Genomic DNA, 69,904 nt, shown 5'->3' on the forward strand with positions numbered 1-69,904 from the left:
AAGTATAGATACTACTTGTGCTTCCAAATATCCTTAAACCTAGTTTTTGCCATGAGTGTCCACCATACCTACCTATATGCGGTATTTACCTACCGTTCCAACTAAATTTGCATGTGCCAAACTCTAAACCTTCAAATAATAATCTGTTTTGTATGCCCGAATCGCTCATGTAGTGACTAGGGGCTGTCAGTATCTTCCATGCTAGGTGGGTTATTCTCAAGATGAGTGGAGTCCGCTCATCATGCACGAGAAAAATGGATGGTAACCAGGATGCTCAGTCCCATGATCAAAAGATCAAAATAAAATTTAGTTGGATGCACCCGTTGTTTCGGGCAAGCCATGGATTGATGATTCTTGGTGGAGGGGGAGTAAAAACTTTTACCATTTTGTTTGGGAACCGCCTATAATGTATGTAGTATGGAAGATATTGGGAACTCTTGGTTATTATGTTGACAATGAGATCATACCTCTCAAAATTATTTATCTCTATTTCAAAATTGAGCTCTGGCACCTCTGCAAATCCCTGCTTCCCTCTGCGAAGGGCCTATCTTTTACTTTATGTCTTCTACTTTATGCAAGATTCAAGGTGATCTTCACCTTTCCCTTTTTCATTTTATCCTTTGGCAAGCACCTCGTGTTGGAAAGATCCTGATATATATATATATATATATATATATATATATATATATATCCAATTGGATGTAAGTTAGCATGAACTATTATTGTTGACATCACCCAAAGGTGAATACATTGGGAGGCAACACTATAAGCCCCTATCTTTCTCAGTGTCCGATTGAAACTACATAACCATTAGTATTGCGTGAGTGTTAGCAATTGTAGAAGACTATATGATAGTTGAGTATGTGGAGTTTGCTAAATCAAAGTTGTGAAATAGACCCTTCCTGAATATAGGAAGAATTGCAATTGTTTGATGACTAAGAATGAAGTTTGCTAGTTTTTCAAGAAAGTTTATGGTCTATGCTTTAACATGTGAATTGCTTGTTACTTGAGAAGTTTTATGAGATGAACTACTGTTATGACATATAATCATGCTAGAAAAGGTGATTGAAATTGATCAAACTTGTGCACCTTCTAGCATTCACACTTCATAAATTCTTTCTTTTATCATTTACCTACTCGAGGACGAGTAGGAATTAAGCTTGGGGATGCTGATACGTCTCCAACGTATCTATAATTTATGAAGCATTCATGCTATTTTATTATCTGTTTTGAATGATTACGGGCTTTATTATACACTTTTATATTACTTTGGGACTAACCTACTAATCGGAGGCCCAGCCCATATTGTTGTTTTATTGCCTATTTCGGTATTTCGAAGAAAAGGAATATCAAACGAAGTCCAAACGGAATGAAACCTTCAGGAGCGTGATTTTTGGAAAGGATATGATCCGGGAGACTTGGAGTTCAAGCCAGGGAAGGCTCGAGGAAGCCACGAGATAGGAGGGTGCGCCCACCCCTCTGGGCGTGCCCCCTGTCTCCTGGGCCCCTCGAGGCTCCCCCGATCGAGTTCTTTCGCCTATATAAGTCCATATACCCTAAAAACATCGAAGGAAGAAGATAGATCGGGAGTTCCGCCGCCGCAAGCCTTTGTAGCCACTAAAAACCTCTCGGGAGCCCGTTCCGGCACCCTGCCGGAGGGGGGATCCCTCACCGGTGTCCATCTTCATCATCCCGGCACTCTCCATGACGAGGAGGGAGTAGTTCACCCTCGGGGCTGAGGGTATGTACGAGTAGCTATGTGTTTGATCTCTCTCTCTCTCATGTTCTCTTTATGGCACGATCTTCATGTATCGCGAGCTTTGCTATTATAGTTGGATCTTATGATGTTTCTCCCCATCTACTCTCTTGTGATGAATTGAGTTTTCCTCTTGAAGTTATCTTATCGGATTGAGTCTTTAATGATTTGAGAACACTTGATGTATGTCTTGTCGTGCGTATCTGTGGTGACAATGGGATATCACGTGATTCACTTTATGTATGTTTCGGTGATCAACTTGCGGGTTCCGCCCGTGAACCTATGCATAGGGGTTGGCACACGTTTTCGTCTTGACTCTCAGGTACAAACTTTGGGGCACTCTTTGAAGTACTTTGTGTTGGTTGGATAGATGAATCTGAGATTGTGTGATGCATATCGTATAATCATGCCCACGGATACTTGAGGTGACAATGGAGTATCTAGGAGACATTAGGGTTTTGGTTGATTTGTGTCTTAAGGTGTTATTCTAGTACGAACTCTTTAATAGATCAATCTGAAAGAATAACTTTGAGGTGGTTTCGTACCCTACCATAATCTCTTCGTTTGTTCTCCGCTATTAGTTGCTTTGGAGTGACTCTTTGTTGTATGTTGAGGGATTGTTATATGATCTATCTATGTTATTATTGTTGAGAGAACTTGCACTAGTGAAAGTATGAACCCTATGCCTTGTTTCCTATCATTGCAATACCGTTTGTGCGCACTTTTATCATTAGTTACCTTGCTGTTTTTATTTTTTCAGATTACAAAAAACCTATATCTACTATCCATATTGCACTTGTATCACCATCTCTTCGCCGAACTAGTGCACCTATACAATCTACCATTGTATTCGGTGTGTTGGGAACACAAGAGACTCTTTGTTATTTGGTTGCAGGGTTGTTTGAGAGAGACCATCTTCATCCTACGCCTCCCACGGATTGATAAACCTGAGGTCATCCTCTTGAGAGAAATTTTCTACTGTCCTACAAACCTATGCACTTGCATGCCCAACAACGTCTACAAGAAGAAGGTTGTGTAGTAGACATCACTCGGCCTGGAGCCTCTCATTACCCTCCCTTAGTTGTCGGATGACGCTGGTAGCCTGTTCTACGAGGCTTTCATGTCGTCTTGCAACCTCGCCCAGCAGAAGATCTGATCCATTTGGCTATGGACGATCGCATGCATGCGCCTGTACCAGTCGTCGCCTGCCCACGAGAAATTTTCCCAGGCCGCCGCAGCACGGTAGACATCTCTACTGCATTCGTGGTGCGGCGGGACATCTCTTCTGCTTTTGCGGCGCGGCCGGACCAGTCTGCTGCATCAATGGCGCGACAGGACCTCCGTGCTGCTTCAGCGGCACGGCGGGACCTCTGTGCTGCTACTTCCGCGCGGCAGGACATGTCGGCTGCTTTCACAGCGAGGCGGGACATCTCTCGTGCTTCCGCTTCCATGCTCGCCTCTCCCTGGTGGCAATCTCTCGACCCGGAACTCACGCTGGCCATGGCAGACGCAAGGGAAGGATGTTGAATGACTTGTTTGTTTTTGTGGATGAGGAGTTGAGGAGGAATGTGCAGTCATCTTGGCATACTAGTATTTATAACCGAGTACTAATACGCTCCTAAGTGGGAAACCGTTTAGGTTGTGATCGGTGTGCACAGGTTTGCAATTCAATATAGCGTGGTACTAATACACTCCTAAGTGGGAAACCGTTTAGGTTGTGATCGGTGCGAACAGGTTTGCAATTCAATATAGCGTGGAGTAATTTCGAATGTGACGAGACGCAAGCTCAAAATTTATTGACGGTTCTAGTTTCGAAGTGCGGCACTATTCCCGGATGGAGTAGTTCTTTTTCTACTGCTGTGTACGTGCAATAACTGGCACCGTCGTATACATATCTTACGGTTAATGGGGCGTTCAACAGGAATAGCCGCGTGGCGAGCTCTAGGCTAGTCTTTTTTTCAGACGCATTAAACCTATCTCTCGGGACTTCTCGCATGCACCATCGTGCCACCCACAAAAACTTGTATTCTGAGTTTAGTACGTTATACAGGAAGTACGTTATATAGGAAGAGAAGAGGTGCACGCACGCACTCGTCCTCTCACACACGTGTCTATTTTTTCTCGAAAAGGAGGATGATGACCCCCGGCCTCTGCATCTGGGAGTCACACACGCATCTGTAGCGACGAATTGTAGTGTTCTTAACCATCCGATTGGCTCTATCATGGATGTACTATATACTAAAACATGTCTAGATACATCTATATTTTGACAAATGGAAGGCATGTATTGTGGAACGGAGGGAGTGCTTGTCATCAAAATGGATAAAAAGGGACGTATCTAGAACTAAAATACGTCTACATACATCTCCTTTTATCCATTTTGATGACAAGTAGTACTTCTTACCCAAAGGAACTTTATATCCAACAGACGCAAAATATCTGTTCGACTGTTGGAAACTACTGATCTGATGTCAAAGTAATTGCTGCATCGCCACCAAAACCCACCATTTCTTAAGCTAAAGTAGACCGAGGTAACCCCTATATTAGCATATTACTAAGATAAACAGAAGGCACTGTAGAAACATTTAGGACATGAGCTTGTTAATATGAATGTGGAGGGACACCAACTTAGCCCCGGCCAGTAGCTTGGGCGCAACTGTGAAGAAGGTCAGCTCCTGCACATCGATGTCGTCGGGATCCTTGCTGCTTGTCACCTCCATTTCCACCTTGACGGCGTCGGTCGTGCCTTTGGGCTCCCCCGGCGGGCCGTTCGCCCACAACTTGGCCACGTAGTGCTGCAGTGGGGACGCCCCCGCTCTGTTACAGTCCACCAACACGGTGATAGGCACGCCGATGTCGAGCACGCCGCCGACCAAGAAAAACGCGCGGCCATCCTCCTCCGCGAACAGCAAGAGTCGTGGCTCCGATAGTGGCACTTGCAGCTGGAGCACCTTGTTGTACTGGATCCTGTGCACGGGCATGGGATGCGCGGTGCTCATGTGGTGGTAGAGCACCGGCGGAGGGCCTTCGTAGCCGCAGACAGGCACGGGGGATTTGCAGGGCGCGAGCGGACACACGCTCTGGTGATCGGCCAGCTTGTGGTAAGTGACGTAGAGCCCACAGCCTTCGTGCGGGCACTCCACCCTCACTGACGAAAGGACGGAGTCCACCGCCGTGTTCCGCATGTCGAAGCCACCACCGCGCTCGCACTTTTGGCACTACCGCTGGTTCCCGGGGCGCTCGACGCGGCAGTCCGCGCAGGCCAGGTGCCCTCCCTTGCACTGCAGAAATCAATCGAACAGCACATCAATCAAGAAACCTACACCTTGCTCAATCAGCCGAACGGACGAGGTGTATTCGAACCTCATACACTAGAGGCGTCAAGGGGCAGAGGCACAAGGGTCCGTGGAGCACGGTGAGGTCCATCGAGACCTTAGAGAGCTCCACCGTCGGGTCCTGTTCGGTCTGCATGATCTCGCCCTCCTCGTGCACAACCATCTCTCGACTTGGGCCAGGGCATTACAAAGCTTTACCATCACATATTTTATACTACTTCAAGGTGCATTAAATCAACACATGCAAGTATCAAAAGGAGAATCACGGCATGCATGCATGCATTGTAATTAATGCATCGGTAAACGCAAATTATTGAAATATATCGAGTGCAGTGCTTTGATGTGTTGCATCAACTCGTACATCAACAAGAAGTTTGATTATCCTCTCCCTCGCGGACTTAACTGCACCTGCCTTTGGTTGTATGACAGGTTGGCCACCCACCTGTCGGGCCCACCTGTCATACACGCAAAGGCAGGAGCATCCCCCCCTCGCCCATGAGCGTGGTGGCTGGCAAGACTAGGAGAAGCTTTCGCTACACGATCTCCCTCCCGCACGCGGTGTCAGATGGCCAGAAGCATACTGTAGTACTCCTCCAGTGCAGTAGTACTCCATCATTTTTCGACTTCGCGAAGAGGCGAAGAGCCAAACGCAGCCCGGACGCTTGTGTGGCAGTTTCATGTGTAGAGTAGTCTAGGATAGCATGTACCGTTCCTGTAAGCTTAAAATCGTTGGGGTCGGCTCCATGCTATGTGGTCATCTCGAAGTTTTTTTTTTAAAAAAAATAGTCTTCTGGCCCTACCTGTCACCCTGGTTATTGTACTTTGCACGCTCATCTGGTCAAGACAGGAATATATATTTTAATTTGTTTTTTTTCGAAAAGGGGGGACTCCCCGGCCTCTGCGTTAGAACGATGCATACGGCCACATATATTTTAATTTGTGGTGGGTAAATGTTAGAGGTTGTAGCAAATATATTGTACACTGCGGGTCTTTCCGCCAAGTTTAGAGGAAAGCATGTGGGGCCAGTCCTATGATGTGTCGCGGCAACTCGTACAATGAGGAGAAGCTTGATTTTACTACTACACTCGTTCTCCCTTGCCCATGCGCGCGGTTGCTCGCAAATGAGGACATGCTTTTGCTTAGTAGTACTTCTACAACAAGCTATCCATCCCGCTCGTGATGGACGGACATGCAGCAGTGGATTCGACACTGTAGAAGCAGTAATAGTAACATCATTGTTCGTCTTCTCAAAGAGGCGAAGAGCCAAGCGCAAACCGAACGTTGCAGTTGCGAACATTGGAGCACGCATATAGCCAGCCTCTTGCATGAGACAAAATTGCTATGTGAGCCCACTATTGTACTAGTATGTACAACTACTTGCTAGTATAGCCCTATAAACCAGAAAGGAGTATTTGCCCTTCTAGAGGTTTCAACAAGTGACTAGACTACACCGAGACGGAGTACATATGGAGCAAAATGAGTGAATCTGCACCGTAAATAAATACGTATCGTTTTCCTCTCCGAGGTGCACAATATTGAGTATACTGACTAGTCTCTTTTTGACACGCATTTACGTTTTTTTGACATAGTACAGAGGCAAGCGCTCATATACACACGCATACACTCACCCCTATGAACGCACACACGCACGGCACTATCATCTTGAAATTTACGAAATCACCATAGGCACCTCGTCGTCGACGGGTCCATAGGTGCTTGAATGCCAAGGAGGGAGAGGGTAGCGGTTCCCGAGACATTAATGGTCAATGATGCATCCTTAATTACATGTAGAGGGAATTAATTAGAGAAGCAGAATAGAGCCAGCATGAGGTGAATGCAACAGAGTTTGGACTCTCATATAATAAAGGCGCCCCACCACTCCAATCCATCTACTCTCAAGTCTCTACGCAACACTGCTCACTCCAATCCAAGACCAAGTGACCAGAAGCCACAAGCACCTATGGAGGCGATGGACGCGAGCGGCAGTCGGCTGTGCCAAATCATCCAAGGCGCCGGCCTGCGGCCCCGCACCGCGCAGCGTTTCCAGACGGTGATGGCGACCGTCGGCATTGTAGCCCTCGCCGATGCCGGCTTCGCCTCTCGCATGGACGACATGATGGTCAACTCCATCCGCAAGTTCACCACCGTCAAGAAGCGCGTGGATGACCTTGCCGTACTGCTCCAGCCCGCGCGCCCAGGCTCCTCATTGCCTGCCACCCTCATCGGCCTCCATGGTGACGAACTCTTTCAAGCCCTGGTGACCCTGCAAGTGCCGGAGGTCGCAACGAAGAATGTGCACCTCAAGGCCGCGCTCGCTGCGCAGCCCCTCGCCATGCAAGAAACCGTCGACCTGCACATCCACGTCTACGAGGAAATCGTCTACATAGGCCACTACAAGGCAAGCGAGGACAGAAAGACGTTGGCCTTCTTCCAGCGGCTGGAATCTTTGGACGCCATTGTTCAGAAGCTCATCGACCTGGCCACGAAAGCTGCTGCTACTTAGCCGCCGTTCGGTGGGCCGGCGCCCTGAGTCGAGGAGGTGGATGTCGTTGATGGATGCATCTCTTCTTCTTGCCTCCTGTAACCAGCACTGCATCGCCTCGTGGCCTTAATGTTTTATTAGTATAGTACTCCCTCCGTTGCCAAATATAAGTCTTTCTAAACATTCCAGCAAGTGACTACTACATACGGAGCAAAATGAGTGAATCTACACTCTAAACTATGTCTACATACATTTGTATGATGTATTCCATTTGAAATAGTATCTAAAAAGGCTTATATTTAGGAACGGAGGGAGTATATGGCATTTTTATTCCAGTCGTAACGTTTTCACTGTGAGGTGGGGCCGTAGTTGAGCAAACCCACCCCGCCCATCGGGCGTCGGCCGAGTTTATAATTAGAAGAAAGAAACGAGGGAGGAGAGCTAGCTGTAGCACGGACGCTGTTGTCAGATGGGACTCATGTTTATAGAATAGGAGTGCTGAGCTCTTGTGCCTCTTTTTTTAGGGAAAAATTAGTCGTATGTCTAGTACCACTAGTTGGGTGCGTGCGATCTATAGCTGTCATCACTTTAGGACTCCTTTTCAAACCGCAGCTACGCTTCACAGTACATATTTTTTTCACGCATTTATCCTCCTATATGTACTCCTAGGCTATCTCCATGTGCTCCCATTCGCTGACATGTGGGACATAGAGCATCTGGGTCGTAGTGCATGCATGACTCGGAGCATATGTCGGGGTACTTTACATTTTAGACCTCATGAATTACATGCAAACCCCCCGCAGAAGAATAAATAAATGAATGAATTACTACATGAAACCGGATTATTTTCGTAGAAACCGGAGCACGTTCATTAAATTTTGGACATAACACGTTTACAAAAAATGACCGGACCTAAACTAGTCTAAGGGCATCTTTGATTTTTCCAGCAAAAAAAGGGCCTCTTTGATTCGCAGGATACTGAAAACACAGGAATGGGGAAAGTATTATGGTGATGAACCGAGACGAGGAGAACTCTAACTCAGTTAGAGGTTAGAGTTAGATTCTAACCCTGAACTAACTCTAAACCAAAGAGGTGTATGGATGGCAAGGTTAGATTGACAATAAATGCTCTTTCTCAATCATTTGACTACTTTGGACCCTACTTCCTGCCGGATTTGGTGTGGCCGTCTCTTCTGTGGCCTCCTCCCATTCACAATTGGCATAAACGAACCATCTTAACAAATCAAGCATGCAAAACATGATAATTTTTACTTTGTCCATACAAATGAGATATCCCACTTAAACATACAAGTCGTCAATCAAGCTTCACAAAAAAACACTTCATCAAACAAAGCATGAGCTAACTCATCACAGAAGTCATTAACGATAGGGAGGGAGCCCGGAGCCCCTCACACACCGAGGGAGGAGCTCTCCATCGTCGCTCTGGAGGAAGGCTTTGAAGAGCCCGAGCCCCGGGAACCCCTCTGACACCGTCCCTTGCGAGTTGAGGTCGACACCGGCATGGGTAGTAGGGCCGCTTGCCGCCGACTGGGAACTTAATCTTTGGGCCTATCGAAATAATGCAAGCCTGTAACTAAAATACCTAGAAAGGTGAAGTGAATCTTTGGGCCTCTAGAAATAATGCAAGCCTGATACTGAAATACCTAGAAAGGTGAACTAAATCTTTGGGCCTCTAGAAAGATTTATTACCTCCTTAAGCAGCATCAAACAATTCCATGCATGCACCACAAATCTATACCAAGTTTGATTAGGATCTACTTTTCCAAATCAGAATTAGCACTAGAGCAAGCAAGATCAATGATATGGTCGTGAGACAGAGAAGGAACGAACAAACTCACCCCTCTCGCGACCTCCCTGGTAGATGCGCCGCCGCCGCGTATGACAGAGGGAGAAAAATGACCAGTGAAGGGGGAGCGGGACCACCTTCGAAGGCCGGAGGGAGAGGGCGGCTGGAGTAGGGCGGCGGAGGCTGGAAGGAAAGGGCAGCCGGAGGAGAGAGAGGGCGAGCGGCGCTTGGGCGGGCGGCCCTACGGGGAACAGAGAGGAGTCATGCGAGAGAGGGGGGAGCAATCTGGTGCGGGCAGGGGAGATTTTTTTAATTCTCTTTTAGTGGGCCCGAGGATAACTAACCCAATTAGAACATCTCCACCGGGCTAGTTTTTTTAGCTGGGTTAGAGCAAACTAGCTCAAACTAAGCCCTCTTATTTCGATAATTTGAGGCTATTTCAACCCAAACTAGCTCTAACTCAGGGATCCAAACAAAGAGGAGTGTTACTGTACATGCTACAGTGTGGACTATAGCACATTGTTTTTTATGGCCATATCACCACATTGTTTTCTACTGCTGGTTCACTGGGCTACCGTGGTTCACACTGCTGGTTCACTGGGCTGCCGTGGTTCGCACTGCTAGTTCACTGGGCTGCCATGGTTCGCACTCCTCTGACCTGAGTAGTAGTAGTACTAGTATATACCGCATCATTCTTTGCTCCTTCTTACTACTCTGACATGTGGGAGAGCCAGCATCCGGGTCGACGTGTCATGCACCAGATTAGAGCGCGAAATGGAAGGGGGGCATCACCCCGGTTGGAGCGCCAGTAATTCATGACTATAGTGAGTGGTCATATCACAAGTCTTTCCAGCAGTAACACGCCGTCAAATCGCACAGCCCGACATTTCCAGCAGTATGTTTGAGAATCCGCCACTCGCTCACCCTCCTCGCCTCTCTGTCAAACCGCCTACCCAAAAACTGTCGCGCGTATTGCCTGGGAAAAGCCCCGCCCTCAACTTTTAACTATGAGAAAATAGTTCAAGCTTGTTCGTTCTATATAAATACAGTACTTATTGTATGTTTATTCACCCGTGGGGTTGTTCAACGAATGGAGGGGCGGGGAGCACAAGTAAACAATACTAGTACTACTAGTAGTAAGTAGGAGTCGTACAGTAGTCACCTTAAATAGAGAGTTTCTTTTCTTTAATGCCACGTACACAAATTGAAACACTTGTTGTGGAGAGAAAAAAGATAATCACTCCACTATATATGTACGCAGGGGCCTGAGCGCTTGCTTTACTAGGTTTGCTCTCTTCATTCTCTCATCCTCTCCAGATATGAACAAGATAGCGGTAACGACATTTTCTCTCTGCTCACCGCTGGTCATAGATCCGGACAGATCCCTTCGGCCGGTGTGTGTAGAGGACTAAAAGGTGCATCTTTCATGCGGTCATCGCCGCCGAGGGAGGAAACCCATAGCTGTCGGAGGGGCCCGATCCTCTGCTCGTGTCGTTCTCTCAGACACAGCGCCGGCTCGGGAGGTCCTCCGACCCTTCTTCCTCCCTGCCGTATTGTCCACAGATCCGACCTGCAGCCGCTGACATCCCGGCGACCCTCAGGTATAAGTTCTTCGAAAGCAGCCTTGCTCTACTGCCCCAGCTCCCCATGTGTCTGCATGTGCATCTTTTTCTACTCCCATCAGCTCTTACAAAGCCACCTAAATTTTTTGTATTATTAGAGGTAAAGCTACTTCATACATTCGAATCTAGGGCTTTGTTCAAACAACGAAGAAAGGGGGAAAGTTTTAGCATGAATCTAGGACTTGATTCAAAGAGGAAATAATATGGTGAAAGTACTAGAGACCGGATACCCAACCGGTCTCTTGGTTGAAAAGGGAAATAATGGGAAAACGCAGTACAAACTAGATAAGGAACAGATCTATTAATGGTTGAAAAAAGCATAGAAAGTGGCGGCTGGTGGACAAGTCAACAGAGTATGTCTAGGATTAGATTTGCTGCCATCAGATAGTAAAAGGTCTCTAGGATTAGATTTGCTACCCTCACATAGTAAAAGGTCTCGGGATTAGATTTGCTGCCCTCACATAGTAAAAGGTCTCCAGGATTAGATTTGCTGCCCTCACATAGTAAAAGGTCTCCAGGATTAGATTTGCTGCCCTCACATAGTAAAAGGTCTCTAGGATTAGATTTGCTTCCCTTGCATAGTAAAAGGTCTCCAGGATTAGATTTGCTGCCCTCACATAGTACAAGGTCTCCAGGATTAGGTTTGCTGCCCTCACAAGCATGAATAAACTCAACATCACCACTTTATGCCTCCTTGTAGGTACATTGTGCTGATGCGTCCACTATCGCATGTCCTTATACCAACCTTTTGTTGTTATTAATGTAAGGGCGCATGTAAAATGAAGCGATCACACTGTTACCTTAGGGACATGTCTAACCAGTGTTATTATTAATCTAATGCCTCCAGTGATAAGATACAATTAAACTGTGTTACAAATGGCACTCCTGCTGTTTTCCCCAGTATGATAAGTAAGTTGCTCCTTTACGCTGCTGAGTGTCCTGGTGTCCCCACAGTCCCATACCCTTAAACCAACTCTTTAGCTACTGTTGATTTACTGTGTCTGGTAAACAAGCAATGCCACCGTTAAAGTAGTCCCATATTTGAGGAATCTCATTGTTTATCGTAATGCTTTTGGTAACATGATGCATTGCTGACGTTTTAAAATTTCTAATGTCCTTGCGGGATTGCCATGAACATAATTAAGATGCTTCTTTCCATTTTGTATATGTTTTGTATATTCTTATTGACCAGCAACTATTTACTTTCTATCTTTTTGTGCAGATAGGGATATCCATTTCACCTTGTTGCTATTGTGACCTTTTGGTGAACTGCACAAAACACTTTTTTTGGATGAGTGTCTTGTGCAGTTCAACTAAAATGTCACGTGGGCAACATCTCTCAATTTTGGTGGAACTGCACAAAATGGTGATTGGAGTTTCCAAAATCTCCGTCAAGTTTTGCTGGTAATCTCATGCAACATTTTATTAGCCTTTGCAAGATGGAGCCGTCACTGTCACCACAATGGAACTTTATTTTAGTGGAACTACACAAAAGGATAAGAAAATTATAGTTGCACCTTACATGAGCCGGACAGCCAACCTTAATGCTCCTCAATTTTAGTGCAACTAATAAAGAAGAACCTGCCAGATCATGACAGCAAATACTTCTTGTTAGCTGAATGATGCAATATTTGCTTCATTTCAGGTGAACTGCAGAAAAAGGCGCATGAATTGAATCATGGACTCCAGGCAGACCTCATCCTAGTGGAGCTGCAGGTTGAGTTCAAGGAGACCACTATTAAAGCGAAATCATGCTCTCCTTGTTTGTGTTGTGCAAACAGGAATACTCAACTACAGATGTTGTGACGATCAAGAGCATTCGCCAAGTTCTTCGATTGTATGACATGGCTAGCCAAAATGGATTTAATCTCGATATTCACTTTATCAAAAGGCTCTAATGGGTTGGTTCTGAATCTTGCAAGCTGGGAATCAATGAGATGTGTAGGCATCTTTGTTGTACTTATTATTTGAATCTTATTTGTTGGTTCTGAATCTTGCAAGCTGGGAATCAATGAGATGTGTAGGCATCTTTGTTGTACTTATTATTTGGATCTTATTTGTTGGTTCTGAATCTTGCAAGCTGGGAATCAATGAGATGTGTAGGCATCTTTGTTGTACTTATTATTTGGATCTTATTTGTTGGTTCTGAATCTGGCAAGCTGGGAAACACGGCATGATGATGCAGAGGACAACAACCATAACAAATAGTTCAAACTTGGTAGTATTATCTTTGTGAAAGTGTGACAAATGTGTTGATCGTGTGCATCCTAAGAATAATAATTCTAATTGTTGTGCATGTTGATCCTATGGCACTGATAGAACGAGCCAATGCATTGCTTGTTTTATGTATAAATTTCTATTAAAGATAATTAAATTTAAGTAAAGTGACCACTGACTCCTGTTATTACAGTACCAATACAGACCCGCTCGTGAACCGACGTGTGGCCAGAGTAGGTTTCTTAATGGAGGTGTTTGAATGCGCCGAGGGTGCATCTTCTGCCGGGCGTGCAGTGGACGAGGGAGGGGTAGTAACTGTTGTCACCTGTACACACTCAGCTTACTGTTGAATCCAGTTCCCCAAGAGCTGAAAAACAAACTGCTACCGCCGCCTACACACTCGTTCACTCGAAGAGACTCCAACGGCGATCTGAGGGGTGAGCCTACTGGATATGGACTTCAGCAAGGAGTTCCCCTTTGAGTTCGCCATTCAGTCCTATGGCTGCACCAAGTTGAATGTGATGTACACCAACAATCCGGACTCGGTGAAGCTCTGCCTCGCCTCAGTCCTATGGCTGCACTAGGTTCTGGAGCATTTGTCCGTTTCATCGGCAGCGCTGACTGCACCTTCGCTACGGTGGAGAGAAGGAAGAACACGGCGATTCGGCCATTTGGTGCAACAAGCTTGTCGACATCCAGAAGCAATACAAGATCAAGAGCAACGGGCAGGAGAAGGACTCCGTGGTTGACCTCGCCGAGACCATCATCGACCCCTGATACGCCAACATGAAAGAAGACAATGATACCAAGGACCTGAACACGTGGGAGGTACCTCTAAATCTAGCCTACATAACCTACGCGGCCAAGGACGCATATGCATGCTACGACATGTACAGGCAGATCTTGGACATGAGGGCGTGTCTGCTTCCCGCAACCGACGAGTACACGGACAGCCACAACGTCATGATCAAGCGTGCCAGGAAGGTCTAGATGTTGTACTTTATCTGTTTATAAGAACCTTTATCATCTGAGTGTTTCATGCATTAGCCTATGTGTCGTAATTATCTGTTTTGTCCGAAATATTTCTTTTAAGAACCCGTTAACCTGATTGCTTTTTAGTGGCTATTCGCTTATGTATGTAACTAGTTCACTTGTCCGTTAAAAAAAACTAGTTCACTCAGCTGTCGTGCTTTGAATCTCCTTCCTTCCAACATATTGCCCTCCTCAGGTGGACCCAGCAGGTCTCTGAATTTTCTCCCACTTTCTTTTTCCATGTAAACTGAGTTTTCTCCCAGTACTTTTCCCTAGAACCAACTCAACTATTCCACGTCTAGCCTAAAAAATAATAATACCCCACGTACTATTAACTCATCAAATTTAAATGATATTTTATTTCGTAAGTTGGAAGTTCTTACAAAATAATAATAATTATTATTTATATATAACTTGGCAAGTTAACTCCTAGTGATTGCATACACAAGCTTGCAAAGATTTTACTGACCAATGCAGTAATAGACGTGCAATCATGTGTTTATGTTTTTATAACATTTCTCCGTCTAGCCCAACATGATATTTTCACCCAGCCCAGCAAGTCTGCGGATTTCGAGAAAAATGCAAATGGGTTAAACGGGCTACATAGATGCTACATCATTGTTTCTCCCAGCCCACCAAATGGACTAAAAACAAATGGACTGGCTGACATGTGGGCCAGTAGGTCGAAGCATAAGAAGGCGTTGGATTTACATCCAACGACCGACATTCTTCTTCAATCTCTCGTCTTCTTCCCCCAGCGCTGCCGGGACCGCCTGCTCCAGCCTTCGGCATCCAGCGGCATTGTTTTGCGCTCCTCAGCGAAACGCTACCCGGTCGACGGCCAGGCCATCCCTCCACTCCGCAACTCCTATTATTCTCTGCCGAGTGTAGGCCCACCCCGAACCCGAATCAGTCAAGTTTCCCACTCCTCTCTATCTGCGACTCCACTGCCATGTCTTCCCCATCTCCGGGTCGTTCCAGTCTGGGGCCTCGCCATCGTCCACCGCCTCAGTGCGCTCGGCGCGGCGTGGTCAACATACGAGAGTCATCGGAAGAGGACTGTACATGGAGAGCCTGACGGCTGGGACCCACGAGGTCCATGGTCGCACGCAAGGAAAGTTCCTCCTTATTACGCACTATACGTGGACTGTATGTGGGAAGGGATTCTGTATTTCGCGAAAAAACATTCCCCCCGCTGACAGGTCAGACCCACTAGCTATATCTTCGCATGCAAGGAAGTGCCTCCTTATTACGCACAAAAAAATGAATACCCTCCTGCTAGCTGGGACCCACCATAGCGGGTGGCTGACTTGTGGGCCTACTAAGTTGACGAGGACGGAGGGCTTTGTCAACTTAGTCAATATGAATGATTCTAGCTCCAGTGATCGTACGATGTCCATCCAACGGCCATAGTGCTTCTTCAACCTCTGGTCTTCTTGCTCCAGCCGCCCAAAGCAGCGCCGCTCATGTCGTGTGCTCCTGCCTCTTGTGGCCGGCTGTGATGCCGCGGAGGCCTCACCGCCCCCTACTACTCCCACCGCTGGCCCAGGGCATCCCTCTACTCACCCACACCCCCTGTTATTCTCTGGCAACGGCAGCCTCACGCCGCAGCCAAACCAGTGAACCCTCGTACTCCTCTCCGCATGGGCATCCACTGTCGCGTCTGTCCCGGCTCTGCGTCATCCCCTTCCTAGGCCTCGCCGTCGTCCACCGCCTTGGTGCTCTCGGCGCAGCATGGTCAATGTGGTCAACGACCGACTTCCATCGGAAGAGTACTGTACGTGGAGAGGCTGACAGCTGGGTCCACGGCTGCAGCTGGGTCCACGGTCATAGCCCAGTTTTTTTGTGATTTGCCAAGTAAGTCGCTTTGTCAGGCCTGTTGGGCTGCAAATCTTTCAAGACGAGGAGAGATTCATTCGGCTGGCCGAGAAAATGGCCTATCAGTAATGAGAAATGGGACGTACATTTTTAAAACACATCAAACCGGCAATTGGTTTCAAATATCTTTTTTTTCATTTCGAGATTTTAAATTGCATTTATTTTTATGCATGGACAATTTGTTGGATTTTATATTGATATACATTTATTTTTAAAATCATTTTGAATGTGACTCGAAATTTCGGGATTAAAATCAGTTCGGACCGCACCGAAATATGAAAAAATTTGTATAATTTATAAACCATGGCCATAATATGGGCTGTAGTGCTAACAAAAATAATATGGGCTCCAAAAAAACCTTAAGAATTAGCAAATGGGCTGTAAATTATTAGAAATAATGGCAGATGGGCTGTATGATGTTTTCCACAGATTTGAGGCTTTCCTAAAAAATGGTTGACACACAAGCAGTGACTGTTGGATTTCCATCCAACGGCCGTCGTGCTTCTTCAATCTCTCCTCTTCCTGCTCCACCCGCTCAAACAAGCACCGGCGGGACTGCCTGCTCCCTCCTCCCCGTGGTCGGTTGTGCTGCCGCGCAGGCCTCACCGCCCCACCGTACTCCCATCGCTGGCCTATAGCCATCCCTCTACTCACCCACACCTGTTGTTATTCTCCGGCGACGGCAGACGAACCAGTAAACCCTCGTGCAGCCGTACTCCCCTCCGCGTGGGAAACAACTGCCGACTATTCCCTGCCTCCGTGTCCTTCCCTTCCTAGGCCTCACCGTCGTCCACCGCCCTGGTGCTCTCGGCACGGCCTGGTCAACATAGTCAACGACCGACATGCCTCTGAAGTGGACTGTACGTGGAGAGGCTGACGGCTAGGTCCATGGCCACACGCAAGGAAATGCCTCCTTATTACGCGCAAAATAATGATTCCTCCACCTGACATCTGGGACCCACCGAAAGGGCCTCTGTATTTCGTGAAAAAAATGTTACCGCCGCTGACAGCTTGGACCCACCAGCTATATCTTCGCACGCAAGGAAGTGCCTCCTTATTACGCACAAAAAATGAATACTCCCCCTGCTAGCTGGCACCCAGTATAGTGGAAGGCTGACTTATGGGCCTACTAAGTTGACGGGGACGGAGGACTTTGTCAACTTAGTCAATACTCCAGAGACTGTACGATGTCCATCCAACGGTCGTAGTGCTTCTTCAACCTCTGGTCTTCGTGCTCTAGCCACCCAAAGTAGCGCCGGTCGTGCCTCATGCTCCTGCCTCCCGTGGTCGGCTGTGATACAGTGGAGGCCTCACCACTGCTGATTACGCTAATTACATTGTTGCTAAATTTATACCACCTAGTTTCACATACCAGCAAAAGAGAAAGTTTTTCTATGATTTAAGACATTATCTCTGGGATGACCCACACCTTTATAAAGAAGGAGTAGATGGTGTTATTAGACGTTGTGTACCTGAGCATGAACAGGAATAGATCCTATGCAACTGTCACTCCGAGGCATATGGAGGACACCACGCTAGAGATAGAACTGCACATAAGGTATTGCAATCCGGTTTTTATTGGCCTACTCTCTTCAAAGATGCTCATAAGTTTGTCTTGTCTTGTGATCAATGTCAAATAATAGGTAATATTAGTAGACGTCAAGAAACGCCTATGAACTATTCTCTTGTTATTGAACCATTTGATGTTTGGGGCTTTGATTATATGGGACCGTTTCCTTCCTCTAATGGGTATACACATATTTTAGTTGTTGTTGATTGTGTTACTAAGTGGGTAGAAGCTATTCCAACTAGTAGTGCTGATCATAACACCTCTATTAAGATGCTTAAAGAAGTTACTTTTCCAAGGTTTGGTGTCCCTAGATACCTTATGACTGATGGTGGTTCACATTTTATTCATGGTGTTTTTCGTAAAATGCTTGCTAACTATGATGTTAATCATAAAATTGCATCTCCATTCACTCGCAGTCTAGTGGTCAAGTAGAACTGAGTAATAGAGAGCTTAAATTAATTTTGCAAAAGACTGTTAATAGATCTAGAAACAATTGGTCCAAGAAACTTGATGATGCATTATGGGCTTATAGAACTGCATATAAAAATCCTATGGGTATGTCTCCATATAAAATGGTTTATGGAAAAGCATGTCACTTACCTCTCGAACTAGAATATAAGGCATATTGGGCCATTAAAGAGCTCAATAATGATTTCAAACTTGCTGGTGAGAAGATGTTATTCGACATTAGCTCACTTGATGAATGGAGAACCCAAGCCTATGAGAATGCCAAACTGTTTAAAGAAAAAGTTAAAAGATGGCATGACAAAAGAATACAAAAGCGTGAGTTTAATGTACGTGATTATGTGTTGCTTTTCAACTATAGTTTAAGATTTTTTGTAGGAAAACTCCTCTCTAAATGGGAAGGTCCTTATGTTATCGAGGAGGTCTATCATTCCGGTGCCATAAAAATCAACAACTTCGAAGGAACAAATCCGAAGGTGGTGAACGGTCAAAGAATCAAACATTATATCTCAGGTAATCCTATAAATGTTGAAACTAATGTTATTGAAACCATAACCCCGGAGGAATACATAAGGGACACTTTCCAGAACGTTTCAGACTCCGAAAAGGAATAGGTATGTGGTATGGTAAGTAAACCGACTCCAAAACAGTTCTAATAGCAAATTTTCTCCGTTTTGGAATATATAAAAAAATAGGAAATAAGAAGTAGTCCGGGAAGGACACGAGGCATCCACGAGGGTGGAGAGCGTGCCCCCCTGCCTCGTGGGCACCTCGTGTGCTCTCTGGACTCCGTTTTCTTGCACGATACTTCTTTTGGTTGGTAAAAATTCATTATATAATCTCCCGAAGGTTTTGACCACCGTACCACGCAAATATCCTCTGTCTTTTGTTTCGAGCTGTTTTTTTGACACATCTAGAGCACCATGATGTCTTCAAGCGCCCCCAAGGACAAGTTTTTCGAGAAGGTCATCAACCCCTACTCGCGGAGGTGCTGCATCACCCTCAAACCATTGAGATGCGTGAGGGGGTGCTGCACATCCGTGATGTTGAGGGACCAAGGAGGACCGGAAGCGTGGAGACAAGACTCGAAGCAATGGAACAACAAGTTTTCAAGTGCCAAGATATGGTGGAATGCGGACTCAACGCCAACCAGATGATGATCAAGGAGTTCACCAACAACCACAAGCTAGATGCCAAGAACATTGGGGAGACCATGTTCAGGCTTCATGAGAAAATCGAGCACCTCTAATCCAGATCTATGACCTACAAAACCAAAACTGTGAGTATGAATATAGATTCAAGAGGATGAGTTTGGCTGCAGATTTGAGGATACCGGATACTCGATCATCCTTCTATGATGGTGAGCCTATGCCTTGGAAGACGAACGACATGCCTACATCATCAACAACTCCATCATCGCCACCTCCGAAGAACTAATCACATGGGTATGGGCACTCCCCTTGGCAACTGCCAAGCTTGGGGGAGATGCCCCAGTATCGTATCACCATCACACTCCTATCTTTACTGTTTTACCTAGTTCGATCCTTTTAGTAATACCTTGATCTAGTATAATAAAGTTTTGGTATGATTTAGTTTTGAGTTTAGCCTTATGACCCCTCTATGTAATCGAGTCCTTGAGAGATATATAATAAAGATTAGTGTTGACTCAAGGGCTTTGCTATCTTGCTATGATCTTAAGGGAATAAAAAGAGTAAAAATAAATAAAAGAGATCATATTGATCTTATAGAGAGTAATGACTTCACATATAAAGAGTATTATGATTAAAAGTTGTTGAGAGTTGGAAAACATAGTTTTGGTCATCATTGCAATTAATAGGAAGTGATAAAGAAAGAGAAGTTTTCACATATAAATATACTATCTTGGACATCTTTTATGATTGTGAGCACTCATTAAAGTATGACATGCTAAAGAGTTGATGTTGGACAAGGAAGACAACATAATGGGTTATGTTTTCTCATATCTGAATTAAAGTATATTGTCATGGATCATCCAACATGTTGAGCTTACCTTTCCCCCTCATGCTAGCCAAATTCCTTGCACCAAGTAGAGATACTACTTGTGCTTCCAAATATCCTTAAACCCAGTTTTGCCATGAGAGTCCACCATATCTACCTATGGATTGAGTAAGATCCTTCAAGTAAGTTGTCATGTTGCATGCAATAAAAATTGATGTCTAAATATGTATGACTTATTAGTGTGGAGAAAATAAGTTTTATACGATCTTGTGATATGGAAGCAATAAAAGTGACAGGCTGCATAATAAAGGTTTGTATCACAAGTGGCAATATAAAGTGACATTCTTTTGCATTAAGATTTCGTGCATCCAACCATAAAAGCACATGACAACCTCTGCTTCCCTCTGCGAAGGGCATATCTTTTACTTCTTGTCTTACATTAAGAGTCATGGTGATCTTCACCTTTCCTTTTTACATTTTATCCTTTGGCAAGCACCTATATATATATATATATATATATATATATATATACAATTGGATGTAAGTTAGCATGAACTATCATTATTGACATTACCCTTGAGGTAAAAGGTTGGGAGGCAACACTATAAGCCCATATCTTTCTCTGTGTCCGATTAAAACTCCATACCCATAAGTATTGAGTGAGTGTTAGCAATTGTGAAAGACTAAATGATAGTTGAGTATGTGGACTTCCTGAAAAGCTCTTATATTAACTCTTTTCGATGTTATGATAAATTGCAATTGCTTCAATGACTGAGATTATAGTTTGTTAGTTTTCAATGAAGTTTCTGATTCATACTTGACATTGTAGATAGATTGTTACTTGCATAAGAATTCATATGACAAAATATATTTATGTTGCTGTCATAAGAATGATCATGATGCCCTCATGTCCGTATTTCATTTTATCGACACCTCTATCTCTAAACATGTGGACATATTTTTCGATATCGGCTTCCGCTTGAGGGAGTTGATACGTACATTTTGCATCATGCTTTTATATCAATATTTATTGCATTATGGGATGTTATTACACGTTATGTCACAATACTTATGCCTATTCTCTCTTATTTTACAACGTTTACATGAAGAGGGAGAATGCCGGCAGGTGGGATTCTAGACTGGAAAAGGAGCAAATATTAGAGACATATTCTGCACAACTCCAAAATTTCTGAAACTCCACGAAAGTCATTTTTGGATTTAATAAAAAATACTGAGCGGAAGAAATACCAGAGGGGGCCCACACCCTGGCCACGAGGGTGGGGGCGCGCCCCCTGCCTTGTGGGCCACCTGGCAGCCCTCCAGTGCCCATCTTCTGCTATATGAAGTGTTTTACCCTGAAAAAAATCATAAGCAAGCTTTCGGGATGAAACTCCGCCGCCACGAGGCGGAACCTTGGCGGAACCAATCTAGGGCTTCGGCGGAGCTGTTCTGCCGGGGAAACTTCCCTCCAGGAGGGGGAAATCATCACCATTGATCCTCTCATCGGGAGGGGTTCAATCTCCATCAACATCTTCACCAGCACCATGTCCTCTCAAACCCTAGTTCATCTCTTGTATCCAATCTTTGTCTCAAAACCTCAGATTGGTACCTGTGGGTTGCTAGTAGTGTTGATTACTCATTGTACTTGATGCTAGTTGGTTTATTCGGTGGAAGATCATATGTTCAGATCTTTATGCATATTAATACACCTCTGATTATGAACATGAATATGATTTGTGAGTAGTTACGTTTATTCCTGAGGACATGGGAGAAGTCTTGCTATTAGTAGTCATGTGAATTTGGCATTCGTTCGATATTTTGATGAGATGTATGTTGTCTCTCCTCTAGTGGTGTTATGTGAACGTCGAATACATGACACTTCACCATTATTTGGGCCTAGAGGAAGGCATTGGGAAGTAATAAGTAGATGCTGGGTTGCTAGAGTGATAGAAGCTTAAACCCCAATTTATGCGTTGCTTCGTAAGGGGCTGATTTGGATCCACATGTTTCATGCTATGGTTAGGTTTACCTTAATACTTCTTTTGTAGTTGCGGATGCTTGCAATAGGGGTTAATCATAAGTGGGATGCTTGTCCAAGAAAGGGCAGTACCCAAGCACCGATCCACCCACATATCAAATTATCAAAGTAGCGAACGTGAATCATATGAGCGTGATGAAAACTAGCTTGACGATAATTCCCATGTGTCCTCGGGAGAGCTTTTCTCTATATAAGAACATGTCCAGGCGTGTCCTTTGCTACAAAAAGGATTAGGCCACCTTGCTGCGCTTTATTTACTTTCATTTCTTGTTACCCGTTACGAATTACCTTATCACAAAACTATCTTTTACCGACAATTTCAGTTCTTGCAGAGAATACCTTACCGAAACCGCTTGTCATTTCCTTCTGCTCCTCGTTGGGTTCAACACTCTTACTTATCGAAAGGACTACGATAGATCCCCTACACTTGTGGGTCATCAGAGACTGGAGGAAATATGCCCTAGAGGCAATAATAAAGTTATTATTTATTTCCTATTTCATGATAAATGTTTATTATTCATGCTAGAATTGTATTAACCGGAAACTTAGTACATGTGTGAATACATAGACAAAACATATAGTCCCTAGTATGCCTCTACTTGACTCGCTCGTTAATCAAAGATGGTTATGTTTCCTAACCATAGACATGTGTTGTCATTTGATGAACGGGGTCACATCATTAGGAGAATGATGTGATGGACATGACCCATCCGTTAGCTTCGTGTCAGTTTCATTGCTACTGCTTTCTTCATGACTTATACAAGTTCCTCAGACAATGAGATTATGCAACTCCCAAATACCGGAGGAACACTTTGTGTGCTACCAAACATCACAACATAAATGGGTGATTATAAAGGTGCTCTACAGGTGTCTCCGAAGGTATTTTTTGGGTTGGCATAGATAGAGATTAGGATTTGTCACTCCGTGTTTGGGAGAGGTATCTCTGGGCCCTCTCGGTAATACTCATCACTATAAGCCTTGCAAGCATTGTGACTAATGAGTTAGTTGTGGGATGAACTATTACAGAACGAGTAAAGAGACTTGCCGGTAATGAGATTGAATTAGGTATGATGATACCGACGATCAAATCTCGGGCAAGTAACATACCGATGACAAAGGGAACAACGTATGTTGTTATGCAGTTTAACCGATAAAGATCTTCGTAGAATATGTAGGAACCAATATGAGCATCTAGGTTTCGCTATTGTTTATTGACCGGAGACATGTCTTGGTCATGTCTACATAGTTCTCGAACCCATAGGGTCCGCACGCTTAACGTTCGATGACGATTGGTATTATGAGTTTATGTGATTTGATGTACTGAAGGTTGTTCGGAGTCCCGGATGAGATCACTGACATGACAAGGAGTCTCGAAATGGTCGAGACATAAAGATTGATATATTGGACGACTATATTCAGACACCGGAAGTGTTCTGAAGAAGTTTCGGACAAAATCGGAGTGCCGGAGGGTTATCGGAAACCCCGGGGCAACTAATGGGCCTCGATGGGCCTTAGTGGAGAGATAGAGGGGCAGGCCGCGCGCCCCCTCCCCCTTGAGTCTGAATTGGACTAGGAGGGGGTGCCCCCCTTTCCTTCTCCCTCTTCCTCTCCTTCCTTCCCCCCCTCTCCCTTTAGGTGGAAACCTACTAGGACTTGGAGTCCTAGTAGGATTACCCTCTTGGGGGCGCGCCAAGGAGGGTCAGCCGGCCTCCTCGCTCCTCCTTTATATACGGGGAGGGGGGCACCCCATAGACACACAAGTTGATCAAGTTGATCTTTTAGCCGTGTGCGGTGCCCCCTCCACAGATTTCCACCTCGGTCATATCATCGTAGTGCTTAGGCGAAGCCCTGCGCCGGTAACTTCATCATCACCGTCACCACGCCGTTGTGCTGACGGAACTCCCCCTCGGCCTCACCTGGATCTAGAGTTCGAGGGATGTCATCGAGCTGAACTTGTGCAGATCGCGGAGGTGTCTTGCGTACGGTACTTGATCAGTTGGATCGTGAAGACGTTCGACTACATCAACCGCGTTACATAACGCTTCCGCTTTCGGTCTACGAGGGTACGTGGACACACTCTTTCCCCGTTGCTATGCATCACCTAGATAGATCTTGCGTGATCGTAGGATTTTTTTTAATTACTGCGTTCCCCAACAGAGGAAGGGGGAGAAGAAATGCAGTGTGCGCCGGACCATGGCGACTGCGGTGGATAGTGGCCGTGGCGCCATGTCCGACATGACGAGCATGGAGTCGTGGATGAGCGACCCCGTCGGCAGCACGGCAAGCGACACCATCGGCGAACTAGTTACGGTGCTCGCGCAAAAACAGTGGACAGAGGAGGAGAATGCAGTGCTCGCGCCATGGTATCATCAGTGTAGTGGATGAGAGAGGAGGCCGAGATGATCGACGCTGGAAAATACTCCAGTGTAGTAGGGCGAGAGAGAGGAGGCGAAGATGATCGACCCCGTCGACGGCACGGCGAACTACAGTGTGCGCGGAGGCAGAGGACACAAGAAAGTGTGCGCGCCATTGCAATGTCAGTGCAGTAGAGGACGACAGAGAGTAGGCCGAGATGAGCGACGCCGGAAACAACTCTAGTGTAGTAGCACACGAGCAAGGAGATCAAGGGGAAGGGCTTCAGCGTCGAGGGGGGCGAATAAGAGGGCTCTGAGCAGAGGACGGAGGAGCTCGACATGGCGGCGTCAATGCAGTAGACTGCTGTTCAAAAAGAGATGAAGCTACGATCGTCAAAACCAAAAACTTACAACATGAATGTTGTGAGGAAGTTCGAGATTAGGCTGCTGGTCAAAAGGAAATTTCAAATGATCAATCGTGCGCGACGAATCTGACAAAATTCATCCATAATAGCTCCAAATGGGAACACGAGATTAAGAACTTACGGCCGACGAAACTACGAACCGATTGCTTGAATGGAACCGTAGTATCGAGGTGCATCTTTTTCGTGTAGAGCTTACCTCGAACCGAAACAACGTTGTGTAGATCAGAGGGACAAGGAAGAGAGGAGATTAGAGAAGCTTACTGAAGGTTGAAGAAGACATGTAATCACCTCGCATCCCTCGCGTCTACACTCGTGCAGGGGCCTGCTCGCTTGCGCTCGCCTCGGCCCGGCTCGCAAGAAACTGCCGATCTGAGCGTTTTCAATGAGCCGGGTCTAGAGGTGCTTTAAGTTTCGTGTTATGTAGGCCCAACAATAAAATCAGTCAACCAAACAACCCGTACACGATCTGCCATGGCGATAGTCCGGCCCAATACAAATTCTCTTCAGTGCTAGTATCTTCTTCTATTCTGAACTCAATTAGTGCGATACCGTGCAGAATTAAGGGGTGAAAAGTATGGCCTCTTTAGTTGAAGAGTATTGATGCGTGTAATACAGTGCAGAATTTTCATCCGCTCAACTAGTAACAAGAGCAATAATGTAGATTCTAAAAAAACAAAAATGTAGTAAATGGTAGTGTGCCTGATTGCCTGCTAAAAAATATATTTGTGTAACATTTCCCGTGTCATCTCCCGAAATGAATAAATAAATAAATAAAGGGGGAAAACAGAGAAGTATATCTCTGAAAAGAGAACCGACACTGACGGGGCGGCCCCACCTCCTTGTGTTCCTCTTCGCCGCTCGCCGCCCAACCCCGACTAGCCGGCGGCGCGGGCGCGGGCGCGCATACGGGGTCCGCGGAGACTCCTCCAGCATGCGGTGGCGGCACACGACCAACTCCTTCTCTTCCTCTTGCTTCATCTTCGCCGCCCCCTTCCTTCTCCGACCAAGTCGCCGTGCCCAGGGCGTCAGGGTATGTATTCCTTCTCCCTCGCTCGGCGATTTACTTCGGTTTGGGGGCGGAATTTAGGATGTGCTGCTCGTGTCGCGCTACATCTGTGTGTGTAGCAGCGCAAATCTTGATACTACTATAATTTTGGAGAGCTGGGCGGCCAATCTGAGATCTGTTTGATGGTGTGTTCTCAGTAAGCTGAAACTGGGCGTTCTTTGACCAGCTGTGCCAATGCAGCCCCTGTATCTCTAAACTTAAGAAACGGGGGCATGTATGTTGGGGTATGAATTTTCTATCTGTTTGCTAGAGATTTAAGTCATATGTCTGGCAGCACATGGACCACGTTTGTTGATGCAACCCAAACATGCCTCCTTTTCATTCTTGAGTTTTCTATAATTGGAACCAGCTGCGATTGTTATCAAGTTGAGAGCTGGAAGCACCTAGTTCCTTAGGTATATCCAACTTGCTGAAAGTTTACAATGCCGGGTGTTGTACATTGTACTAACTAACTGACGCCTTCGGCATCGGTGGCCCTTTGCCTGCCCCAGTCTGCCACCGTATGTCCAACTCAATTGCTTATCAGATTTTTGGTCTCTTATTACCAACCTCTTTTAATAGAAAGAAAAATCAGGTTTCTTTTTATCAACTTGCCCATGGCAAGATTACAATGTGGATTACTCCTTCATCTCCTGAAATAAGACTTTTTTTTTTGTTCTGATCATCCGGCCTGCTTGTTCCACTTCAGGTGTATAAGGAGGAGCATGTGGCTGACCATGTATCTAGCACACGCGCTGCAAGAACAGGATGTCTTGTCCTTGAAGGAGTTGGTTGACACTAAAACATTGGAGGAATCACCCATCACTGCCACTTCCTTGCCCTCTCCGCAGGACACGATTGAGATCTCACCATCATCATGGTGCTGCCTTTCCTCCAACCCCAGCATGGCTAGAGAAGGCAGGGTCCACCGAGCTGCATCTGGCTTCCTCGGTGATGAAGAAGCCGCAGGTATGCACGGCTTCTCCACTTCCTCGTCCTCTAATTTAATCTCTAATTTAATCGCTGGTCTCTTGGCCTCCTATTGGAGCTCGCTTGGTTGGCCGGTAGATTGCTTTGATTTAGGGCCTCATCTGATTATACCTTCTAGGATGATTCAACAAATGGGGCCACGAACTTTAGCACGCTAAATGACGCTAAACAGCTTAGCGTGTTGCCCCTCCAAATGCTATAGTGTGATTATAGCGCCGAGGCAGCGTGCTATTTAAAACTATGGTTCATATGGCATTTACTCCTGCATGTAACCTTCAGTTTTAGTTCGCTACTTGAAGGTGATGAGTTAGTCCCTCTGGTTTAAAATTATTTTAAAATTCAGGTATGTTGAGTTAGATGTGTACTTCTGAACTCAACTTTAGTAAATTCTAGATGGGGGCCGAGGTGGAGAATATTTTGTTGGGTGCAAGAATCCTTCAACTTCGTGGCTGTGCCGGTGTCCTGTACTACATAGGATGAGCGATGGCGTTTTCCGCCTGGACGGTGTTCGTGTAGCAGCTCCTGTGTGAGCTTTCCTCGTTTATCTTTTTCTACTGGTAGCTGTACTTCAAACTGGTGGATAGTTATTTTGGTGGTGAGCTTGATGTTTGTAGCTGGTATCCCCAGCAGATTATTGTGCCTTCGATATAAAGCAGGGCCGTTCGGCCTGTTCTCTAAAAGACTTCAGTAAATTTTGTACGGTACAACCATGTTTTCCCACCTTTGGCATCACAGCACTAGGCAATCGCTGACAGCCGACATTTTCGTGATAGATCATGATTTCCTTGTCTGCCACTTAATCTGTGTAAATTTCCTGGTCATGAGGATTAGGTGAGTGCAGCTGCCCAATCAAACTATCCCTGTCTGTGACATGATTGCATACAAAATAATAATTTCCTATCCTGCTTTTATCATTGTAGCATTCGGCTTCCCCTTTGCCAGCCTTTCCAGGCGACCCTCCTATGGTTGTTAGCAAATTCCAAGCCCACCATGCTGCTGCCCCTGGCCCACACCTGTATCCTCTTGTGCCACACCATGCCACCACTGTGCATCTCATGGTGCTGCACCAGTCCTCCAATGAGCACAGTGGGATCAATAGACTCGCGTAAGTATGTGTTAAAGAGTTATTTTGTCATGTTTCCTTAGGCTGCAGTTGTAACAGTTTGTTCATATAAAAAATTTCAGACAGAAAGGTTCATATAAACCTGTAACAATTAAACTTGATAAAGCTAATCATGCTCCTTATAACATACATACATTTGGTAATCTGGATTGCCGCCGGGTTGTGTTTCTGTCAAACTTGCATAAAGGTTGGTGCCATCAGCTTTGTTATTGGCATCACGGTGGGTTTTACCCTGAAGAAATGGCTGCGCTGATCGATGGGCTGCTAGGCTGCTCAAGAGAATCAAGGATGATAACTATCTAGTGCAAACTCAAGTTTTGCTCACAAGTGTGCTCTAGTTACTCTTTGGCCTTGAACCTCTTTGACTGCTTGGATTAACTGGATCAGTACAAGCCAGTGTTTCGTAAATCTCTTTTTAGGGGATTTGCACTAGCGATTGTGGTATGTGCAGATCCTCTCTTGCTGATCGTGAATCTATGGTGATGTTGTGTGGTCCCCTCCCTTAGCACCGGCAGGCGGCAGATGGTGTCCACTTTGTGGCTCTTTCTTTGCTCCAGTAAAGGCATCGTTAGTGGGTTCAATCAAGAAAGAAAAAGTAAACCACCTTGAGTCCTTGAGTCGTTTGTCCAAATAAACAAAGATGAGCATCAGACTTGTTCATCTCTTTTCTCTTCCAGACATCACAAAAGCTCACCAACCACCAAGTTTTTGCTTCAAACCTAAGAAAATAAATTCCCACGCCACAGAGTTCCACAGCCCGGCTTCTTCGAACAGGTTTCACCCATGCTAGCTGTGGGAAATCAAGAAATCTCAAGATTTTGTTCGTTCCATTCTTCTCACCAGAGCAAGTTTCATCTTGGTCGCTTTTGTTTGTTGTTCCTTTTCTGTTGCCACTGATTGAAATGATACTGTGGCGTTACGTGCCTATATTCAGGTATATATTTGATCTCAATGTTCTGCACCTCTGGATCTATATAGAACACAGTGGGTGTTATTCTTTTGTTCACCTGATTGACAACCCCGTATCATCTATATATTGCTGGCACAGCAGGCTAGCAGCAGCATTCTTTCCTCTTGATGATTGTATGGTAATTTTCTATTATCTATTCTGATTCAAGAAGCGTGCGCCCCGTTTTGTGAGATCTTAAAAGTAGCGATGGGCTGTCCATCGACCACAGCAAACCTCTTCAAGATGATCACCATTGATCCTTATTGTTGACCTTTTTTCTGCCTCATTAGAAGACCGCTTTCTAAGGTAAGACTTGCAATCAACCTTACTTCCATATGGAATACATTTTTTCTCTAACATGCATCTGACCGTGTGTCATTTTGTATTTGAAAAAGGTCTCGAATTGATGAAATATGTGCAAACTGAAACCAAAAGATGAAAGGCAAAAGGAAAGAAACCTAGACTAGCCAAAACTGTAAAGACCGGAAAATTAGAATGCGAAACCTTCAAACTTTACAGGGTTGAAAAAGCTACGCTAGGTCTAGAGGTCTCGTATGCTGCAGTAACCATGTGGAATAAATTAGTTGTCATGATGTCTAGGCTAGCATCTGGGAAACCGATAGAAGTTATTTATTGAGTGGATGGATCAGACAAAAACATAGGTGGATGATTAATCTGTATGTTTTAATAGATATACATATAACTCAATGAAACATTTTCTATTATTCGTCCATTTGATGGCCCTCAATTGAGAAAATCAAACCATGCATTATGTCTTTTTAGGATACAAAACTAGAGCACATGTAATTTGTAACCACAAAAAAATACATGAAAAGACAGTGCAAGTTCATGAATTTAGACCTCAACACGTGGCCCTACTCAGTGTGCTTAGTATTTTTTGCTTCCATATACTAAGAATATAGAAATAGAAAGTTAGTAGTGATATTTGTTAATATATACCTTGTGCATTCATTTTCATATATTTAACAGTAGATGCCTCGTTCTGAAAGCATGCTAAGATACCTTGTGCATTCATTTTCAGCATCCAATCTTCGCCGTTCTCCGAAATAATTCACCTGGTATTTTTGGTGGATCTCTGGCCCTGAATTTATCTTTTCTATGGCGACCGTACTAGAATCTTTGCTTGGATCATGTGCCAATAAGTTGAAAGATATCATTACTAATGAGGCCATACTAATCCTTGGGGTGGAAGAAGAGCTCGCAGAAGTGCTCCGACAAGTAGAGCTAATACAGTGTTGCATATATGATTCTGAAAAGAGGAGGACAAAAGAGCTAGCAGTGAACAATTGGCTTGGTCAACTGAGAGATGTTATGTATGCTGTTGACGAAATCATGGACGTGGCTAGATGTAAAGGAATCAAGCTACTGTATGGCCATCCTTCATCATCATCAAGCAAATCAGCTGCATGTAAAGGCATTCAAGTTTCCTCTTGCTTTTGTAACATCGGGTCACGTCATGATGTAGCTGTTCGGATTAGAAGCCTCAACAAAAAGATAGAGAATATTTCAAAGGACAAGATATTTTTAACATTCAACAATAGTACACAACCTACTCAAAATGGTCCAACATCCAAACTGATAAGAGGTTCCAATCTTGTTGAGCCCAACCTTGTTGGAAAGGAGATCATGCATTCTAGCAGGAAGTTGGTGGACTTAGTTCATTCACACAAGGAAAATAAGTCTTACAAGATTGCTATTGTTGGAACTGGAGGAGTTGGTAAGACAACTCTAGCTCAGAAAATATACAATGACCAAAAAATAAAAGGAAGCTTCAAGCTACATGCATGGATTTGTGTTACACGAGACTACAATGAAGCTACTCTTCTTAAAGAGGTTCTCCGTAATATTGGTGTGCATCATGAGCAAGGTGAAACAATAGCGGAGCTGCATAGAAAACTTGCAGAAACAGTTGAAGGGAAGAGTTTCTTTCTGGTTCTAGATGATGTGTGGCAATCCAATGTATGGACGGATTTATTAAGACCTCCATTACATAAGACCACTGCTGGAGTAATATTAGTAACCACACGAGATGATCAAATTGCAATGAGAATAGGTGTGGAGTATACCCATCGAGTTGATCTCATGTCAGTAGAGGCGGGATGGGAACTACTTTGGAAGAGCATAAGCATTGAAAAAGAAAAAGAAGTGCAGAATTTGCAGAAAACAGGAATTGAGATTGTTCGTAAATGTGGTCACCTCCCCCTGGCAATCAAGGTTAGCGCTCGTGCTTTGGCAAGTAGAGATATAACAGAGAATGAGTGGAGAAAGTTTTTGGGAAAACATGTTGGCTCCCAGAGCATGCTCTCGGATGAAATACAAGGAGTTCTGTATCTCAGCTATGATGAATTAGAACATCGTCTTAAGCAATGTTTCCTTTACTGTGCTTTGTATACTGAAGATTCTATCATTGACCGTGATGTAGTTACCAAGTTATGGATTGCTGAAGGCTTTGTCGAGGAGCAACAGGGCCAACTACTAGAAGACATAGCTGAAGAGTACTACTACGAGCTAATCCATCGAAATCTCCTCCAACCAGATGGAACATATTTTGATATGACTTATTGCAAAATGCATGACCTCTTAAGACAGCTTGCCTTAAATATATCAAAAGAAGAATGCTTTATTGGAGATATTGAAACATTAAGGGGTGATAATATGTCAAAACTTCGACGTGTTACCGTTGTGACTAAGAAGGACAAACTGGTATTACCTAGCATGGATAAGATAGAAATTAAGGTGAGGACTTTGATAACGGTTCCTGGTCCAAGGAGCATTGAGGATACATTGTTCAAGAGATTTCTGCTTCTTCGTGTTTTGGTACTGAATTACTCAATTGTACAAAGCATTCCAGATTATATTGGAAAATTGATACATCTACGCCTACTTGATCTAGATTATACTGGTATATCATGTGTTCCGGAATCCATTGGATCTCTAAAGAACCTTCAAGTATTGAGCTTGGAATGCTGTGGTGCTCTACACAGTCTTCCTCTGGCAATGACCCAGTTGTGCAATTTAAGATGTCTTGATCTTTCTGGTACAGAAATAAATCAGGTTCCAAAAGGGATAGGGAAACTGAAGTTCCTCACTGAATTGCGAGGATTTCCTGTTGGTGATGGAAGTGACAATGCTGATGTACAAGATGAATGGAAGTTGGAAGAGTTATCTTCTTTGTCACAAATGAGGTATCTTTTTCTTGTTAAATTGGAAAGGGTGGCTCATTGTAGTGCAAATACACTGCTAGCGGACAAAAAACATCTAAAAGACCTAAAACTAGAGTGGACAAAATCTAGATGGGGATCATATTCAGAAGAAGATGTTAGGCATATTGAGGTGGTCTTTGAGCATCTAGTACCTCCAAGCAACCTGGAAAACCTATATATTTTGGGATTCTTTGGTCGGCGGTATGCCACCTGGTTTGGTACCACCTGTTTGTCTTCATTAATACACTTGATCCTCAAAGATGTACGATCATGTGTGCATCTTCCACCTATTGGGAAGCTACCCAACTTGAAATATCTGAGAATTGAGGGTGCAGATGCAGTTACCAAGGTTGGACCTGGATTTGTTGGCTGCAGGAATGGTGATCCCCTGTGCAATGAGTTAGTTGCTTTTCCTAAACTTGAATGGTTGGTCCTCAAGCATATGCCCAACTGGGAGGAGTGGTCTTTTTTTGAAGAAAAGGGAAAAGCAGAAGTTTCTGAGGATGAAGCTGAGATTCGAAAAGAAGATGCCCAATCTGCAAGGTTGCAAGTGCTGCCTCGTTTGGTGCTGTTGAAACTTGAAGGTTGCCCAAAGTTGCGGGCTATTCCACAGCAGCTTGGAGAGGACAGTGCCAGCTTGAAGTACCTCGAATTAATTGGACTACACAACTTGAATGATGTGGAGGACCTCCCAATGCTCTCCGAGCTTCTCCTAATTGAGAAATGTGAAGGCCTGAAGAGGGTATCCAACCTCCCTCAAGTGACAGACCTGCGTGTGCTTGGTTGTCTGAACTTAAGCCATGTAGAGGGATTGGGCAGTTTGCAGAAGCTGGGACTAGGCGAGGATGTGCAAGAGAGCTCTTCACGCTGGGTGGTTGGTCTTCAAAACCAGCACCAACAACTTCATGGTGAAGACCTGGATGTCTACACGTTGGCTACCAGTTAGATGGCAACACTTGCACGAGGTATAGTATGAACACTGCATGTATATTGGTTGGACATTTTGTTTTTTTGTCTTGAATTCTGTGAACCATAATTCGTATCCTCAGAACATAATTTTCTGCTTCATATTGGATAGATGCATAAATTGTACTCTGTCCGTCCCAAAATAAGTGTCTCAACTTTGTACTAACTTTAGTGCAAAGTTGTACTAAGGCCAAGACACTTACTTTGGGACGGAGGGAGTACATATTATGTCATTATGCTTACGCGAAATTGCTTAGATATATTGTGCTTGTACATGTTCCAAAAGAGCTTTAGTAGAGGTCCATGGCTGCAGATTGCAGTTGTATAAGGTATTAAGTCTTTGTATAATACTGCTCTAAGTTGCTTATGTGTGTTCCATCTCTAAACTAACAGGCATTGGAAACTTTAGATTCTCATAATTATACTTTTAGAATTGATAACATCGGTATCTGAACCTAGTTTTGTTTCCACGTGTATCTACCTGTATATGCACGCAGCACACTCGACATTTGTGTTCACAAAAATATATATATTGGTAATAATAGCTGCTGAGGCCTTAATCTCTTATCAAGACTCGAGACAAATAATACCCCTGTTTTGCATATGACATAGTGCAGTGCAGGACTAAAAGATTGTAGCCATACTCATGGTGGACCACCACATATACTTGTAGCGACGTGCTTGTGACTTTGGCATCTTTGCCCACAGAAAAATTAACTGACGTGCTACCTAATTCGTGTTATATGCTGAACAGAATGGGGGGCATCCTAGGACTGATGGGATGCAGTTCACTTCAACGGGCATAGGTAGCGTGAAACATACCAAGTTGAAGAGGGCTTGTGATGCTGAAGATTTGCAAGTCATTGATGTGTAGAGAGCTAGTCTTTTTCTTCGGGCAGGTGCCGCTCTGGAATTTGGTCTTGCTACTTTCTGAACTTTGGTCCTTTGCTGCACTGAAACCTGTCTGGTAGGGTTTGGTTCTTTGAGTGTAACACCGAATCTCTTTTGGTTCCTGCAAGTCTGCAACTGTGTGCTGTCTGTTGCCCTATATAAACTTAGCACTGAAGAAGTCAGTTCAGTAAAAAGGCAGTTACTAATCCCTGATTCAGACAGACAAATGTCGTTCACCAGATTGACAGCAAATTACAGACCGTAACCTCATTTGGCATCTACTCTCTAGTCTACTTCTCTAGATTTAGGCTGCAACCGTAACATTTTTGTTGATGTAAACATGTACGTGTTCAACCCTAAGTCTGTGATCCCTGACTTGATGCTCATTGTGCTCTTTGCAACTGACATACAATCATTTGGTATTGCAGTCGGGTGGTGTCTCTGTGGACATGCACGAAGGTTGGTGCCATCAGCTTTGTGTTTGGCGTCGTGGTTGGCTTCACCCTGAATAGAAGGCTGCGCCGGTGGGCTGCCAAGCTGCTCAAGAGAATTAAGGACGATGAGTAGCTAGCTAGTGCAGTTAATCTTCAAATTTTGCTGGCAAGTGTGCTCTAGTTACTCTGTAGTAGCCCCGAGTTGAGCCTCATTGGCTGCTTGGATCAAACTGTGATGGATACAACATAGTCGTTTGTAACCTGTATCGCAAAATTCTCTTTTGGGGGATCTTTATTACTGGCGATTGTGGCATGTGCAGACTCTGCAGTACATCTCTCGCTGACTGTAAATGTATGGTGCCGTTGTGTTGAGAATGGCTTTCGTTGCTGGTTGCTGAAACTGATGAGCTAATGTTGTTTGGTCAAATATATCCTGAAACATGAATTAATAATGGAAGCAGAGGAGGGGGCTTTATCTGCTATTGTTGTTTGGGTATCAAATTAATTCCAACTGAGTGCTTTGCTGTTGCTTGGCTTTCCAGTACATATATGCTGCTACTGGTTCAGGTAAGGCATCAGGCTCACTCATCAAGAAAGAAAAAGTGAGCCACCTTGAGTGCTTTTGCTTTTTCCTTTTGCTGCAATGGTGGGAAGGAAGGAATAATTAGTGGGTTCCATGTCCAAGTAAACAAATTAAGATTAAGATAAGCATCATTAGCCATCTTCACCTCTTTCTCTTCCAGCCAGCAACTAATTCTTGCTTCAGACCAAAGAAATTCCACCCCACCCCCCCCCCCCCCCCCCCAGTTCGCCTGCTCCAGTGTGCTTTTCACCAAATTTCTGAAGATATTGTTCGCTCTGTTCTTCCTCTTCTCCACACGCAGAGGAAAAGTTTGTCTTGATCCTCTCAAGTTCGTCGTTCCTTCCCCATTGGTCCACTGGTCACCACTGATTGAAGTGATCCTGTGGACTTGCCGGCCCGTGTTCAGGTATATATTTGATCTCAGTATCCTTAACTTCTTGGTCTGTATCGTGGTGGGAGGCACTCCTTGTTCACTAATTGATACATAATCTCTACCTAATATATATATATATATATATATATATATATATATATATATATATATATATATATATATATATATATATATATATATATATATATATATATATATATATATATATAGGAAAATGGGTTGGTACTCTTAGAAGTACATACTCCCATGCCACGTGTGCCCCTTTTCTTGGACGCCCAAGTAGCTGCTTAAACCTGTTTATTTTTTATTTTTTAATTAATGAAGAAAAGAAATAGCAAGTCGGATGCGAAGACCGCGTTGGTTTAGAAGTTTGTTGTGCGATCCATGTTTTTAGGGATTCTAGATAGCTGTCCACCGGAATACAAATCTTAGAAGGGCACCTTCATAGAAAATATTCACTCACGGCGGCTCCTAGCATGTAAACACCTCGCCGACGTATCACAACGGCGACAACGGCGGTTGCACGACAGCATTTAACGATGACGATGAGATGGGCGTCTTAGGCCGAGAACCTTCGACATGTAAGACCAGATTCATGGGAAGCTCGCCTTCTTCTGTTGGATTCCAGTTGACCGTCATCTATCCTTGGAGTCGTCTTCCACGCCGTTAGTTTACAGGGGTGAGAGCCATGCATCAGTACAAGGATCCATGTTCTTTCCAATTGATGTTGAAGCCTCAACTCCAAGGGCCAGCAGTATGCGGTACGTTCTTCTCTAGGAAACAACAGATCTGTCTTGTTCTGAACATACCAATGATATATGATGGGCAAGGTGTAATTTTTTTCATGTCTTATACGGATGTTGTCCTGGTGGCCGACGGCAATAGCACTCGGATAACTGCGGTGATTGAATCCTTCCCGTCGGCGACATACGTATATGCATCCCCATTCAGGCGTTCAAGAGAGGCGCTAGAAACTACTCACATCAGCATGGCATCACAATCCCCACCATTAATTCAGCTAATCCTGCGCTCCCACCGAGTCACCTACATCATGAGTTGCTTCTCACAAACTGTTCAGATGAACAAACTTGTCTTTTTTGTGTATGTACTCTCCTTGTAAATTAACATTCTCATAGCTCTGAATATACTCATTTTTAGATGCTCCTTCGTAACAAATATACTAATTATACTCGGCTCTGAATATACTAATTTTATGTCAAACATACTCATGGTATATTGTTCAAAAAATAATAATTATACCTGATTTACTTTCTATCTTTTTTATCAGATAAGTAGAAAAGTGAGACAGAGCATGGCATTTCTTAATATATTTTGTTGCTATTCTAGTTTACGATACAAAACAAAGATCATCTTGTAAATTAGATGGAATTCGAGTTCTAATACACTTGCACTTTTTCTCTTTTGACGTTCTGAATTTAAGAAGCATTCACCATCTCGTCATATAGTGTAAAGATATTCCAAGCTTCTTGTTCATTATTGCTCCTGTTCTTGACATAACAACTATAATTCTTTACTTTCAGATCTTACAGCAAACTGCAGCAGATTTGAGCTTTGGAAAAGAAGTGTGTATTGACATCTGTCTGAACGTATTCAGATTGGTCGCAATATATAATCTTCTGTACTGTAATCTATTTTTATTGTAAATATATGCCCCAACTGGGGAGTGGATGTAAAAGCAAGTGTGTACTTCTATTTATTATTTGGTACAGATACCTCTCCTTTTTTGAAGCAGTATATACTTCTTTAATTTGCTAGCTATTTCTGGCAGTAGTATATACTCGCTTTGATTTCTATGTACGTTGTATATATACTCTTTTGATTGCAAAGTAGTATATACTCATTTCAAATAGAAGTATGGCATACTTATTTGGTTGCTAAGTATATACTCTACCTAAAAAAAGAAGTATATACTCCTTCTCACACAAAAAAGTATATACTCTTACAAGACTGAAGTATATACTCCTAACTCGTACGTTAGAAAATGCAGTACATACCCATCTACAAGAATATACTATTCTGACAATAAGGAATTGTATACCTTTTTTCTGCGAGGAGGGAACTATATACTTCAATACAGAAAAAAAAAGTACAAACTACCATAACCGAGGAGACACCTTCGTAACAAATTTCCTAGTCGTGTGCGGGATAGTTGAACGCCCTTGCATGCAGGGGCATGCAACCGGCTCATAACCATTTTCTTTTTTCGTTTTTGTAGTTAGCTGCTAATTGGTGCTAACGGGTGGCCTTCCTACTTAGGAGTACATACTCCTGGGAGTATAAAAAAGAGAATTGGGTTTCTGTCGTACGGCGTCGCTAGCGATTTTGCATAAAAGTCCCTCGTTTTATACGAAATTAACCCGCAGTCCCTGTTTTAGTGGGTCTCTATATAACGTTTCAATTTTGCAAAAACATCCCTTCCCCACAGAGGCGCACCGCCAACCACACGATCTTGCCTCCCCCGACGCCTCTAGCGCACCGCCGCCGCCGGCCGCCGCCACCGCGCGCCGCTGGCCGCCGCCGCCCACCCCGCCGGCGCGCCTACCCCTACCCCAAGTGCCCCCACACCCGCAGCCTTCCACTGCCGGCGACCCGTGTCCTTCCACCGCCAACGACGAGGAACTGCCGGATCTCGACGGATCCGGTGGGGAATGACACGCAGGTGGCGAATCTTGAAGGAAGGCGACCGGAGCATGGAGCACGACGGCTGGCCGGCGTGCCATGGCATCGGGTAACTGCGAGAGCGGTGAGGCGCGGCGGCGGCCCTGCTGCTGTTGCTGCTTGCCGGTGGTTCGCCGGCCATCGGCTGAGGTGGGACTCGGGTGCGCGGAGGCGTCGGGGATCGAGGGAGCTCTCCTCCCTCGTGGTTGAAGCACTCGGGGTCGAGCAAGTGAGCGACGTTCGGTCGTCGCCTTCGCCGGCCTTCATCCGTTCCCCTCGCGTGCCTTATCCCCTCGACCTTCTCTCTAACGTTTCTTTCCCTAATCTCTTGGGTTGTCTACATCTTCGCCATCTCCTAATCCCTCTCTTCCTCACACGTAAGGTACATCCCCTCTCCCTTCCCCATTACTTTGCTACCTTGGATTAGATTTCTCTGGTTGAAATTGGAGCCTCGTGTAGTTTAGTGTTGATCTGAGCTACACACTAGCGATTGCACAAGGTTGTATTCAAGAGAATTTTGGATGGTTGCGGCTGCTGCTGCTGCTGGATGCAGTTGTTAAAATTATAAAGGAATTCAGTGGGTAATGTGTCAGAAAGTTAGACAATTTAGCTATGGATATTTTCAATATTTAGCAACTTAATTTTGGGTTTCAGTGTTCTATACATGAATTTTTGATGCCTTGCACTTCTAGGAGTTGTGGTTTATTTATGCAAACATGAACCTTATATAAGTAATTGGTGTTCCATTGATGTGTCCAAATGACCATGAAATATAAAATTGAATTGTGTAAGTGAATTGATGATGATACATGCTTCAGTTTCTGAAGATTGGGAAGCAATCCTCGTGACATTTCCATGCGAATCTTTTTAAATCCACTTTTGGGTGACTCATTTTTTATTATATTGAATTTAAATTCACATTGGCATGCCGAGATTTGTGAAAACTGTTCACTTTTTCTTTTCTGGGTGTAGCATCTCCAGGCCTACATGCAATCATTATTTTTGTTAAGCAACAGAATGCTACAGTTATGTAGAGAGTTAGAGGCGAGGGGCGATGAGAGTTGGTTTATGTTGGTATTCAACTGGTTGCTTCTTATGGTTTGGTACGTCTATATAAAGCTCACATGTATTTCGCTGCATTTGCCTAAAAAGTGTATCCGTGTAGATTTTCAGTACAAAGGTTTGCATTAAGTATATTTTCACTCCATGCGCATGATACATTTCTTATCACCCAATGTGCTGTTTAGGGGAAACTGATCCTTCTAATCTGGCATTCTTTTTGGTCTTCCCTGCTTTATGTAGTTCATGCTGACTCCTTAATTCTTCAGTGATAATGAGTTATTCATGGATCTAGCAACTGACTGTATTTGCTTTGTCTCGAGATCATGGATACTTTTTTTCATGAGATCATGGATACTTGAATGCCCTTTGTTGACAATATATGGTTTCTGATTGTTTTCGTACGTTTATGCCTCTTCTGAGCTTGCGAAACCCATTTATTTTCCCAAAGATCACTTGTGCCTACTAAGTCTTGGGATCCATTTTTTTTCCTATGTGACCAATCCCTAGAAGAATGCATGCTCCCTAGCCATAGAAGAAATCAGCAGGTGGACAAAGTTCAGGGCCTGAGGCAGCAATAGTTCTTCAAAGGCACTGAGCAATAATTGATTGGTTGAAGGTAGCATTTTCTGTCGAGATTCAATTGACAGGGAAGAAATTGTTTCTATATGTGCCTTTGGTTTTCTTTCGCTTAGGGACTTTGTACAGTTCTTTTTTCAGGGCAAGAGATTCTTCTGCTAGATAAGAAATCGAGCTTCAGTTGACATGGAGGAAATTGTTTCTGTCTATGCCTTTGGTTTTATTTTACTTAGAGAGTTTCTATAGTTTTTTTCAGGGGAAGAGATTCTTCAGCTGGATGAGAAAGAGCACTCTGATTAATTAGATCAGAAGTTGCGTGTGATGATGATTGCTCGTGCAGACTACAATGGCACCAACCACCAGGCATGGTCGTCAGTGAGGCGCCGTCAGTGGACATGAGTAAAGCTTCTTGACCTATACGATTCATGGTTTGGCATATTTGCTTCATCGGAGTGCTTTGTCTGAGATGATTGAGATCCTTAATTTGCATTGGTTTATCTTTGTCGCATCTCTTGCAATACATTAGTGGAAAGCTTAGCAGTGCTGATCTTCTAAACTTGAAGTTAATTATGACTTGCTTAAACTCATAATAATTTTGTTTCGGAGAGTGCAGAAATCATTTTGAGGAAACAGTGAACAAAAAAGTTGGGGCATCCTGGGTAATCAGCTTGGAGAAGCCCAGAAAAATCTGACAGGAGTGGTGACAGTAGCAGCAGCATGCCTGATACAAGACCCCTGAATAGTGATTGGAGCATTAAAGCCATGGTATTATTCTCTTTGGATTTTTTGTTGCATGTCCTGCTTTGCTTAGGCGTTTAAACGTGTGATTTGTTTCTACCAGGTGGTATTCATTTTTTGCAGCCGTTGGATGATGTATCATGTACGTGAAGGAAATATGCCCTAAAGGCAATAATAAAGTTATTATTTATTTCCTTATTTCATGATAAATGTTTATTATTCATGCTAGAATTGTATTAACCGGAAACATAATACATGTGTGAATACATAGACAAACATAGTATCACTAGTATGCCTCTACTTGACTAGCTCGTGAGTCAAAGATGGTTAAGTTTCCTAACCATGGACAAAAGAGTTGTCATTTGATTAACGGGATCACATCATTAGGAGAATGATGTGATTGACTTGACCCATTCCGTTAGCTTTGCACACGATCGTTTAGTATGTTGCTACTGCTTTCTTCATGACTTATACATGTTCCTGTGACTATGAGATTATGCAACTCCCGTTTACCAGAGGAACACTTTGTGTGCTACCAAACGTCACAACGTAACTGGGTGATTATAAAGGTGATCTAAAGGTGTCCCCGAAGGTACATGTTGGGTTGGCATATTTCGAGATTAGGTTCACTTAAGCCTTGCAAGCATTGTAACTAATGAGTTAGTTACGGAATGATGTATTACGGAACGAGTAAAGAGACTTGCCGGTAACGAGATTGAACTAGGTATAGGATACCGACGATCGAATCTCGGGCAAGTAACATACCAATGACAAAGGGAACAACGTATGTTGTTATGCGGTTTGACCGATAAAGATCTTCGTAGAATATGTAGGAGCCAATATGAACATCCAGGTTCCACTATTGGTTATTGACCGGAAACAGTTCTAGGTCATGTCTACATAGTTCTCGAACCCGTAGGGTCCACACGCTTAACGTTACGATGACAGTTATATTATGAGTTTATGAGTTTTGATGTACCGAAGGAGTTCGGAGTCCTGGATGAGATCGGGGACATGACGAGGAGTCTCGAAATGGTCGAGACGTAAATATCGATATATTGGACGACTATATTCGGACTTCGGAAAGGTTTCGAGTGATTTGGGTATTTTTCGGAGTACCGGAGAGTTACGGGAATTCGCTGGGAGAAGTATTGGGCCTTATTGGGCCATACGGGAAAGAGAGAGGGGCTGCCTAGGGCAGGCCGCACCCCCCCCCCCCAAGGCCTAGTCCGAATTGGACTAGGGGGAGGGGCCGCACCCCCTCCTTCCTTCCCTTCTCTCTTCCCTTTCTTTCTCTCCTACTTCTACTACATGGAAGGTCTCCTAGTTGGACTAGGAAAGGAGGGAATCCTACTCCCGGTGGGAGTAGGACTCCTCCCTGGCGCGCCCTCCCTTGGCCGGCCGCCCCCTCCCCCTTGCTCCTTTATATACGGGGGGAGGAGGGCACCCCATGACACACAAGTTGATCTACGGATCGTTCCTTAGCTGTGTGCGGTGCCCCCTCCACCATATTCCACCTCGGTCATATCGTCGCGGAGTTTAGGCGAAGCCCTGCGCCAGTAGAACATCATCATCGTCACCACGCCGTCGTGCTGACGGAACTCATCCCCGACGCTTTGCTGGATTGGAGCCTGGGGAATGTCATCGAGCTGAACGTGTGCTGAACACGGAGGTGCCGTACGTTCGGTGCTTGGATCGGTCGAATCGTGAAGACGTACGACTACATCAACCGCGTTGTCATAACGCTTCCGCTTACGGTCTACAAGGGTACGTGGACAATACTCTCCCCTCTCGTTGCTATGCCATCACCATGATCTTGCGTGTGCGTAGGAATTTTTTTTGAAATTACTACGTTCCCCAACAGTGGCATCCGAGCCTAGGTTTTATGCGTTGATGTTATATGCACGAGTAGAACACAAGTGAGTTGTGGGCGATACAAGTCATACTGCTTACCAGCATGTCATACTTTGGTTCGGCGGTATTGTTGGATGAAGCGGCCCGGACCGACATTACGCGTACGCTTACGCGAGACTGGTTTTACCGCCGTGCTTTGCACACAGGTGACTAGCGGGTGTCAGTTTCTCCAACTTTAGTTGAACTAAGTGTGGCTACGCCCGGTCCTTGAGAAGGTTAAAACAACACCAACTTGACGAACTATCGTTGTGGTTTTGATGCGTAGGTAAGAACGGTTCTTGCTCAGCCCGTAGCAGCCACGTAAAACTTGCAACAATAAAGTAGAGGACGTCTAACTTGTTTTTGCAGGGCATGTTGTGATATGATATGGTCAAGACGTGATGAGATATAAGTTGTTGTATGAGATGATCATGTTTTGTTGAAGTTATCGGCAACTGGTAGAAGCTCTATGGTTGTCTCTTTGTTGCATAAGATGCAAGTGGCAAATAATTGCTTTACTTTATCGCTATGCGATAGCAATAGTTGCAAGAGCAATAGTTGGCGAGACGACCATGTGACGACACATTGATATAGATCAAGATGATGAAGATCATGGTGTCGTGCCGGTGACGATAGAGATCATGACAGTACTTTGGAGATGGAGATCAAAGGCGCAAGATGATCATGGCCATATCATGTCACATATTTTGATTGCATATGATGTTTATCTGTTATACATCTTATTCTGTTTTGTTTGACAGTAGCATTATAAGATGATCTCTCACTAATTATCAAGAAGTGTTCTCCCTGAGTATGCACCGTTGCCAAAGTTCGTCGTGCCCAGACACCACGTGATGATCGGGTGTGATAAGCTCTACGTCCATCTACAACGGGTGCAAGCCAGTTTTGCACACACGGAATACTCAGGTTAAACTTGACGAGCCTAGCATATGCAGATATGGCCTCGGAACACGGAGACCGAAAGGTCGAGCGTGAATCATATAGTAGATATGATCAACATAATGATGTTCACCATTGAAAGCTACTCCATTTCACGTGATGATCGGTTATGGTTTAGTTGATTTGGATCACGTGACTACTTAGAGGATTAGAGGGATGTCTTTCTAAGTGGGAGTTCTTAAGTAATATGATTAATTGAACTTAAATTTATCATGAACTTAGTCCTGGTAGTATTTTGCAAATTATGTTGTAGATCAATAGCTTGCGTTGTTGCTCTCATATGTTTATTTTGATATGTTCCTAGAGAAGATTGTGTTGAAAAATGTTAGTAGCAATGATGCGGATTGGATCCGTGATCTGAGGTTTATCCTCATTGCTGCTCAGAAGAATTATGTCCTTGATGCACCGCTAGGTGACAAACCTATTGCAGGAGCAGATGCAGACGTTATGAACGTTTGGCTAGCTCAATATGATGACTACTTGATAGTTTAGTGCACCATGCTTAACGGCTTAGAATCGGGACTTCAAAGACGTTTTGAACGTCATGGACCATATGAGATGTTCCAGGAGTTGAAGTTAATATTTCAAGCAAATACCCGAGTTGAGAGATATGAAGTCTCCAACAAGTTCTATGGCTAAAAGATGGAGGAGAATCGCTCAACTAGTGAGCATGTGCTCAGATTGTCTGGGTACTTCAATCGCTTGAATCAAGTGGGAGTTAATCTTCCAGATAAGATAGTGATTGACAAAATTCTCTAGTCACCATCACTAAGTTACTAGAACTTCGTGATGAACTATAGTATGCAAGGGATGACGAAAACAATTCCCAAGCTCTTCGCAATGCAAAAATCAGCGAAGGTAGAAATCAAAGAAAAACATCAAAGTGTTGATGGTGGACAAGATCACTAGTTTCAAGAAAAAGGGCAAAGGGAAGAAGGGGAACTTCAAGAAGAACAGCAAGCAAGTTGCTGCTCAAGTGAAGAAGCCCAAGTCTGGACCTAAGCCTAAGACTAAGTGATTCTACTGCAAAGGGACTGGTCACTGGAAGTGGAACTACCCCAAGTATTTGGCGGATAAGAAGGATGGCAAAGTGAACATAGGTATATTTGATATACATGCTATTGATGTGTACTTTACTAGTGTTTATAGCAACCCCTTGGTATTTGATACTAGTTCAGTTGCTAAGAGTAGTAACTCGAAACGGGAGTTGCAGAATAAACAGAAACTAGTTGAGGGTGAGGTGACGATGAATGTTGGAAGTAGTTCCAAGATTGATATGATCATCATCGCACACTCCCTATACTTTCGGGATTAGTGTTGAACCCAAATAAATGTTATTTGGCGTTTGCGTTGAGCATGAATATGATTTGATCATGTTTATTGCAATACGGTTATTCATGTAAGTTAGAGAATAATTATTGTTCTGTTTACATGAATAAAACCTTCTATGGTCAGACACCCAATGAAAATGGTTTGTTGGATCTCGGTCGTGTGATACACATATTCATAATATTGAAACCAAAAGATGTAAAGTTAATAATGACAGTGCAACTTATTTGTGGCACTGCCGTTTAGGTCATATTGGTGTAAAGCGCATGAAGAAACTCCATAAAAGATGGATTTTCGGAATCACTTGGTTATGAATCATTTGATACTTGCGAACCGTGCCTTTTGGGCAAGATGACTAAAACTCCGTTCTCCGGAACAATGGAACAAGCTACTGACTTATTGGAAATAATACATACCGATGTATGCGATTCAATGAGTGTTGATGCTCGTGGCAAGTATCGTTATTTTCTGACCTTCACAAGATGATTTGAGCAGATATGGGTATATCTACTTGATGAAACATAAGTCTAAAATAGTTGAAAGGTTCAAAGAATTTCAGAGTGAAGTGGAAAAATCATCGTAACAAAAAATAAAGTTTCTGCGATCTGATCGCGGAGACAAATATTTGAGTTACGAGTTTGGTCTTCAATTAAAACAATGTGGAATAGTTTCACAGCTCACGCCACCTGGAACACCACAACGTTATGGTGTGTCCGAACGTCGTAACCGCACATTATTGGATATGGTGCGATCTATGATGTCTCTTACCGATTTACCGCTATCATTTTGGGGTTATGCATTAGAGACAGCTGCATTCACTTTAAATTGGGCACCATCAAAATCCGCTGAGACGACGCCTTATGAATTGTGGTTTGGCAAGAAACCAAAGTTGTCATTTCTTAAAGTTTGGAGTTGCGATGCTTATATGAAAAAGTTTCAACCTGATAAGCTCGAACCCAAATCGGAGAAGTGCGTCTTCATAGAATACCCAAAGGAAACTGTTGGGTACTCCTTCTATCACAAATCCAAAGGCAAAACATTCGTTGCTTAGAATGGATCCTTTCTAGAGAAGGAGTTTCTCTCGAAAGAAGTGTTGGGGAACGTAGTGATTTCAAAATTTTCCTACGCACACGCAAGATCATGGTGATGATATAGCAACGAGGGGAGAGTATTGTCTACGTACCCTCGTAGACCGAAGCGGAAGCGTTGACGCAACGTAGAGGAAGTAGTCGTACGTCCTCCGGTTCAACCGATCCAAGTACCGTTACTCCGGCACCTCCGAGTTCTTGACACGCGTACAGCTCGATGACGCACCCTCGATCTCCGATCCAGCAGAGGCGCCGAGGGGGAGTTCCGTCAGCACGACGGCGTGGTGACGATCTTGATGTTCTCCTGTTGCAGGGCTTCGCCTAAGCACCGCTACAATATGACCGAGGTGTAATATCGTGGAGGGGGGCACCGCACACGGCTAAGGAACGATCAATGATCAACTTGTGTGTGTTCTAGGGTGCCCCCCTACCCCCGTATATAAAGGAGGGAGGGAGGAGGTGGCCGGCCCTAGGGGGGCGCGCCATGAGGAGGGGGAAACCTACTCCAAGTAGGTTTCCCTCTCTTTTCCTTATCTTATTTGGAGGGGGAAGGAAAGAGTACTAGTATTAGGAAGTAGTACTAGTAGTAGTTATAGGAAGAGGGGGAAGGAGAAAGGAAAGGGGGGGGCCGGCCCCCCTCCCCAATTCGGATTGGGCTTGGGGGGGCGCGCCCCCCTCCCTTACTCCTTCTCTCTTCCTCCTACATGGGCCCAATAAGGCCCATATACCTCCCGGGGGGTTCCGGTAACCTCCCGGGGCTCCAAACTTCTCCGGAACCTTTCCGGTGTCCAAATATATCCGTCCAATATATCAATCTTTATGTCTCGACCATTTCGAGACTCCTCGTCATGTCCGTAATCATATCTGGGACTCCGAACAACCTTCGGTACATCAAAATACATAAACTCATAATATAACTGTCATCGAAACCTTAAGCGTGCGGACCCTACGGTTCGAGAACGATGTAGACATGACTGAGACACATCTCTGGTCAATAACCAATAGCGGGACCTGGATGCCCATATTGGTTCCTACATATTCTACGAAGATCTTTATCGGTCAAACCGCATAACAACATACGTTGTTCCCTTTGTCATCGGTATGTTACTTGTCCGAGATTCGATCGTCGGTATCCAATACCTAGTTCAATCTCGTTATCGACAAGTCTCTTTACTCGTTCTGTAATACTTCATCTTATAACTAACTCATTAGTTACATGCTTGCAAGGCTTAGGTGATGAGCATTGCCGAGAGGGCCCAGAGATACCTCTCCGACAATCGGAGTGACAAAACCTAATCTCGAATTATGCTAACTCAACATGTACCTTCGGAGACACCTGTAGTACTCCTTTATAATCACCCAGTTACGTTGTGACGTTTGGTAGTACCCAAAGTGTTCCTCCGGTAAACGGGAGTTACACAATTCTCATAGTTACAGGAACATGTATAAGTCATGAAGGAAGCAATAGCAGAATACTAAACGATCAAGTGCTAAGCTAACGGGATGGGTCATGTCAATCACCTCATTCTCCTAATGATGTGATCCCATTAATCAAATGACAACACATGTCAATGGTTAGGAAACATAACCATCTTTGATTAATGAGCTAGTCAAGTAGAGGCATACTAGTGACTATATGTTTGTCTATGTATTCACACATGTATCATGTTTCCGGTTAATACAATTCTAGCATGAATAATAAACATTTATCATGATATGAGGAAATAAATAATAACTTTATTATTGCCTCTAGGGCATATTTCCTTCAGTCTCCCACTTGCACTAGAGTCAATAATCTAGATTACATAGTAATGATTCTAACACCCATGGAGTCTTGGTGCTGATCATGTTTTGCTCGTGAGAGAGGCTTAGTCAACGGGTCTGCAACATTCAGATCCGTATGTATCTTGCAAATCTCTATGTCTCCCACTTGGACTTGGTCCCGAATGGAATTGAAGCGTCTCTTGATGTGCTTGGTCCTCTTGTGAAATCTGGATTCCTTTGCCAAGGCAATTGCACCAGTATTGTCACAGAAGATCTTCATTGGTCCCGATGCACTAGGTATGACACCTAGATCGGAAATGAACTCCTTCATCCAGACTCCTTCATTTGCTGCTTCAGAAGCAGCTATGTACTCCGCTTCACATGTAGATCCCGCCACGACGCTTTGTTTAGAACTGCACCAACTTACAGCTCCACCGTTTAATAAAAACACGTATCCGGTCTGCGATTTAGAATCGTCCGGATCAGTGTCAAAGCTTGCATCGACGTAACCATTTACGACTAGCTCTTTGTCACCTCCATATACGAGAAACATATCCTTAGTCCTTTTCAGGTATTTCAGGATGTTCTTGACCGCTGTCCAGTGATCCACTCCTGGATTACTTTGGTACCTACCTGCCAAGCTTATTGCTAAGCATACGTCAGGTCTGGTACACAGCATTGCATACATGATAGAGCCTATGGCTGAAGCATAGGGAACATCTTTCATTTTCTCTCTATCTTCTGCTGTGGTCGGGCATTGAGTTTGACTCAACTTTACACCTTGTAGCACAGGCAAGAATCCTTTCTTTGCCTGATCCATTTTGAACTTTTTCAAAATTTTGTCAAGGTATGTACTTTGTGAAAGTCCTATTAAGCGTCTTGATCTATCTCTATAGATCTTGATGCCCAATATGTAAGCAGCTTCACCGAGGTCTTTCATAGAAAAACTTTTATTCAAGTATCCCTTTATGCTATCCAGAAATTCTATATCATTTCCAATTAATAATATGTCATCAACATATAAAACTAGAAATGCTACAGAGCTCCCACTCACTTTCTTGTAAATACAGGCTTCTCCAAAAGTCTGTATAAAACCATATGCTTTGATCACACTATCAAAACGTTTATTCCAACTCCGAGATGCTTGCACCAGTCCATAAATGGAACGTTGGAGCTTGCACACTTTGTCAGCACTTTTTGGATCAACAAAACCTTCAGGTTGCATCATATACAACTCTTCTTCTAGAAATCCATTCAAGAATGCAGTCTTGACATCCATTTGCCAAATTTCATAATCATGAAATGCAGCAATAGCCAACATGATTCGGACAGACTTAAGCATCGCTACGGGTGAGAAAGTCTCATCGTAGTCAACCCCTTGAACTTGTCGAAAACCTTTTGCAACAAGTCGAGCTTTGTAGACAGTAACATTACCATCAGCGTCAGTCTTCTTCTTAAAGATCCATTTATTCTCAATGGCTTGCCGATCATCGGGCAAGTCAACCAAAGTCCATACTTTGTTTTCATACATGGATCCTATCTCAGATTTCATGGCCTCTAGCCATTTTGCGGAATCTGGGCTCATCATCGCTTCCTCATAGTTCGTAGGTTCATCATGGTCTAGTAACATGACTTCCAGAATAGGATTTCCGTACCACTCTGGTGCGGATCTTACTCTGGTAGACCTACGAGGTTCAGTAGAAACTTGATCTGAAGTTTCATGATCAATATCATTAGCTTCCTCACTAATTGGTGTAGTTGTCACAGGAACCGGTTCTTGTGATGAACTACTTTCCAATAAGGGAGTAGATACAGTTATCTCATCAAGTTCTACTTTCCTCCCACTCACTTCTTTCGAGAGAAACTCCTTCTCTAGAAAGGATCCGATTTTAGCAACGAAAATCTTGCCTTCAGATCTGTGATAGAAGGTGTACCCAATTGTCTCCTTTGGGTATCCTATGAAGATACATTTCTCCGATTTGGGTTCGAGCTTATCTGGTTGAAGTTTCTTCACATAAGCATCGCAGCCCCAAACTTTGAGAAACGACAACTTTGGTTTCTTGCCAAACCACAGTTCATAAGGCGTCGTCTCAACGGATTTTGATGGTGCCCTATTTAACGTGAATGCGGCCGTCTCTAAAGCATAACCCCAAAATGATAGCGGTAAATCGGTAAGAGACATCATAGATCGCACCATATCAAGTAAAGTACGATTACGACGTTCAGACACACCATTTCGCTGTGGTGTTCCAGGTGGCGTGAGTTGCGAAACTATTCCACATTGTTTCAAATGTAAACCAAACTCGTAACTCAAATATTCTCCTCCACGATCAGATCGTAGAAACTTTATTTTCTTGTTACGATGATTTTCTACTTCACTCTGAAATTCTTTGAACTTTTCAAATGTTTCAGACTTGTGCTTCATCAAGTATATATACCCATATATGCTCAAATCATCTGTGAAGGTGAGGAAATAACGATATCCGCCACGAGCCTCAACATTCATCGGACCACATACATCTGTATGTATGATTTCCAACAAATCTGTTGCTCTCTCCATAGATCCGGAGAACGGTGTTTTGGTCATCTTGCCCATGAGGCACGGTTCGCAAGTACCAAGTGATTCATAATCAAGTGATTCCAGAAGTCCATCAGTGTGGAGTTTCTTCATGCGTTTTATACCGATATGACCTAAACGGCAGTGCCACAAATATGTTGCACTATCATTATCAACTCTGCATCTTTTGGCTTCAACATTATGAATATGTGTATCACTACTATCGAGATTTAATAAAAATAGACCACTCTTCAAGGGTGCATGACCATAAAAGATATTACTCATATAAATAGAACAACCATTATTCTCTGATTTAAATGAATAACTGTCTCGCATCAAACAAGATCCAGATATAATGTTCATGCTCAACGCAGGCACCAAATAACAATTATTCAGGTCTAAAACTAATCCCGATGGTAGATGTAGAGGTAGCGTGCCAACCGCGATCACATCGACTTTGGAACCATTTCCCACGCGCATCGTCACCTCGTCCTTAGCTAATCTTCGCTTAATCCGTAGTCCCTGTTTCGAGTTGCAAATGTTAGCAACAGAACCAGTATCAAATACCCAGGTGCTACTGCGAGCATTAGTAAGGTACACATCAATAACATGTATATCACATATACCTTTGTTCACTTTGCCATCCTTCTTATCCGCCAAATACTTGGGGCAGTTCTGCTTCCAGTGTCCAGTCTGCTTGCAGTAGAAGCACTCAGTTTCAGGCTTAGGTCCAAACTTGAGTTTCTTCACTTGAGCAGCAACTTGTTTGCCGTTCCTTTTGAAGTTCCCCTTCTTCTTCCCTTTTCCCCTTTTCTTGAAACCAGTGGTCTTGTTGACCATCAACACTTGATGCTCCTTTTTGATTTCTACCTCCGCGGCTTTCAGCATCGCGAAGAGCTCGGGAATAGTCTTGTTCATCCCTTGCATATTATAGTTCATCACAAAGCTCTTGTAGCTTGGTGGCAGTGATTGGAGAATTCTGTCAATGATGCTATCATCCGGAAGATTAACTCCCAGTTGAATCAAGTGATTATTATACCCAGACATTTTGAGTATATGCTCACTGACAGAACTGTTCTCCTCCATCTTGCAGCTGTAGAACTTATTGGAGACTTCATATCTCTCAATCCGGGCATTTGCTTGAAATATTAACTTCAACTCCTGGAACATCTCATATGCCCCATGACGTTCAAAACGTCGTTGAAGACCCGGTTCTAAGCCGTAAAGCATGGCACACTGAACTATAGAGTAGTCATCAGCTTTGCTCTGCCAGACGTTCTTAACGTCGTCAGTTGCATCAGCAGCAGGCCTGGCACCCAGCGGTGCTTCCAGGACGTAACACTTCTGTGCAGCAATGAGGATAATCCTCAGGTTACGGACCCAGTCCGTGTAATTGCTACCATCATCTTTCAACTTTGCTTTCTCAAGGAACGCATTAAAATTCAACGGAACAATAGCACGAGCCATCTATCTACAAACAAACATAGACAAGCAAAATACTATCAGGTACTAAGTTCATGATAAATTTAAGTTCAATTAATCATATTACTAAAGAACTCCCACTTAGACAGACATCTCTCTAGTCATCTAAGTGATTACGTGATCCAAATCAACTAAACCATGTCCGATCATCACGTGAGATGGAGTAGTTTCAATGGTGAACATCTCTATGTTGATCATATCTATTATATGATTCACGCTCGACCTTTCGGTCCCCGTGTTCCGAGGCCATATCTGTATATGCTAGGCTCGTCAAGTATAACCTGAGTATTCCGCGTGTGCAACTGTTTTGCACCCGTTGTATTTGAACGTAGAGCCTATCACACCCGATCATCACGTGGTGTCTCAGCACGAAGAACTTTCGCAACGGTGCATACTCAGGGAGAACACTTCTTGATAATTAGTGAGAGATCATCTTAAAATGCTACCGTCAATCAAAGCAAGATAAGATGCATAAAGGATAAACATCACATGCAATCAATATAAGTGATATGATATGGCCATCATCATCTTGTGCTTGTGATCTCCATCTTCGAAGCACCGTCGTGATCACCATCGTCACCGGCGCGACACCTTGATCTCCATCGTAGCATCGTTGTCGTTACGCCATCTATTGCTTCTACGACTATCGCTACCGCTTAGTGATAAAGTAAAGCAATTACAGGGCGTTTGCATTTCATACAATAAAGCGACAACCATATGGCTCCTGCCAGTTGCCGATAACTTCGGTTACAAAACATGATCATCTCATACAATAAAATATAGCATCATGTCTTGGCCATATCACATCACAACATGCCCTGCAAAAACAAGTTAGACGTCCTCTACTTTGTTGTTGCAAATTTTACGTGGCTGCTACGGGCTTAAGCAAGAACCAATCTCACCTACGCATCAAAACCACAACGATAGTTTGTCAAATAGACTACGTTTTAACCTTCACAAGGACCGGGCGTAGCCACACTCGGTTCAACTAAAGTGAGAGAGACAGACACCCGCCAGCCACCTTTAAGCACGAGTGCTCGTAACGGTGAAACCAGTCTCGCGTAAGCGTACGCGTAATGTCGGACCGGGCCGCTTCATCTCACAATACCGCTGAACCAAAGTATGACATGCTGGTAGGCAGTATGACTTATATCGTCCACAACTCACTTGTGTTCTACTCGTGCATATAACATCAACGCATAAAACCTAGGCTCGGATGCCACTGTTGGGGACGTAGTAATTTCAAAAATTTCCTACGCACACGCAAGATCATGGTGATGATATAGCAACGAGGGGAGAGTATTGTCTACGTACCCTCGTAGACCGAAGCGGAAGCGTTGACGCAACGTAGAGGAAGTAGTCGCACGTCCTCCGGTTCAACCGATCCAAGTACCGTTACTCCGGCACCTCCGAGTTCTTGACACGCGTACAGCTCGATGACGCACCCTCGATCTCCGATCCAGCAGAGGCGTCGAGGGGGAGTTCCGTCAGCATGACGGCGTGGTGACGATCTTGATGTTCTCCTGTTGCAGGGCTTCGCCTAAGCACCGCTACAATATGACCGAGGTGTAATATCGTGGAGGGGGCACCGCACACGGCTAAGGAACGATCAATGATCAACTTGTGTGTTCTAGGGTGCCCCCCTACCCCCGTATATAAAGGAGGGAGGGAGGAGGTGGCCGGTCCTAGGGGGGCGCGCCATGAGGAGGGGGAAACCTACTCCAAGTAGGTTTCCCTCTCTTTTCCTTATCTTATTTGGAGGGGGAAGGAAAGAGTACTAGTATTAGGAAGTAGTACTAGTAATAGTAATAGGAAGAGGGGGAAGGAGAAAGGAAAGGGGGGGCCGGCCCCCCTCCCCAATTCGGATTGGGCTTGGGGGGGCGCGCCCCCCTCCCTTGCTCCTTCTCTCTTCCTCCTACATGGGCCCAATAAGGCCCATATACCTCCCGGGGGGTTCCGGTAACCTCCCGGGGCTCCAAACTTCTCCGGAACCTTTCCGGTGTCCAAATATATCCGTCCAATATATCAATCTTTATGTCTCGACCATTTCGAGACTCCTCGTCATGTCCGTAATCATATCCGGGACTCCGAACAACCTTCGGTACATCAAAATACATAAACTCATAATATAACTGTCATCGAAACCTTAAGCGTGCGGACCCTACGGTTCGAGAACGATGTAGACATGACTGAGACACATCTCTGGTCAATAACCAATAGCGGGACCTGGATGCCCATATTGGTTCCTACATATTCTACGAAGATCTTTATCGGTCAAACCGCATAACAACATACGTTGTTCCCTTTGTCATCGGTATGTTACTTGTCCGAGATTCGATCGTCGGTATCCAATACCTAGTTCAATCTCGTTATCGACAAGTCTCTTTACTCGTTCTGTAATACTTCATCTTATAACTAACTCATTAGTTACATGCTTGCAAGGCTTAGGTGATGAGCATTGCCGAGAGGGCCCAGAGATACCTCTCCGACAATTGGAGTGACAAAACCTAATCTCGAATTATGCTAACTCAACATGTACCTTCGGAGACACCTGTAGTACTCCTTTATAATCACCCAGTTACATTGTGACGTTTGGTAGTACCCAAAGTGTTCCTCCGGTAAACGGGAGTTACACAATTCTCATAGTTACAGGAACATGTATAAGTCATGAAGGAAGCAATAGCAGAATACTAAACGATCAAGTGCTAAGCTAATGGGATGGGTCATGTCAATCACCTCATTCTCCTAATGATGTGATCCCATTAATCAAATGACAACACATGTCAATGGTTAGGAAACATAACCATCTTTGATTAATGAGCTAGTCAAGTAGAGGCATACTAGTGACTATATGTTTGTCTATGTATTCACACATGTATCATGTTTCCGGTTAATACAATTCTAGCATGAATAATAAACATTTATCATGATATGAGGAAATAAATAATAACTTTATTATTGCCTCTAGGGCATATTTCCTTCAAGAAGTGAGTGAGAGGAAAGTAGAACTTGATGAGGTAACTGTACCTGCTCCATTATTTGAAAGTAGTTCATCACAGAAATCTGTTCCTGTGACTACTACACCAATTAGTGAGGAAGTTAATGATGATGATCATGAAACTTCAGATTAAGTTACTACAGAACCTCGTAGGTCTTCCAGAGTAAGATCCGCACCAGAGTGGTACGGTAATCCTGTTCTGGAAGTCATGTTACTAGACCATGATGAACCTACGAACTATGAGGAAGCGATGATGAGCCCAGATTCCACGAAATGGCTTGAGGCCATAAAATCTGAGATATGATCCATGTATGAGAACAAAGTATGGACTTTGATTAACTTGCTCGATGATCAGCAAGCCATGTTAAATAAATGGATCTTCAAGAGGAAGACGGACATTGATAGTAGTGTTACTATCTACTAAGCTCGACTTGTTGCGAAAGGTTTTCAACAAGTTCAAGGTGTTGAATACAATGAGATTTTCTCACTCGTATCGAAGCTTAAGTCGGTCTGAATCATGTTAGCAATTGCCACATTTTATGAAATCTGGCAAATGAATGTCAAAACTGCATTCCTTAATGGATTTATTAAAGAAGAGTTGTATATGATGCAACCAGAAAGTTTTTGTCAATCCTAAAGATGCTAACAAAGTGTGCAAGCTCCAGCGATCCATCTATGGACTGGTGCAAGCATCTCGGAGTTGGAATATACACTTTGATGAGTTGATCAAAGCATATGGTTTTATACAGACTTTTGAAGAAGCCTGTATTTACAATAAAGTGAGTGGGAGCACTACAGCATTTCTGATAAGTATATGTGAATGACATATTGTTGATCAGAAATAATGTAGAATTTTTCTGGAAAGCATAAAGGAGTGTTTGAAAGGAGTTTTTCAAAGAAAGACCTCATCAAAGCTACTTACATATTGAGCATCAAGATCTATTGAGATACATCAAGATGCTTGATAAGATTTTCAATGAGTACATACCTTGACAAGATTTTGAAGTAGTTAAAAATGGAACAGTCAAAGAAAGAGTTCTTACCTGTGTTGCAAGGTGTGAAGTTGAGTAAGACTCAAAACCCGACCATGGCAGAAAATAGAAAAGAATGAACAGTCATTCCCTATGCCTCAGTCATAGGTTCTATAAAGTATGTTGTGCTGTGTACTAGACCTATTGTATACCTTGCTCTGAGTTTGGCAAAGGAATACAATTTTGATCTAAAAGTAGATCACTAAAATAGCGGTCAAGAATATCCTTAGTGAGGACTAAGGAGATGTTTCTCGATTATGGAGGTGATAAAAGAGCCAGTCGTAAAAAGTTACAATGATGCAAGCTTTTACACCAATCCAGATGACTCTAAGACTCAATCTGGATACATATTGAAAGTGGGAGCAATTAGCTAGAGTAGCTCCGTGCAGAGCATTGTGGACATAGAATATTTGCAAAATACATACGGCTCTGAATGTGACAGACCCGTTGACTAAACTTATCTCATGAGCAAAACATGATCATACCTTAGTACTCTTTGGGTGTTAATCACATAGCCATGTGAACTAGATTATTGAATCTAGTAAACCCTTTGGGCGTTGATCACATGACGATGTGAACTATGTGTATTAATCACATACAGATGTGAATATTGGTGTTAAATCACATGGTGATGTGAACTAGATTATTGACTCTAGTGCAAGTGGGAGACTGAAGGAAATATGCCCTAGAGGCAATAATAAAGTTATTATTTATTTCCTTATTTCATGATAAATGTTTATTATTCATGCTAGAATTGTATTAACCGGAAACATAATACATGTGTGAATACATAGACAAACATAGTGTCACTAATATGCCTCTACTTGACTAGCTCGTGAGTCAAAGATGGTTAAGTTTCCTAACCATGGACAAAAGAGTTGTCATTTGATTAACGGGATCACATCATTAGGAGAATGATGTGATTGACTTGACCCATTCCGTTAGCTTAGCACACGATCATTTAGTATGTTGCTACTGCTTTCTTCATGACTTATACATGTTCCTGTGACTATGAGATTATGCAACTCCCATTTACCAGAGGAACACTTTGTGTGCTACCAAACGTCACAACGTAACTGGGTGATTATAAAGGTGATCTACAGGTGTCTCCGAAGGCACATCTTGGGTTGGCATATTTCGAGATTAGGTTCACTTAAGCCTTGCAAGCATTGTAACTAATGAGTTAGTTACGGAATGATGTATTACGGAACGAGTAAAGAGACTTGCCCGTAACGAGATTGAACTAGGTATAGGATACCGACGATCGAATCTCGGGCAAGTAACATACCGATGACAAAGGGAACAACGTATGTTGTTATGCGGTTTGACCGATAAAGATCTTCGTAGAATATGTAGGAGCCAATATGAACATCCAGGTTCCACTATTGGTTATTGACCTGAAATAGTTCTAGGTCATGTCTACATAGTTCTCGAACCCGTAGGGTCCGCACGCTTAACGTTACGATGACAGTTATATTATGAGTTTATGAGTTTTGATGTACCGAAGGAGTTCGGAGTCCCGGATGAGATCGGGGACATGACGAGGAGTCTCGAAATGGTCGAGACGTAAAGATCGATATATTGGACGACTATATTCGGACTTCGGAAAGGTTTCGAGTGATTCGGGTATTTTTCGGAGTACCGGAGAGTTACAGGAATTCGTCGGGAGAAGTATTGGGCCTTATTGGGCCATACGGGAAAGAGAGAGGGGCTGCCTAGGGCAGGCCGTGCCCCCCCCCCCCAAGGCCTAGTCCGAATTGGACTAGGGGGAGGGGCCGCACCCCCTCCTTCCTTCCCTTCTCTCTTCCCTTTCCTTCTCTCCTACCCCTACTACATGGAAGGTCTCCTAGTTGGACTAGCAAAGGAGGGAATCCTACTCTCGGTGGGAGTAGGACTCCTCCCTGGCGCGCCCTCCCTTGGCCGGCCGCCCCCTCCCCCTTGCTCCTTTATATACGGGGGGAGGGGGGCACCCCATGACACACAAGTTGATCTACGGATCGTTCCTTAGCCGTGTGCGGTGCCCCCCTCCACCATATTCCACCTCGATCATATCGTCGCGGAGTTTAGGCGAAGCCCTGCGCCGGTAGAACATCATCATCGTCACCACGCCGTCGTGCTGACGGAACTCATCCCCGACGCTTTGCTGGATTGGAGCCCGGGGAACGTCATCGAGCTGAACGTGTGCTGAACACGGAGGTGCCGTACGTTCGGTGCTTGGATCGGTCGAATCGTGAAGACGCACGACTACATCAACCGCGTTGTCATAATGCTTCCTCTTATGGTCTACGAGGGTACGTGGACAACACTCTCGCCTCTCGTTGCTATGCCATCACCATGATCTTGCGTGTGCGTAGGATTTTTTTTTTGAAATTACTACGTTCCCCAACAGTACGTCCTCCCCGCTCAACCTTATTCCCCTTGGTCTCTTCAAGAAAAAAAACTGACATCATTAAATATCTTTTGCGATACTTTGAGTGCTACAGAAAACAGAATTTCACTTCTGATAGCTGCATGTGTACATATGTGGTGGAGGAACTCAACAATTTGCAGTAAAAGCAAACGTTTTTGCAGTCAAAGGTAACCTTTGCTACATCTGTTATTGAATATATGCTGGGGAGGACAGTAGCAGTTTTGAGATGTTTGTGTGTTAAATCCATTGTAGGTTTTCCATCTGTGTGTTATTCATAATCTTAATGGGCTTCAATTTTATGCTGCATGATGCAGATAAATTTATTGGTTATTTAAAATATCAACATATATTTTCTATATTGGAAGGATGGGCCACATTGAACTCACTAATTCATTTACAAGCGCACATGAATTGCTAATACAGGCCGGTCATGTTTTCCAACTTTTCCTTCTTCTCCTGATGTTCCCCTGTACTACTTGCCAAGGATCAAGTGCCTCTAACGTTATACATGTGTACGTATATTGAATGATATACTTTTTACTAGGGATTTCTTTATCTAGCGTTTAACATGTTGTACTTAGTTTGCGTGGCATTTCGACTATGCTTAGAACAACATTGTGAATGTACTTGTTATTCTACCTCTTGGGCTGTAATGCTCTATTCATTCAATGTTTTAGGTTGTGCTTCTCGATGATCAGATGTTTATGTCATGGTTGTTTATGCTCTGCTCATGGTCGTGCCTGCGAAGCTGTGATGACTTGACGACAGGAGAAGTGGTCAGGATTGAGCCATCGGACAAGAGATGACCGCCGTCAATTGCCAACAAATTTCTGTATGCCGCAGTGAGCGGGATGCGTTCAATATCCTCAGATGCTCTGCACTGCACCCGCTATATTTGATATGAGTCCACATGCAAAATAAAGGCATCACATGTTCTGGGTTGTTCAGCTTTTTATTTATTTATTTTTTGTGATTGGATTATATGCTACTCGGTGTTGAAGGGTTTGTTCATGCCAAAGTTAATAAATCTTGTGATGTTACCAGAGATTGCTCATTTACTCATTCTGTATGGGATGGTCAGGGTTTGATTATTTTTATCAGCAGACTTTCATTCAGAAAATAACCCAATGGCGCTTGTCTGTTCTCTTTACTTATGTACCTACACAATAGTGCTTTATTAATTTTGTTGTGCAAATAATTAGTCTTTGTGTTTAGAAATGATAATGACTTGCACCATTACCATACTTGCTGAAAGTATGTTTTGCTGCAATACAGTCCTATATTTACCTCCTGTCATGATTTGATTCAGGTATAGCTTCCAAGTACCCAGTTCAAGGCACGTCCAAATTGAGAGGATTCACTTATATAAAAATAATTTAATTCTCAATTGTCATTGGGGCTCATTAATTTCTAAAATTTCTAATGTATTATAGTAATCAATTTCAAAATATGGAGAGTCTAAAAGATAGACCCATTTGGAAATAGATATAGGGAAATAATCATGTTTTTTGTGAGGATGCAGGAAGTTCATTAAGATTCGTATATAAAGGTTACAATAGTGTACTTCCTTCGTTCACTAATATAAGATGTTTTAAATATTTTTATAAAGACTACATATGAACTGAAATGAGTGAAGAAACACATTAAAACATGTCTATATACATCTGATTAAGAAATAATCTAGAACTCCCTATAATTTCGAATGGAGGGAGTATATTCATGGGTAGCAATAATTAAACACTCAAAGAATATGTCTCAAATTCCAGAATAAAGCACTCGGTCAAACTTCATCATACGCCCCTTCCTATCCCACAACCCTTCCACCAGATGGCAACGGAATATACATATACAACACCCCTTAATAACATATAATCTCCAGGGAGATCTCCCTCAAAAAAAAAAATCTCCAGGGAGATCGAGTTCGTGCGTCTCTCTTTCTTTTAGTAACAAAAAAGTACTTGTTGTCTGTGTGTGTATCAGTCAAGTCCTTCTGCTTGGGCCAAGCCCAAAAACAGTGCAAAAAACAAATACAAATAAAATATAATTTTCCAAAAAATGTTCATCACCAAAAACTTGAATCAATTTTTAGAAAATGTTCTAAAAAAATTGCAAAAAATACACCTTTTTAAAAACAAATCGTGTTTTTCTAAACAAGAAAAAATAAAATTGATTGAAAGACTATTCCATGCAGAACTACTCTTTTTTTGACTCCGTGGGTTCACCGTCACAATACGCTTCTTTCCGTGATTTTACGCTTTCAGTTTAAATTTAGAACAATATTCGAGGTGGTACTAAATTTTGTTCTATTCGAGGTGGTACTAATCCATATACCTCCCGTACGTCACAAGCACTACGATCCTAACCGTGCGTCAAAGACTTGCCTTCTGGCTGTATGTTGGCCCAGCTGCTGCACAAAGCAGGGAGAGGAAAAAATACAATGCTTGCAATAGGATTTGAACTCACGACATTCCTGCCAATACCTTTAGCGCCAGCCAACTGAACTACGCCGGCACATATTATTAGCTACGCTTTGTTTCGTTATCAAATAGTACCACCTCGCCCTTTTACAAGGCCAACCATCAATTTATATACATGTTCAAGTTACCTGTCATCAATCATCCTAATAAGCTGGCTCAAAAACGGTACTCAAAGGATGATGAGGGTGCCAAGAAAGAAAAGTATTGAAGGAAGGAGGAAAGCAAGGAAGGATTCCCAAAATAGAAGGAAGGACAATATGGTGGGCAATTAAACAGGGCAAGGAAGGAATCAGTGCTACGTGGAATAATGAAAAAAAGGAATTCCAATGCAGGATGCGTTTTCTGAAAGGAGAAAAAAAAAACTTCGTTTCTGAGTCACTAATCTATTCTGTTGCTTCTTATTCCCTTTTCCATCTCATGTACTGATGCCCTAATTCCACTCATGGCTCTACCCACAATATCGTGCATCTGTCAATGCGAAGATCGAGGAACATCTCTTCCTATGCTGTAATCACTAATCAATTGAGAAGTGCCTCCTTTCGTTCCTCTGCCCTACAGGTCTTCTTTACCTGTTGGGTACCCTCCCAGATGTATCTACAAGTAGTCCGGGAATCGTTGTTGAGGCAGTGCAGTAGTTCTCCACAAATTCCTCCCTGATTCAGCAGGCAAGTAACACTACTCAAAAAAATTACTTATGTATTATCCATCCTGTTGCGTTTATCACAAAACCACATCAAACTGTCTTGATCCCTAATGTTCAAACAAGAAAAAATATGCATGTACTTTATGATTCTGTTATTTCTTAATCGTCATGTATTAGAAAAATTTGTCCATCCGATCGATCCGGTAGTCACCACTAAACGTCAGATTAAGTACGATCCGGTAGCCACCAGTAGCAGTCATATTGAGTACACGCCCTTGACACGCATGCCTCTTTTCTACCCATGAACTAAACAAACTCTCCTGTAATCCACCTCCATCGCATTGGCCTTGATCGTCCACCTCTCCTCTTACAGATGGCTTACCTATGAAAATCGGATGTTCCGTAGACCCTCAGCTCATCCGCTATGATGGAGTGCTTCAGTGGTTTATATCTAGGCGTACTGCATGTGCATCCGACCACAGTCCTCCGGACAAGGTAGTACACATCAAGCCGCCCTGCTCCTGCCCCAGCCCCATTGATATCAGGTTTGGTCTTCTTCACAATGTCCTGTGCTCTTACTTATATTTGACGGTGAACTAATATATGGAATTAATTGATCCTAATGGCAACTGAACCTTTACGGAAAAAATCTTATTAAATAGTGATTCAACGACAGCAAACAACATGACGAAATAGGAGACATATTTCACCGTCGCTGCTCAGCACCGGGTCACTCGGACGCGGATGCAGATGATTGATCTCCGTGACTTGGCACTAGGCGAAGCAGACTAGGAGACTCATGTTAACAGGCGACGGCAAGTGCCGGCTCCTCCGGCTCCTTCAGCTCCGACTGCACACTGAGGGCTAAAGCTAGCTACCATGTCTTGAGAAGCCGACAGAAAAGGGAATTAGTGTTATCTGGCAGTTTTTTCGCAAGTTATCACGTAGGATTAATCTGTGTACATGTAGGCTTTCTGAAACGATGGTTGGTTTTATTAATATAAACGCATGTTATGTGTATACACAAGAATACACGTAAGCTATCCAAACTTGATTGATGAAGAATATGAGGTGAAATTAGTACGGCTATGTCTAAGAGGTAAAAACAACCTGTATAGATCATGAGTAGCAAAACATCTTATATTATTCCGGTATGGGTATATACTAAGATGCTGGGTTGCACATAGAAAAATAACTAAAACTCCACACGTTAAGTAACTAAAAGTATTCCCTCAAAAAAAAGTAACTAAAAGTATCTTTCACTAAAAAAAGTAATTAAAAGTATCCTGAAATTAATTGCATTATTAATAAAAGAAATACAAATCTAAGCCTTCTGTCGGTGCTGTAACTAGGTCGATAAAAAGAACAGTGTTAAAGAATATGTGGTTCTACAAATCAGAAGTTCTGTGAGATTTTTGTATGTCTATGCTGATTTTTGTATGTGCAACTTCGTTTCGATATGTTCAAAAAGTGGACTTAATAAAATAATAATTTAGACATAAGAATTTCCCAGTCGTCCTGGATCGGCCTATAAAATATAGTGAAAAAAATAGTATGATTTGATTTTATTTCCTTGAAGGTACGTGTTACTGATAAAAAAAGTGTTTATCAGCAAGAAAAGTATTTTTCTTCTATCTAATAGAATATATTTTTCGTGGATGCTGTATGTGGAAGCTAATCCATAGAGATACTTAAAAGGTTAGGTTATTACATGACTCCAAGTATATACTAATCTTTCTTTAAAGGTTAAGAAAAAATGTCATCGTTATATTCATAGCAAAACCAGACAACACATACTACAATCTGGCATTATGATTGGGTAGAAAACACGTCGAAACATTACGGTGAGGAGAATAAACAGCATACACTTATTTTTGGTGTTTGAAACATTGTAGGTACAAAGAGAAACTTAACAAAGTTGCAAGCATTTTTTTGTTATTACATAGGTCAAACATTCAAGTCGTTTGATTATGACCTAACTAGAATATCATGCTTTAGTTTATTATACAATATATACTTTGAGACTTGAAACACTTGCAAACAATATAAACTACTGTAGAAATTTTGACAGCTGGATAACTAAAAAATGATAACATATTTAGTAAGTTTGTTCTACATCTAAAAATTGGATGAATAATCACATAAATAAATAATAATAATGTGAGCCAGTCCACTTGCATAGACTACCGGCTAAAATGTCTCATGACTTTATCCAAGAGTTCTCAAATGAGAAATCACTTGGTGTGTAACGGAATATAACAAGTTTTGTCCTTTAAGATATCGCCAAGTAAAGAACACATGAATAACTAACTCACGCTTATTGGAAACAATGTTGGAGTATCTGTGATATAATGCATCATGATTGAAGGATGGTAGTCTTTTCTTTCAATTTTTAGCCGATGGGTAAAATTGAAAATATTTTGCATTTTCTTCTACCACCATAGAAGAACACAAGTGCATAAAAATACCTTATACAGCAGGGTATCATGTTCATGTCCATATTTTTTTGATCCATGTAATTCTACATTACTTATAGAGGTTGCCTTTTTTTATATTATCTTATTGACCTGATGTGCTAGCCCGTACAGTGGGATAATTAAGAAAGGGATTCATGCATACTAGCATTGCGTGTTATAGATGGGGTGCCCTAAGTGGTGGGCGATTTTTTGTGCTAGCTGATTACAATTACTACTTCAATGCATGTAGGAGTGGAAACGGATCGGATGCGGATCGGATAGTGCTCTTACCACTTCCATTTTCATATTTTGAAAACGAATACGAATCCGAATATGGATGTTATCGGATACGTATGCGGCTCGGATAATATTCGAATACGGATACGTGTCAGATATTTTCTTGATTCGGAACGGATACGAATAATATAAACATATTGCTTAAGTAAATTAGTCGATAGCTTTGTGACCTGAAATAATCAACTTGTGACATGCAATAAGTCAATGATAAATAGGTTTATGAATAAATACTATTGTAATGCATAATAATTTATAAGTTTAATCATATAAAAAGTAAAATTGGATCCCTTATTTGGCTTTTATGTTGGAGAATTGGAATATTGGGTCTAGAATTTTGAAAATTACCTCCCATAATCTTATTCGGATACGGATATTATCCACTTCCATATCCATATTTGTGTCAAAATCTCCAACCATATTTTATTTTTTATTTGTTTAATAAATTCAGATACGGATAATTTCCATTTCCATTTTGGTTCGGATGCGGATGTTTCGGATACGAATAGGCATTTTCTCGAATACGAATATCGGATATTTCGGATTATCCGCTACCACTCTCCACCCCTAAATGCATGGCTCCTATTTGATGTTACTAAAACATACTCACAATCTCTTTCTTCACACCATCTTATGCATGCAATGACCACGACACTTATGTGCTCTTCTCTATCCCACCTGAGCAGGCAACTTAGACGACGAAACATCATATTCCAATGAAAGGCCGCATTAATGAATGCGAAGAAGCTTTCATATACATGATCATCTACTAGAGGCGGGAAGGAAGATAATGGGGCTGAGGAGATGTTGATAACCGACTGGGAAAAGGAGATGAGGACAGACGAAAATAAGTCAGAGGCATTTTATTTTCGGAGACAGGTAACAATGTCTTCCGTTACAACGCACGGGCATTTGTGCTAGTCTCTTTCTAATCTAATAATAAAGCACGGATTGACTTCGTGGGTTCACCGTCACAATACACTTTCTTTCCGTAAATTTACGCTTTCGTTATTTTACCTTGCTATCCAAGGTGGTACTAATTTCAAACCCCCGTTGGTACAATTTGTGACTCGCTGGGGCCTTTCCCGTGCAACCTGGCCCTCGCTTTGCTGGGCCTATATGCCCAGTGGGCTTCCACAATCCGCTTAATAAAAATAAAATTAAGGTGAAAAGAAGGTGCTCATGTGGGATTCGAAGACAGGACCTCCTGTTCCATCGAGAAGAACACAACCAACAGAACTCCATTACGCTTGCGTTGAAAACCGATGTTCCTTCTCAAATAATTAGTCCCACCTCGCTTCTTTGCACTAATTCTCACCAATTTAAATACGGGGAAGTTAAACAAGTCAACAAGCAGCCTCGAGACTTGATACAGAGAGATAATGTGAGAAGAGAACTTGGAAGGGCCCTGTGGAGGGAGAGAGAAGAAAAAGCATGTATGGGCATGTGTATACTTCTGGAGTTGCAAGAATCAAACAAGAATACAAGCGAGGAAGAAACCAAAAAGTACATCAGAGAGAGGGGTCTGCCCTCGGCAGCTCGGAGGAACCAGCCTCCCATCATCACCACAGCCGCTCATGGGCCGCTACTACCCCATCGCTGCATCTCCATGGCCCGTCGCCCAGAGAGGGGAGACTATTAGGCGTGTGGTGCGTTGAAGAATGAACAGCTACCTATGGAGGCAGAGCGGTGCGTGGGGCCGCCGCTAGACACGCGTCATTGTGCCTTGGGGAGCTGATGTTGTTCAGCCGTTTAGCACGTGTGGGGGGAGTCGTGTACAAGGAAGAAATAAAGTATTTGGGGGAGGGACACATATGACGCGTGGAACACCAACGTGCGAGGCTGCTGGTTTCTTTCTTAGCAATCAGCCAACCTTAAACTAGGAAGTTTGGATCGTTCATGGACGGAAAAGTAATCATTGAGTCACGCATGTTGTTCATTCAATCTATATGCACGCATTGCCGGATTTGATGCATGATAATTTTGTGTTTTAAATACCGCACAAACGCAAGCGCTCATATATATGAGCATATACTCACCCGTATGAACACGCAGACACAGACCCTATCACTACGAGCATTTTTCAGAAACTGAGTCGACATATCATCTTAAAATTTACAAGTCATCGTAATAATTTTATTACAAAATTAGATTTAGCTCTGTTTGTCTCCCTCGTGAAACCATACTGACCAGCCATTAAGACGTAAAAATTAGAAAACTTTTATATATAAACACAGGTTAGGACACACGTATCAAAAAGATATAACCTACCCTCTCCATTTCAAAATAAGTGTCTTAATTTTGTACTAACTTTAGTACAAAGTTGTATTAAATTTGAGACACTTACAAAGTTGTATTAAGTTTAAGACACTTATTTTATAATGGAGGGAGTACATGCCAATGAAAATAAATTGTCTTTAGGCATTGCCGATGCCGGTTAAGATGAGTGCATAATAAACCACCGATATAAAATTGAGAGTGGTAGCTTATCTTACGAGAAAGTCTTTCGCCCCGTTTTATAAATAAAGCAACCATCAAACACAAAGTCAACAAGGTAACATCCGAACAACACACATACACAACGCCACGGGACACACAAACAAACAAGGCGGTGGCGACGATGACTAAGGAGCTAATCCGGCTCAGGTGGTGGTGGGGGAGGCGGTGGCGTCATCTGGAGAGCCATCGTGCGAAGCTGGGTGAAGATGGAGGTGATGGCGCCTCTCTTCCTGGGGCAGCTAAGCGGCCGCCAAAGCAGAGGGCTCTAGATACCACCTGGTGTGATCATCTTCCACATTAAGCTCAGGCTCGTGCAACGCGATGCAGTCGAGCAAGTCATGCCAGGCGACATTCTCATCTGGGCCAAAAGGACGTCGGAAGGCGAGCTGTCCTAAGTCAATAAGGGCCACTGCGACAGAGATCCGCGGGTCAACCGCGATGGAGAACAGGTCAGGAAAACGTGCTGCGAAGGGGGCGTCGCCAGTCCTTGATGATGCAACAAAATATGGTCATGATCATTGGAGATTATAATTTTTTTTCTTCCGTTGCAACGCACGGGCCCTTTTGCTAGTCTTTCCCTACTAATAAAGCACGGAGTGCTTCTGCCCGTCCGTCGTCGCTATCGATTTTGCATAAAAGTCCTTCAGTTTATTCGAATTCAACCCGCAGTCCCTGTTTAAGTGGATCTGGAAAAACGCTTTAATTTTGCACAAAGGATCCTATGTTTTGGTATATTCAAAACGCGGTCCTTTTTACATGGGCGGCGCGACTGGAGCTGCAGGGGGCGGATCCGCGCACGGCGGGGTCTTGGAGGCGGATCCGGAGGTGGGCGGCGACGCGGGGGGCGAGGAAGGCCGGAGCGCGGCTTCCCGGGTGGATCCATGGCAGAGAAGAGACTGGGTGGTGAGGTTGAGAAGAAGGGAGAAAAGTGGGGCGGTGCGGCGACCCACGCAGGAGCTCGCCGGAGCCGGGTGACGATGGACGGGCGCGGGAGACAGAAGGATCCGGCGCAGCGGCGCGCACTCCTTGTAGTTGGAGGCGGGCCTTCATGGCCGCGGCACCCCTCCCCCCGCGACAGCTCAGGCAGCGGTCAGATCCGCCCTCCCTCCCTCACTCACTCCTCGCACTGGAAGACCTAGCCGCTGGGCCATGGTGACCGACGGCGATGATGACGGTGGTGGCTACCTCGACGATGGATAAAATCCGCTCCGCCCCTCCTCTTATCCGTCGACGACCGCTTGAATCCCGAGAGGAGAGGAGAGGAGTGGGAGATCCATGGCGGCGGAAAGATCCGCGCCTGGATCGGACCTGCTCGTCAAGGAGACCCACGCCATGGAGCTGCTCGTCAATGTTCCACCCTGGTGAGTGTCGATGCCATGGTTCTGCCCTTCTTCCCTCCCCTTCCCTGATGCTCTTCTCTCCCTCACGCAGGCACACATCCAACATCGCCATGGACCAGTAGCTCAAGCCGTCTTCTTCCAGATGGTGATGGGGTTCCCTCACCATCTGCAGGTCATCATCCTTAAGGGCTCCACCATCTGCAGGTCTTCCTTCTTCTCTTCTCTCTGTTGGATTCCATTTGATTTTTCTGCTCTATTGGTGAAGCTCCCTCTCTTCTCTGCTGCAGTGTCTACAGTGGACTATTTGCATCTTCAGTGCAAATACCTGATTGTATATGGATGGATTGTAGGGTCTAACCACCTTGATTTGATTCGGGCTGGAGCAGCAGCAGCAGGTCCTTCCTTCCATGGAGGGCATCCACAACATGACCCGCACAAGGAGCTCCAAGCAGACAAAGGTACCTGCTCCATTGTTGTACATGTTCGTGAGTTCTTTGTGATGATGAAACCACTGATTGGATGTCCTGATTAGATACAATCCATTCCATTGAACTGTGGGGACAACATGAGGCACATGTCTCGTTTAAATTGATGCGAGGAAGTAATTAACACAAAACTGCATTCTTCTTACTGATTTTCCCCTTGGAACAGATTTTGTAATTCATGATCAGGTCGTTTTGACACATATTCTTAGGATTTCTATATATCTTATCTTAGCTTTGGGGGTTTTAACATAAGAATGGTATGATGCTCCAGACTCGACGACAAGTGCTATCCTCATGAGGCCAGACAAGTCGTTGTGCCAATCCAGCGAGAGTGTCCAACAGCGGAAAGTCATCTGAAGAATCATGTCCCAGTGAGTAGTCCAGCTCCAGCAACAAGACCACATCTGGCTTCCACCAAGAAGCTGGATCAGCGGCATTGTACTCAGGTAAGCTCATGAATTTTTTTGCAATCCAGACATGGCAGAGTCAAATTTATACTAATAGCTAACATCAGCTTACTGTGGTTTATATGGTCCATGTAAATCTGGCAACGCACGGCTAAACTTCCAACAATTACTTGCTAACAAAAATCAAGTAAAACTAAAGGAATAGTTCTTTCTCTTGCTGAAATAGGTTTGGACGCACTGTGTGGTATATATATGTCAAGTTTAGCCGTATGCAATAATGCAATGCTTATGGTTGATAATTCTACAAATTTAATTAGTGGGCAGGAATAACTGGTCAGGCTTTCGTAACTTCTATTTCTATTACTGCAGCATAATTGTTTTTTACATAGAGCTGACTGTTACTTCCTTTTTTCGTCAGGAGTACTATTTCCAAGCAAACAACCAACTATCTGTAGAAAAATTCGACATAATAAAATAGGTTAAAAATGTTCACAGTCTTACATGTGTTTACACTTAAAAGAATGTTCACACTTTTAAAAAGGTTCAAAATTCCCAAAAATGTTCCAATTTTTCTAAAAAAAATATTTTCATTGTAATTTGTACAAAAACTTAAAATAATCAAAGTTTCTTTTTTCAAAAAAAGACATCTGTTCCAAAAAAAGTTCCTCAAAAAGATGCTTCAATTTCTGTAAAAACCTCAGCTTTCCTTAAAAGAGTCCCAATTTTTTGTGAGTTTTATAAAAAAGAAGGAAATTTTCGCATTTTCTCGAAAAGTAAAAAATAAAACTGATGGACAACTATTCCATCCAAAACTACTCTTCCATCAGACAAAGAATGCTAAGTTGCTTCTTCATGTCCAAACTTCATCCTACAAAAAGCAATAATCAGTGTAACCTTATTATTGATATTTATTAAAATTGGATATAAAAAATGGCGCATAAAGTAGGTTGTGCACCTTTTTTTCGCCCGGTGCAACGCACGGGCATTTGCACGGGCATTATTTTGATCCTACTTTTCATGGAGAGCATGCCTCTGTATTCATTTACCAAATCTGCTTATGTACAGTTCTTCGCACGTAGTACAGTTATGCCCATAAAATTCAGTTCTTCGATTGGATTATGTAAAATGGGATGATCAACCAAATAACATTGGACCAAGTTGCTTATGTTGAGTGTATCA

At 43.4% G+C, this 69,904-nt stretch overlaps 1 protein-coding gene and 3 long non-coding RNA genes across 10 annotated transcripts; all 4 read left to right on the forward strand.

Annotated features, from left to right (window-relative positions):
* The first annotated feature begins 25,769 nt into the window (after positions 1 to 25,769).
* Positions 25,770 to 34,899, forward strand: LOC123068577 (putative disease resistance protein RGA4). 7 transcript variants are annotated; one of them, XR_006431844.1, is made up of 6 exons: positions 25,770 to 25,988; positions 26,713 to 26,972; positions 29,168 to 29,371; positions 30,108 to 33,254; positions 34,010 to 34,488; positions 34,575 to 34,899. XR_006431844.1 is itself a non-coding variant. In XM_044491179.1 (3 exons), the coding sequence occupies exon 2, from the start codon at positions 30,185 to 30,187 to the stop codon at positions 33,233 to 33,235; it is 3,051 nt and encodes a 1,016-aa protein (XP_044347114.1). In that variant the 5' UTR covers positions 27,003 to 29,371; positions 30,108 to 30,184; the 3' UTR covers positions 33,236 to 33,254; positions 34,575 to 34,899. The 7 variants fall into 7 exon arrangements, 1 of the variants encoding a protein (XP_044347114.1); XR_006431847.1 differs by having other exon boundaries at positions 29,235 to 29,371; XR_006431848.1 differs by lacking the exon at positions 29,168 to 29,371.
* A 992-nt stretch (positions 34,900 to 35,891) lies between these two features.
* On the forward strand, positions 35,892 to 37,371 carry LOC123068580 (uncharacterized). Its single transcript, XR_006431851.1, has 3 exons — positions 35,892 to 36,318; positions 36,443 to 36,658; positions 37,099 to 37,371. It is a non-coding gene; the product is annotated as an uncharacterized lncRNA (long non-coding RNA).
* Positions 37,372 to 40,489: 3,118 nt separating this feature from the next.
* Positions 40,490 to 58,390, forward strand: LOC123068581 (uncharacterized). The gene is made up of 3 exons (XR_006431852.1): positions 40,490 to 40,639; positions 40,716 to 40,754; positions 58,198 to 58,390. It is a non-coding gene; the product is annotated as an uncharacterized lncRNA (long non-coding RNA).
* Positions 58,391 to 67,612: 9,222 nt separating this feature from the next.
* LOC123068579 (uncharacterized) lies at positions 67,613 to 68,422 on the forward strand. The gene is made up of 3 exons (XR_006431850.1): positions 67,613 to 67,854; positions 67,925 to 68,037; positions 68,121 to 68,422. It is a non-coding gene; the product is annotated as an uncharacterized lncRNA (long non-coding RNA).
* The last annotated feature ends 1,482 nt before the right edge of the window (positions 68,423 to 69,904 follow it).

The sequence above is a fragment of the Triticum aestivum genome, chromosome 3B, assembly GCF_018294505.1.
Source record: "Triticum aestivum cultivar Chinese Spring chromosome 3B, IWGSC CS RefSeq v2.1, whole genome shotgun sequence".
Classification (NCBI taxonomy): Eukaryota; Viridiplantae; Streptophyta; class Magnoliopsida; order Poales; family Poaceae; genus Triticum; species Triticum aestivum.

Coding starts and splice junctions, on each gene's coding strand:
- LOC123068577 (XM_044491179.1), top strand. CDS start 30,185: ATGGCGACCGTACTAGAATCTTTGCTTGGATCATGTGCCAATAAGTTG.